Source organism: Zingiber officinale, chromosome 5B (genome assembly GCF_018446385.1).
Source record: "Zingiber officinale cultivar Zhangliang chromosome 5B, Zo_v1.1, whole genome shotgun sequence".
NCBI lineage: Eukaryota > Viridiplantae > Streptophyta > Magnoliopsida > Zingiberales > Zingiberaceae > Zingiber > Zingiber officinale.
The window spans coordinates 43517301-43589389 of record NC_055995.1 but is presented as its reverse complement, the minus strand read 5'-3'; positions in this window follow the sequence as shown (position 1 = coordinate 43589389).

The following is a 72089-nucleotide window of genomic DNA, read 5'->3' as shown; positions in this document are numbered from 1 at the left end:
CTACATTGAAAAAAAATCACTATGGGGAATAACCCAATGAAACAATGATTAGATGAAGGGTAAACATTCTTAGTTTTAATGATGACAATGATGTAATGAAAAAAAATATTATTGAGAGATCACCTATGTAAAAAAAAAAAAATATGGCCACTTCAAAAAGAATTGGAAACATAATTCTTAGTGTGTCTCATAGAACTAGGCGTGTTCATGGCCAAGAATGAACATACTCATGAAACTTGAGTCATATCAGGGAGAGTCTTAAGTGAGATCTATTATGCTTACACAAATAATAGAACAATTCAAAGATATCTCATCTATTGATCAGCAAATGAGTAAATAAATTTTTATAAAGAAAGATTCAAAGAGTAATACTTATCTATTTTATATACGACTCAACTGTTGAAAATTATCATATACCTTGTTTCTATTCATATGAGGAATTATTAGAAAAATAAAAATAAAAATATAACTTATAGATTTTTAGTTTCACATCAGACAAGCGACAATATAGATGATTAATAATGTTGGAGGGAATGCGAATCCAAGAACTCAAATTGTAGTACCCAAAGAGTTTTCATATGAATATTACTGAAAGAGTTTTCATATGAATATTACTGAAAGAGTTTTCATATGAATATTACTACGGACCGCGGTCAAGGAAAAACATGTCTGTGAATGAGTCGGTGATTATCATAATTTAGTTTTGCTTGCTAAGTCTACGTGTCATCGGAATGCATGTTCAAGTGTCACGTTTTGGTGCCACACATGCTATTGCATGCAAGACACGTGTTGGTGCCATGTATGCAACATATGTCTACTCAAACTGTCACACATGTTCATACACATGTCATTGCATGTTGAGTGATGATATCACGTGTTGATTATTCACAGAAAAGATATGTCTTTATAAGCTTGTGCAGATGAAAGGCGTAAGTAGAAAAAGCCACCCTGAGCAGATCAAGAAAGAAACACTTGAGCAAGCGAAGTGAAAAGCAGGGAGTGTCCAAAAGAGAGATCCCCTTATTCTTCCTCTATTTTCTATCGAGTAAGTTTTTCATTCAGTAGATGTGATAACATTTATTCAGTTCGTCATATCAATCAATGCTAAATTATGTCATGATCTTATCATTTTATTCTAGAAAATAGATATTCAAACATGATCTTTTAGCACAGTTAAAAGGGAAGAATCTATTTTAAGGAGACTATCTTATTACAGGATTCGATATCTTTGTTCCTCGAGCGACGTTCCACACACAACTCGAACAAGACTCCGAGTTTGTTCGATGTCCGTCTTGTTCGATATCAGCTTCATCTACTCAACATTTAGAACATTAGGAGATTATCAACTTAAGTCATCTTGACAAATAAATACTATTTCTCCGATAGATTATAGATAAAGATCCAATAGTCCTTTCCATCTCCCACACTCACTTCAATTGTATTCTTGGACGCCATAGGACTTGCCCTATTTCGTGACATGATGATTAATGACACCCAATTAAAGTTTAATCACCTCATGTTTGCCACTATACTTTATGCTTGCTCTAGCTCATGTGCCTCACAATTAAAATCCTGGGTGGATATTATAGATATTGTTGGTGCAGAGTGTACTAGAATTAAATCTGAATTTTGATGTTGTCAAAGTTCAAGTTAAGTCTTGTTATGATCTAATAAGTTAACTGAGTGTGCAGGCTGTTTACTCAACCGGGAAAGCCTAGTCGTGATTAGACAGGAAAGACTTAGCAGATCATGAAAGCCAGACAGAAAGATCAAGTGAGTCGAGAGGATTCGACACTTGGCGGGGAAGCTCGATAGGTTTAGAGAACTGAAGATCGAGGGAAAGTCTTGGTGGTCGATCCAATACTAAGCGGTAAAGTCCAAATAGGTCTAGAGAATCAAGGTTTGGTAGGTACGTTGAGGTAAGCAACTGGAGGAGCGACAGTAAGGTCGTGTTTCGAAAGGGAACAACCCTAAGTCGCTGATCCAACTGAAGAAATCGAGAATGTTTTTAAGTTAAGATCAAGACAGTGTTACTGTCAATTACTACTCAAGCATCTTACTATATTATTGTGCTAACATTTATTTTGCAGGAATGTATTTTTGGTTAACTCTGTTCCGTAGGTTCAGCCTGATCAGTTGACCGAACCTAGAGATCAGTTGACCAAACCAAGTTGATTCAGACCAGAGAACAGTCAAAATAGAGTTAGTATAGAGACTGATCGATCGACCGAACACATGGATCGATCGAGCAAACCAAGCAGACGCGACACTGATCAGATCGAGCTAAGGCAGAGATGGAAATCAAACTGATCAGTCGATCGAATAAAAGGATCGGTCGACCGAACGATCATCGCATTAAGGCACATTAATGAAGAATCTCGACGAATGGGGAAAGTGCACCGTTCGATTGATAGAACAAGGTGATCGGTCAACTGAACCATTAAATGTCATCAATGCCTAAGATCAAATCTCAGCAAAGAAGGAAGGGAGAGAGTTCAGTCGACCGAACCCAATGATCGATCGACCGATTGTTGACATTCTTATATAAAGAAGCTCGAGGTCTGAGACTAAGGTAACAAATCAATTCACCAGTTCATCTCTATGCAAAGCTGCTCATGCTACTACTCTGCTACTCATCTTCAAGCAAGTTGTTGCATCGTTCAAGTGCCAATCGAACTTCGTCTTTCACTTTTGTCTGTATGTTTATTTAAGTTTGCTTTATACTTCAATTGAAAAGAAGATAGTAGGTTGTTACTATCTTTTAGTTACATTTGTATGCATTGCCTCTGTCACGCCCCAAAGGAGTTCCTGCTCGACAAACGAGCAACATACCCCTGTAACTATGACAATATGCAGTATATATATAACCACAAGAATACTTACAAGCTATAATCATTAGCCCACACGACTGAAACATATACAACCACGCAGTTATATATACAACCCACTCGGCTGGAACAAAATAATCATAACCATGCAATTATATATTAAACAGCTCACATAGCTGTACTAAAAATCCAACGGAAAATGATAGGAAAGACCCATAAAATCGAAACAGAACACTGCTAGCCGGCTAGGCTTTATACAATAACCACAACAAATCAAATACAAGATACCAACATTGCAAAACTCCAAAACAAAATTGAAGTAATAGAATACCAAGCTCACAAATTCGTAAAGCAATTAAAGTAAGAAGCAAAACCCAAAACCATCCTCAGATGTGACGTGGAACCGACAGATAGGATACTCCAAGCGACTCCAAGGTAATCTACCTACTACCTGAAAACATAAAGGTACAAACGGGGTGGTGAGTGCGGGTCACTCAGCGAGTAATAAACAAGATAGTGCATGGTTTATATAAAAAAATAGAGATCAAAGTATATAGTCTCAGTAGGAAAATAAGAACATGATCATAAACTGACATAGTCAATAAACACACATACTAGTACCAGTCTAAAACACATGGTATAACGATCATAACTGACATAATGAATACACATGATCAATCTGAAATCGACAGAAACCGTATAATGATCAATAAACTCATCGGGATCAGCAACAGATCTGTTGGTTAGTCCTAGGAAACGTACCGATTCCACTGTACAAAAATTTTTGTACAAGTGTCGAACTTTTCCTTAAATAACCTATTGTGTTTTTTAGAAGTTAAATTAGGAATCGCAGACAGAACTTAACATCATTGATTCCAAATTTAACTTATCTGTTCTTAATGGTTTAGATTTGAATCGCAAGCGGAACTTAACACTATTGATTCAAATCCACCTATGTTATTAATTTCATTAAATATTAATTTTCAAAATTAGCTTCCAGGACTGCATGGCGAGGCACATGGCCTTCTTGAATATGAGAGCAACCACCACCGCCTAAACAAAGCCTTTTAAGGAAAGCTAATATTTAATTTCCTTAAATAACTCTAAGTTAACCAAAAAGAACAATCGAATCACAAATTCGAAAAATAAGAAAACACAAACTCAAAAAACTAATTCAAAAAACTAGATCTAATGTCTCTTGTGTTTGGAATTCATACAAAAGAAATACAACTAGTATGATGCGGAAATTAATTACTAATTATACCTTCCTTTGTATGCAACGACCTCTTGATCTTCTACCGTATTCCACTTCTTATCCCAGACGTTGTGTGGGCAACGATCTACCGAGATGAGAATCCACCTAAGCCACCTTCTTCTCCAAGCATGATTCGGCCACCACAAATATTCCATGAATAGATGTAGTTCGGTCACCACCACCAAGCTCCAAGGGATACTTCCTTTCTCTCCTTCTTCTCCATGCTAAAATCCGCCCATCTTCAAGCTCTATGAGATTACAATGTCCGGCCAATGAAGAAGAAAAAAAAGGAAGAAGGAAAAATAATAGGGTCAGCCACCATCAAGGAAGAAAAGAGAGGAAGAAAAATAATAGAGGCGTTCGCATGAAAGCACCTCTACCTCCTCTTTTATATTCCTTGGTCTTGACAAATAAGGAAATTTAATTAAAAATTTCCTTAATTCTTTTTCCATGAAAAGGAAAATTTTATTTAATTAAAAACAATTTTTCATTTCATTATTATATGGTCGGCCACTTATTTCCCCAAAACAAGGAGAGTTTTAATTAAAACAAAAATTAAAACTTCCTAATTTGTTTCCGGAAATTTATAAAAAAAATTCTCCAATAATTTTTTCCTTCATGGTGGGTTATAAAAAGGAAATTTTATAAATTAAAATCTTTATTTTAAATATGTGGATAATTTTCAAAAAGGAAAGTTATCTCTAAAAATTAAAATCTCTTTTCAATCTACAAATAAGGAAAGATATCAAATCTTTTCTTAATCTTTTGTAGAAACTAATAAAAGAGAATATTTAATTTTTAAAACTCTCTTTTAAATTATGATCATGGTTAAAAAGGAAAGTTTTCTCAAAATTAAAATCTCCTTTCAATCTACAAATAAGGAAAGATTTCAAATCTTTTCTTAATCTTTTATAGAAAGCTATAAAAGGAAAGATTTAAATTTTAAACTCTCTATTAAAACCATGATATCCACATAAGAAATAATTTTAATAAAATTCCTTTTAAATATTCTAGTGGCCGGCCACCTAAGCTTGGGACCCAAGCTTTGGCCGGCCACCAACTTGGCTCATCCACTTGGTCTTGGCCCGTCCTAGCTTGGGTTCCAAGGTAGCTTGGCCGACCCCATTATGATGGGTAAGAAGATGGGTATGTGGTGGGTATAAATCTCTATATACAAGAGGCTACGATAGGGACTGAGAGGAGGAATTGGTTTTGGTCTCCCGATGAAATTAAGCTTCCCGTGTTCGCCCCGAACACACAACTTAACTTCATCAATAATAATTCATACCACTAAAGAATTATTATTGAACTACCGCACCAATCCCAAATTACATTTTTGGGCTCCTTCTTATTATGTGTGTGTTAGTCTCCCTGTGTTTAAGATGTCGAATGCCCACTAATTAAGTGAGTTACTGACAACTCATTTAATTAATATCTTAGTCCAAGAGTAGTACCACTCAGCCTTATCGTCATGTCGGACTAAGTCCACCTGCAAGGTTTAACACGACAATCTTTATGAGCTCCTCTTGGGGGCATTATCAACCTAGATTACTAGGACACAGTTTCCTTCTATAATCAACAAGTCACACTATAAGTAACATCATTTCCCAACTTATCGGGCATTTTGATTTATCGAACTAAATCTCACCCTTTGATAAGTCAAAGAAATAAATATTAAATATATATGCTTGTTATTATATTAGGATTAAGAGCACACACTTCCATAATAACTAAGATCTAGTTCTTTTATTAAATCAGTATAAAAAGAACTTACCTTAAATGGTCCTGCTCAATACACTTAAAGTGTGCTAGTGTAATTTATTAGTCAAGATAAACTAATGCCTAATTACACTACGACTATTCCAATGGTTTATTCCTTTCCATCTTAGTCGTGAGCTACTGTTTATAATTTATAAAGAACTGATAACACAATCTTCTGTATGTGACACCACACACTATGTTATCTACAATATAAATTAATTGAACATCTACATTTGGTATATATAAATGTAGACACTTGACCAATGTGATTCTTATAAATATTTATACAAAAGTTAGGCTTTTAGTATACACTCCAACAATCTCCCACTTATACTAAAAGACTATGCTGCCATAAATGCTGCCATACATCTGATTCCCAAATCTTTAACATGCCCATCAAAAGCTCTTGCCTCAAGGACCTTAGTGAAAAGATCTTCCAGGTTATCATCTGATGCAATCTAGGCGACAACAATTTTTCCTCGTTATACGAAATCTCGTATTGGGTAGTACTAGTGCTCTTTTGTGTTTACTTGTCTTATGGACTTATGGTTTCTTCGAGTTTGCTATTGCACCACCATTATCACAAAATTGTAATAATCTTTTGGACAAACCAGAAATCATATCTAAGTGTAACGTTCGAAAATTCTCAAAACTATTTTAGAAATATTCTATAATTTTTCTAGACTTTTTAGATATTTTTCCGGAATTTTTAGAGTAGCGGGAGTAGTAAAAACAAATAGAAAACGAAAACGGCCTAAACGGGAATTGAACACGAGACCTATGGTTTACGGATAATTCTAGTAACCAGTTGAACCCAGCAGGGCCGTGCTGAAAGGAAAGGAAGGCAATTAAATTTATATTAGAGTTGGGCCGAATTACCCACTTAATATAAATAAAGATTTAAGTGAGGAATTGTTATATTTTCTAAAAGGAGAAAAACTTTTCCCTCACCCTAGTCATGCCGCCGCCCCCTTCTCCTCCTCACCTCTCGGCGCCCAAGCCAAGCAAGCCTAGGGTTCCATCCCTAGGGCCATAGGAGCATCTTCCAGCATCATCAAGGATACGAGGACGCTCCTCTCCGCGAGAAGAACGCGTAGACGCGAGAAGATCATCGAAGAGATCTCTTCTCCGGGAAACCTAGCGCTTAGATCTGTAAGAAAATCCAAACAGGAGGTAAGAAATCCCTCACCTGCAGTATAAGTAGCTCTCGTATGAATTCCATGCTTGTAGATTAGTTGTATGCAGTTTTTCGGCACGTAAGGTGTGTTTAACCTCCTTCGCGACTTAGGGATTTAGTTGAGCACCTCTAGATGGGCCAGACACGTCCTTCCCCTATAGTTGGAGGATGTAGACGCTGTCGGGTGCCTAGAGGTGGTCTCTCTAGTAGAGGAGAGGGTTGGAGCACACCAAGTGTTTGATAAAATGCTCAGCCCAGAAAAGAAATGCAATTTAGGCATTTTAATAGCTTGGTTAAATGCAATAGAAGCATTCATTTAGCACATTAAGCTTTATTACAGCTTATATGGGACTAGATGTCCAATGGGTGGGCTCCCGCAGTCGCCTCTAGGTTCAGACAACCGAGCTCTAGGTTCAGATAACCTAGAAATAGCAAGAACAGCCAAGAATACAGCTATAATCAGTATTTTACTTTTCAGTGGCACTGTACAGGATTAGATATCCATTGGGCTGGACTCCCACAGTCAATCCCTAGGTTCAGATAACCTAGTAACCTTTCTAAATTCGAGACTTGCAAACCCGGGTCTAGTTAGGGATGCGCGCACAGCAGGTACAGTTGTCAGGCCCAACCAGCAGCATGATTATGTATTTTCACATATTATGTATATAGTTTTCAAAAGTTCATAAAATAGTTATATGAATTCAGTATAGTTTTAGTATCAGATCAATAATAGCTTAGCTCAGTATCATGCTCCAGCTTAGTTTTTTTCCTATGATTATGCATGATAACTCTATGTTCAGTTCGATATGCATGTTTGGATGATTGTATGCCATGCCATCTTTTACATGTTTAGCATATATTTTAAATAGCATGTTTTAAAAACATTATTAGCACCGTATGCATGTTTTTGTGAGGTAGATGGTTTCTTACTAAGCTTTAAGCTTACAGATTCTATTTTCCTTATACTACAGATAAGGGTAAAGGAAAGAATGACTAGCAGAGGCTGGAGGTCAATGCAATGATGAGGATGTGTGTGGATGGAACATGGAATAAAAATCCTAGGGATCCAGCAATTTCAATTAAGCATATGAACTTTAGTATTTCTATTACTCTTTGTTTTAGCATGTTAAACGCCATGAGCTAACGAACCATGCTTTAGATTATGCTTAGAATGTTAAATATATGATGTTAGAATGTTAGTTGTCATTGTTAGAGTGTTTCCTAGCCATCTTAGAACATGTAATGTGATTGAGGCACGAAATAGTGTTGAAATCAGGAGTTTCAGTGCGAAATCAGAACCCAGATCGGTCTACAGACCGATCAGAGTCGAGTTGTGCCATTGGATCGGTCAGCTGACCGATCCATGCGCGAACAGAGAGTTGGCGTCTATTATGGATCGGTCAGCCGACCGATCCATGTGCGAACAGAGAGCACAGACGCTCACTAATCGGTCATCCGACCGATCAGTGAGCCACTGGATCGGTCTACCGACCGATCAGTGTGCTCCTGGATCGGTCGGTAGACCGATTCAGCCGCATACAGAAGCGACAGCTTATGGATCGGTCAGCCGACCGATCCAGAGGGTTTTTCCTTGCCAGTATCAAGCTGGATCGATCACTGGATCGATCCGACAGGCCAATCGATCCAGGGATCGATTGAAATGCCTGATTACAGCTAGCAGGTCATCCGAGAGGCATAGATTCTCTTCCCTAGCATGTGTACAACTCCTAGGTACACTTAGAATGTTAAGTTAAGATTTTACAGTAATTAGTTTAGCAAAATTTTAATCAATCCAGATTTCCGCAATAGTAATTTAGCACAGCATTACGTAACGATCGGCCTTACAGCCTAGTCAGTAGGAGGCGGGTCGTTACAGAGTGGTATCAGAGCAGTTTCCATACTTCCTACACACACATCAGCATTGAACCTGCAGCTTCCAAGTAAGAATACCTCTACTTTATTTATGTTTCTTGCTTTTTTATTATAGCTCATGTTTATAGATAACTGATGCATGTTAGTATGTGATAGTATATAATATGATAGCAATAGTTATACAATTATGATTGTATTAGTTATGCATGTCCTATCCTCTATGTCTTTAGAAATGGCACGAGGGCGCCCAGCTAGAAGGGCACCAGCTATTGAGCCCCAGCATGAGGCAGGCAGTTCAGTGCCTCCCCCAGACAGCAGCAGCTAGCTGAACAGCAACAGGAAATAACCACCTTAAAGGCTAGTCAGCAGAACACTCCCACTGTCACCCCGGAGCCTAACTTAGCGACACCAGTGGTCTTAGAGGTTCCACCAGTCTAGCCTACGGCACCAGTAGCCCCAGCAGCAGCAGAGGCAAAGAGAGAAGCCTATCTGATCTAGTGGCAAAGAGTCAAGGCAGAGAACTTCTCAGGCACTAGTGAACCATGGGATGCACAAGCCTGGTTCAAAACACTGGAGAGTACGATGGAGCTTCTGGACTGGCCAGAACATGAGAAGGTGAAGTGCGCCTCCTTCTGCTTGACAGGAGATGCACGCATGTGGTGGGAGAGAATCAGAGCGAAGCGCCCAGTAAACCAGATGGCATGGGCAGACTTCGAGAAGGAGTTCTTTGAAGAATTCTTTCACATGTGGGTCACAAACCGCCACTACGATGAGTTCACTGAATTTCGTCAGGGCAACCTATCAGTTGAGGAAGCCATGAAGAAATTCAATAGACTGGCTCGTCTATGTCCTGAACTAGTCAGCACAGAAAAAGAACGAGTCCGGTTGATGCTCAAGATGCTGAGGCCGGATATAACAATGAACGTGGCTGGCGGCGTTCATAGGCCGCAGACCACCGAGGAACTAGTCAGTAGTGCTCTGACCACCGAGCACTACCAGAACAGTATCAAGCAGCAGAAGCAAGTTTTCCTAGAATCCAAGGGCCAAGGAGGCTCAGGCACTCAGAAACAGCAGGGCCACAGCTCCCATGACTCTAACTGGAAAGGGAACTCCAGCAACAAGCGCAAACCAGGGAGTTACCCAAAAGGAGGACCAGCCAGCAAGTAGCCCAGTTATCCAAAGTGTGATACTTGTGGGAAATTTCACCCTGGAGTTTGTCGTAAGGGCACACGAGGATGCTTTGAATGCGGACAGGAAGGGCATATGGCCAAGCAGTGTCCAAACAAGACCAGTTTTCCTCAGCCACAGCCGATTCAGTATGGAGGCCAGCCAGCTCAGTTACATCAGATGCAGGCCGCTTTAGATGGTCCACATATCAGCCAAGGCAGGTTAGAAGCCCCTCCAGCTACGACCAATGCGAGGATCTATTCACTGACCAGAGAGGACGTAGCAAATGCCTCGACAGTTAACGGTCAGATTAGTATTTTACAGCAAAGTACAACTGTCTTATTCGATACTGGGGCAACCCATTCTTATATAGCCAGGGCATTCGCAAACAAGTTAGCAATACCTCCAGAGGTACTCAGTAGTCAGTTTCTGACGACCTTACCTTAAGGAGAAATTATGACATCCACGCACTGGCTCAGAGCAGTGCCAGTCATTATAGCAAACAGAGAGCTCTTTTGTGATATGATAGTGCTAAATATGACTGACTACGATGTCATCCTTGGAATGGACTTCTTGATCAAATACGGTGCCTCCATCGAGTGCCGTAAACAGAAAGTCATATTCCAACCTGAAGCGGAAGCACAGTTCGAATTCGTCGGAGAACCCAGGAGAATGGCCAAGAAGTTTCTCTCAGCTATGAAGGCACAGAGGTTGATGGATTCAGGATGTACGGGGTTCTTAGCACATGTAGTCAGCACCAGTCAGGACAAGGACCAACAGCTAGCAGAGGTCTGAGTCGTATGTGACTACCCAGCAGTCTTCCCTGAAGAGTTACCAGGCCTAGCACCAGACAGGGAGATCGAATTTGAGATAGAGCTCATTCCCGGTACAAATCCTATCTCCAAAGCGCCTTACCGCATGGCTCCAGCAGAACTGAAGGAACTTCATGAACAACTACAGGAGCTGCTTGACAAGGGCTTCATCCGTCCTAGTCACTCACCATGGGGAGCACCTGTATTGTTCGTGAAGAAGAAAGACAGGAGCATGCGCCTGTGTATAGACTACCGGGCACTGAACCAAGTCACAATCAAGAACAGGTATCCTCTTCCCAGAATTGATGACCTGTTTGATCAGCTAAAGGGAGCAGCAGTGTTCTCTAAGATAGACCTCAGATCGGGTTATCATCAGGTGAAGGTCAAAGAAGGGGATATACCTAAGACAACATTCAGGACTAGATACGGACATTACGAGTTCGTAGTCATGCCCTTTGGTGTGACCAATGCTCCAGCTACTTTCATGGGCCTCATGAACAGGGTATTCAGGGAATATTTAGATAAGTTTGTTATCGTGTTCATCGACGACATCCTTATCTATTCCAGAACTCAGGAAGAACACGCAGAGCACCTGAGGACAGTATTACAGACCCTTCAGCAGAATCAGCTGTACGCCAAGTTCACGAAATGTGAATTTTGGCTAGATCAGGTGTCCTTCCTGGGTCATATCATCTCAAAGGATGGTATCATGGTAGATCTCAGTAAAATAGAAGCAGTGAGTAACTGGAAAAGACCCAAGAATGCTAGTGAGATCAGAAGTTTTCTGGGATTAGCAGGTTACTACAGGAAATTCGTAGAGGACTTCTCCAGGATAGCTTCTCCACTGACAGCTCTCACCAGGAAGAACAGAAAATTTCAGTGGACAGAGGATTGTGAGAACAGCTTCAGCGAGCTCAAGAGGAGATTGACCAGTGCACCCATTCTGACACTGCCAGGAAATACAGACAACTTTGATATTTACAGTGACGCCTCTAAACTGGGACTAGGAGCAGTGCTGATGCAAGACGGCAAGGTAATCACCTATGCCTTCAGACAACTCAAGGATTATGAGAAGATCTACCCTACTCATGATCTTGAGCTTGCAGCAGTGGTGTTCGCTCTCAAGATTTGGAGACATTACTTATATGGAGCTCAGTGCAGAGTGTATACAGATCATCAGAGTTTGAAGTACTTCTTCACTCAGAAGGATCTGAATATGCGACAGCGCAGGTGGCTAGAACTGGTCAAGGACTACGATATAAACATCCTCTACCACCCAGGCAAAGCCAATAAGGTGGCAGACGCACTTAGCAGAAAGTCCAGTGCTACCTTATTATCGTTAGCGGCCATGTCACCGCCCCTACAGAAGGAGATCACAGATTTTGGTCTCGAACTCATAGTCGGACAGCTCTCTACTATGACATTAGAGTCGACCTTGCTTGGTGACATTCAGACAGCTCAGGAGAAGGATCCTGGAATTCAGAAAATCAAGCAAGGGATAGCAGGATCAGAAAGTTGAGAGTTCAGAGTGTCCGCCAGTGGGGTGTTGTATTTCGGTGACAGGCTATGTGTTCCAGATCAGGAGGAACTACAGAGGAAAATCCTAGATGAGGCTCACAAGACTCCCTATGCGATGCATCCTGGCTCCACCAAAATGTACCAGGACTTGAAGAAACGTTTTTGGTGGCCGGGGATGAAGAGGGACATTGCTCGATATGTCAGCACCTGCCTAACCTATAAGAGGGTTAAGGCAGAACATCAGAGACCAGGAGGAGTTTTACAGCCCATCCAGATCCCAGAGTGGAAGTGGGAGGATATTTCCATGGACTTCATAGTGGGATTACCCAGGACCACAAATGGTTTTGATACCATCTGGGTAATAGTCGACAGGTTGACTAAATCAGCCCACTTCCTAGCTATCATAATATCCTATTCCATGGAGCAACTAGCTCAGTTGTATCTCAAGGAGATCGTCAGGCTGCATGGAGTCCCACGAACCATTATTTCAGAAAGAGACAATAGGTTCACATCATACTTCTGGGAGTGTGTATAGACAGCCTTGGGCACGAAGTTAAAATTTAGCACAGCTTTCCATCCTCAGACAGATGGTCAGACTGAGCGAGTAAATCAGGTACTCGAAGATATGCTCCAAGCATGTGCCCTAGACTTCAAGGGAAGTTGGTGCAAATATCTGAGCTTAGCAGAGTTTGCATACAACAACAGCTATCAGGCCACTATCGGTATGACACCTTACGAGGCTCTCTACGGGCGGAGGTGTAGATCTCCAATTTGCTGGTATGAGAGTGGTGAACAGAAAGAACTAGAGCTTCAGACAGATCTAGTAGCAGATACCACAGTAGCTATCCAGCAGATCCGCCAGAGGATAGAGACAGCTCAGAGCCGCCAGAAGAGCTATGCTGATACACGGCGCAGACCCTTAGAGTTTTCAGTTGGGGATTCAGTGTTCCTCAGAGTAGCTCCCATGAAGGGAGTAATGCGTTTTGGGAAGAAGGGCAAGCTAAGTCCCAGATATGTGGGACCATACCTTATCAGCAGAAGAGTGGGCAAGGTAGCATATGAGCTAGAGCTACCCCAGGAAATGTCAGCTGTCCACAACGTATTTCATGTCTCTATGCTGAAGAAGCATGATTGAGCCCCAGTCGGTACAGATCCGCGAAGACCTCAGCTATGACAGTCGGCCTATTCAGATAATAGACCGAGCAGTTAAGAAATTGCGGAACAAGGAAGTACCATTAGTCAAAGTTATTTGGCACAGTCACACAGCAGAAGAGGCAACTTGGGAGACAGAAGCCAGCATGAGACAGAAGTACCCAGAATTATTCTAAGTTCGAGGACGAACTTTTTATAAGGTATGGGGGATTGTAACCCCCGAAAATTCTCAAAACTATTTTAGAAATATTCTATGATTTTTCTGAAATTTTTAGATATTTTTCCGGAATTTTTAGAGTAGCGGGAGTAGCAAAAACAAATAGAAAACGAAAACGGCCTAAACGGGAATGGAACCCGAGACCTATGGTTTACGGATAATTCTAGTAACCAGTTGAACCCAGCAGGGCCGTGCTGAAAGGAAAGGGAGGCAATTAAATTTATATTAGAGTTGGGCCGAATTACCCACTTAATATAAATAAAGATTTAAGTGAGGAATTGCTATATTTTCTAAAAGGAGAAAAACTTTTCCCTCACCCTAGTCACGCCGCCGCCCCCTTCTCCTCCTCACCTCTCGGCGCCCAAGCCAAGCAAGCCTAGGGTTCCATCCCTAGGTCCATAGGAGCATCTTCCAGCAACATCAAGGATACGAGGACGCTCCTCTCCGCGAGAAGAACGCGTAGACGCGAGAAGATCATCGAAGAGATCTCTTCTCCGGGAAACCTAGCGCTTAGATCTGTAAGAAAATCCAAACAGGAGGTAAGAAACCCCTCACCTGCAGTATAAGTAGCTCTCGTATGAATTCCATGCTTGTAGATTAGTTGTACGTAGTTTTTCGGCACGTATGGTGTGTTTAACCTCCTTCGCGACTTAGGGATTTAGTTGAGCACCTCTAGATGGGCCAGACACGTCCTTCCCCTACAGTTAAAGGATGTAGACGCTGTCGGGTGCCTAGAAGTGGTCTCCCTAGTAGAGGAGAGGGTTGGAGCACACCAAGTGTTTGATAAAATGCTCAGCCCAGAAAAGAAATGCAATTTAGGCATTTTAATAGCTTAGTTAAATGCAATAGAAGCATTCATTTAGCACATTCAGCTTTATTACAGCTTATATGGGACTAGATGTCCAATGGGTGGGCTCCCGCAGTCGCCTCTAGGTTTAGACAACCTAGCTCTAGGTTCAGATAACCTAGAAATACAGCTATAATCAGTATTTTACTTTTCAGTGGCACTGTACAGGATTAGATATCCATTGGGCTGGACTCCCACAGTCGGTCCCTAGGTTCAGATAACCTAGTAACCTTTCTAAATTTGGGACTTGCAAACCCGGGTCTAGTTAGGGATGCGCGCACAGCAAGTACAGTTGTCGGGCCCAACCAGCAGCATGATTATGTATTTTCACATATTATGTATATAGTTTTCAAAAGTTCATAAAATAGTTATATGAATTCAGTACAGTTTTAGTATCAGATCAGTAATAGCTTAGCTCAGTATCATGCTCCAGCTTAGTTTTTTTCCTGTGATTATGCATGATAACTCTATGTTCAGTTCGATATGCATGTTTGGATGATTGTATGCCATGCCATCTTTTACATGTTCAGCATATGTTTTAAATAGCATGTTTTAAAAACATTATTAGCACCGTATGCATGTTTTTGTGAGGTAGATGGTTTCTTACTAAGCTTTAAGCTTACATATTCTATTTTCCTTATACTGCAGATAAGGGTAAAGGAAAGATGGACTAGCGGAGGCTGAAGGTCAATGCAATGATGAGGATGTGTGTGGATGGAACATGGAATAAAGATCCTAGGGATCCAGCAATTTCAATTAAGCATATGAACTTTAGTATTTCTATTACTCTTTGTTTTAGCATGTTAAACGCCATGAGCTAACGAACCATGCTTTAGATTATGCTTAGAATGTTAAATATATGATGTTAGAATGTTAGTTGTCATTGTTAGAGTGTTTCCTAGCCATCTTAGAACATGTAATGTGATTTAGGCACGAAATAGTGTTGAAATCAGGAGTTTCAGTGCGAAATCAGAACCCAGATCGGTCTACAGACCGATCAGAGTCGAGTTGTGCCATTGGATCGGTCAGCTGACCGATCCATGCGCGAACAGAGAGTTGGCGTCTGTTATGGATCGGTCAGCCGACTGATCCATGTGCGAACAGAGAGCACAGACGCTCACTGATCAGTCAGCCGACCGATCAGTGAGCCACTGGATCGGTCTACCGACCAATCAGTGTGCTCCTGGATCGGTCGGTAGACCGATTCAGCCGCATACAGAAGCGACAGCTTATGGATCGGTCAGCCGACCGATCCAGAGGGTTTTTCCGTGCCAGTATCAAGCTGGATCGATCACTGGATCGATCCGACAGGCCAATCGATCCAGGGATCGATTGAAATGCCTGATTACAGCTAGCAGGTCATCCGAGAGGCATAGATTCTCTTCCCTAGCATGTGTACAACTCCTAGGTACACTTAGAATGTTAAGTTCAGATTTTACAGTAATTAGTCTAGCAAAATTTTAATCAATCCAGATTTCTGCAATAATAATTTAGCACAGCATTACGTAACGATCGGCCTTACAGCCTAGTCAGTAGGAGGCGGGTCGTTACACTAAGTCTATCTTGAGGTTACTGAGTCATTCAGCTTCTATGGCTGCCTCAGAGGCTGCCATATACTTAGCTTCCATAGCGGAGTCTGAGAAAGCACCAATGCTTAACACTCCTCCATAGTTATGGCTTTACCTCCTAAAGTAAACACAAAACTCCGAGGTTGACTTACTATTATCCCTATCTGATTGGAAATCCAGATCCGTGTAAATCACAGGGAGCAAATCATCTGACTGGTAAACTTAGCTAATAATCTTTAGTCCTTCTAAGGTACTTCAACATATGCTTTAAAAGCAGTCCAATGTCCCTGTCCTGGGTTACTTTGATATTTGCTAACCATTCTCATGGTAAAACAGATATCCGGTCTCCCTGTCCTGGGTTACTTTGATATTTGCTAACCATTCTCACGGTAAAACAGATATCCGGTCTAGTGCATAGCATACATTAGGCTTCCTACAGCCGAAACATAAGGAACTACCTTCATGCCCTTTATCTCCTTTGATATCTTCGGAGATATCTCTTTAGATAAAGCCGGCCCATTTCTAAAAGGTAGAAAAACCTTTCTTCGAGTTTTGCATGCTAAAACGAGCTCATTGTATGAATCTTGGGATAAGCACAACATTCTTTTCCTTGCGATCCTTGATCCCAAGAATATGTGCTCACTCTCCTAAGTCCTTCATAACAAATTGCTTGGACAACCATACCCTTACTTCTGACAATACTTTGATATTGTTTCCAACTACCAAAAATGTTATCTACGTATAGTACAAGAAATACCACCACATTTCCATCACACTTCTTGTATACACAAGACTCATTTGGTTATTAAATAAATCCATAGGCCGGATTACTTTATTAAACCGAATGTTCCAAGACCTTGAAGCTTTACTTCAGTCCATAGATTGATTGAGCTTACACACAAGATACTCTTTGATCTTTGGAATGAACCCTTCTGGTTGCTATATATGGATGTTTTCTTCAAGACTTCCATTAAGGAAAGCTGTCTTGACATCCACTTGCCAAATATATAAAAGAATCCGAATAGACTTAAGCATGACTACCGGTGAAAAAAAATTCCTTTTTCAACAAGCCTTGCTTTGAAAGTTTCTACCTTCCTGTCTATCCCTCTTTTCCTATTGTAGACTTATTTTCACCCAATGACTTTTACACTATTTGGTAATTTTATAAGCTCCCAGACTCTATTAGAATATATATATTCTAATTCTGTATTCTTTACAAAGATGCTGCATTTTTATCTTGGAGTGCTTCGTCATATGTCCGGGGATCAGGTTCATGTCCACCAGGGATCAAGTCCAAAGACTCTCACAAAACATGAATCTGTTAGGTTGCCTAACAACCCTCCCACTATGACAAGACACTTTTTGTAATTGTGTATCATTTGTGATACGTGTTGCAATTTCTTGTGATATTTCATCTTGTACAGTTGGTACTAGACGTGTCCTTTAATTATTTTCTTAAGAACATATTTACTTATGGGTTTGTGGTTCATTATATAGTTCTCTTCTAAAAAATCGGTCATTGATGCTAACAATGACCTTCTGATTTTTAAGACTATAAACCTACTTTCGTTTATCTAGGATAACCCACAAACAAGTGAACTCCTGTCCAACTTATCATTGTCTCTCTTCAACATATGTGCTGGACTACCTGAATCCGAATATGCTTCAAAATAGGCTTACACCTATTCAGCAATTCTATATGAGTAGAGAGTTCTGACTTGGAAGGTATTATGTTCACTTTCGTTTTCAGAGTATATCCTTAAAATGAATTTGGTAATTTTCTGAATAACTCATCATCAATCTACTCATTTCCATAAGAGTCCTATACCTTCTTTTTATACACCATTCTGTTGGGGTGTACCAGGTGCAGTTAATTGGGATTGAGTCCCGTCTTCTGATAAGTGACTCCTAAGCTCTCCTAAGAGGTTCTTGCCACTATGATTTAACCGTAGTGTCTTGATACTTTTACGTTGACATTACTCCACATCAGCCAAGTACTCTTTGAACTAATCAAAGCACTTAGACTTGCGGTGTGTCAAGTAAATGTATCCTTATCTCGAATAGTCGTCTAAAAAAGATGAAATATTCGAAACAACCTCTTGCCTGGATAGTCAAAGGTCTACACAAATCAGAATGAACCAATTTTAACATATCTTTGGCTCTAAACCCCTTAGACTTAAAAGCTTCATGGTTATTTTTCCTTCCAAGTAAGACTCGCAGGTTGAAAAGATTTCCACTACCAAAGAACCCAAGAGTTCATTGGTTAAGATCCTTTGAATCCTACTCAAGTTAATATAACCTAGCCTTAGATGCTAAAAATATGATTGGTTCATTTCTGAAGGTTGCTTTCTCTTAAAGTAAGAAGATGTGTCATTAATTTCCATTTATTGCATTGTGGGAGTTATTGGATTTATAAATTGCCAACCAACGTATCAGAACAGATATCTTTCCTATTTTCTCGATAACAACTTTGTTATCAAAATAGACACAATATTTATTCTTTAAATAGTTTAGAAACTGAAATAAATTTCTTTCTAAACTTGGTACTTAAAAGCAATTTCTTAAAATCCATGTTTTATTCCTATCAAAGGATAAACATCTCCCACTGCAACAGCTACTACTTTTACAGTAGTGCCCATGTGGACGGTGATTTATATAGTTGTCGAATTTTCTAGAACCCCTGCAATGAATTATAGACATAATCAATGGTTCCTGTATCTACACACCAGGTACCGGTAGATAACACCACTAAATATGTTTCAACAACTAATAAAATACACCGTTATTGTTCTCAGTTCTGAGAGGACAGTCTACCTTAATGTCCAAGTTTCCAATCATTACAATTGGGACTACTAAGTCTATTCTATAGTATAACAACTAGGGGAGTGACTAACATTTGAAGTCCTAAGAATCACAAAAATATTTGGTCAAGACCAACATCTCAAAATCCCCGTGAATTTTGTATGCTACGTTAGTGTGGACGTATACAAATTCTAAAAGGAGATTTTATCCATTTTATTATCTCGTCAACTTATGACAAATAAAATTAATAGTTGGTCTGTCTTTGATCAAATATTTGGTCAATACTCTAAATTTAAAATGATATTGATTCCTCAAATAATACTATTTAAATTTACCAACACCTCAAAACATGTGAGTTTTGCATGACACGTTAGTGTGGACGTATACAAAATCAACATTTGTAAGCGGAGGGTTTTACCCATTGACTATCTTGTCAATATAATTTTTTGACAAATAAAATTACCTCAAACACCATGAATCTTGTATGCCACGTTAGTGTGGACGTATACAAATTCAAACATTTGTAAGAGGGGTTTATTAATTTTATTATCTTGCCAATCTAGTTTTATGACAAATCAATAGTTGGTTTCCCTTTAGTCACACAAGTGATAGTAGTGACTCCGTTGGGGAGGATACTATTAAATGTGTCTAAGTGTATACCATTACTTGATACTAAGTCCATTAAATAGAATTGTGCCCCTTCAGTTTGAGAAGATCACACACATCCTAAATAACTTCCTATAACTATCCATTAAGGAAGTTTGATCTAGTGATCCGCAAACAAACTCATCCATTATGGAAAGAGGCAATCAGAGCCAACACGTAAGCTTGTTGCATCACTTACAAACCAGTAATGGAGACCGTGGGATTAATATACTAATCCCTCTCCCACTTAGTTATTTAAGGTGAGGAATTTTAACCTATGCTAGCATATATCATACGCACACACATCACAGTAAATATAAGCAATAAATATGAAAATTAATTTTCCAACTATTATGCCCTTTTCCATCACTGTCCTTCGTGTGCTCCAACCCTAGCTACTGTCATCTTTAGCCACCGTCATCGGGTTGAGTTGTCGCATCTATCTTGCTTCTTATTCCGCTGCACCTCTGGTCCTCCAATAGCACCACGCCTCGCTAAGATACGATCCGCGACAAATATAGAATTTTACATATATCGATCCTATATTCCATAAATGGAATGTACATGTAATCTAGATCGAAAAATAAAATTCTAAAACCTAGGCTAATATAGCTCCTGCTATATTAGTTACATACAATCATACACACACAAAAATAATGCCCTTGACATGTCCAAGGGTTCAATCACACACAATATCTATAAGCCATAATAGTTGGAGCCTGCAACCACAAAGGTAGCACATCCTACTATTATCCTGCCTAAATTATGTATGACATGTGCATAACCTATTTGAAAACCAAACACACAGAGGCAAACCCTAGCTCTGATACCAATTGTTGGTTAGTCCTAGGAAAACGTATCGGTTCCACTGTACAAAATTTTTTGTACAAGTGTCGAACTTTTCCTTAAATAACCTATTGTGTTTTTTTGAAGTTAAATTAGGAATTGCAGACGGAACTTAACATCATTGATTCCAAATTTAACTTATATGTTCTTAATGGTTTAGATTTGAATCGCAAGCAGAACTTAACACTATTGATTCAAATCCACCTATGTTATTAATTTTATTAAATATTAATTTCCAAAATTGACTTCCAGGACTGCATGGAGAGACACATGGGCTTCTTGGATATGGGAGCAACCACCACCGCCTAGACAAAGCCTTTTAAGGAAAGCTAATATTTAATTTCCTTAAATAACTCTAGGTTAACCAAAAAGAACAATCGAATCACAAATTCGAAAAAGAAGAAAACACAAACTCAAAAAACTAATTCGAAAAACTAGATCTAATGCCTCTTGTGTTTGGAATTCATACAAAAGAAATACAACTAGTATGATGCAGAAATTAATTACTAATTATACCTTCCTTTGTATGCAACGACCTCTTGATCTTCTACCGTATTCCTCTTCTTATCCTGGACGTTGTGTGGGCAATGATCTACCGAGATGAGAATCCACCTAAGCCACCTTCTTCTCTAAGCATGATTCGGCCACCACAAATATTCCATGAATAGATGTGGTTCGGTCACCACCACCAAGGTCCAAGGGATACTTCCTTTGTAACGCTCGCCCCTCCTGCTAGTAGGGCGAGGTTACTTTACTTATCTATTTGCGGAAACATACATGCATATTGAAATTTCTTTTGAAAGTGAGATAGTAGAAATATCATGAAGTCATGCGGAACAATAACATAATACACTTGGTTCATGTCGACATAACAAAATAACTTAAGCAGGTCTTTTATTTGCCTTAATCGAACCACCACCACACACATCTCCTTGCCTCTCCTACAGCTCCCTTAGGTCATCCATTCTTTGCCCTTATCTGTGGTACAAGGAAAGTAAGCTATAAGCACACAGGCTTAGTAAGATCCTTTCCTACTCACAAAATCTATATATGAAAGCATAAACACATAAGCATATAACCATGGAAAACATGAACATCTAACATCACATGGTGAATGCATACATCATGTTATATCATATCATAAATCATCATGTCATATAAATCATAAGGGCAGCGTATGTCATATCATAAATCATAAAGAACATCATGCTATATCATATCATAAATCATAAAGAACATCATGCTATATCATATCATAAAACATCATGTCATATAAATCATAAATCATATTATGCAAGATGTCTTTTAAAAACATGTGTCATGTCATATGCAAGATGTCTTAAAGCATATCATATAGTACTTGTACATAATATCATCATGAGGGCCTGACTTGTACCACATACATACATAAATGCGCACAATCCCTAGGACAGGGTAGCTAGCCCCGAACTTACTAGGGATCTAGGTCCGTACTACGACCGTCGACCTAGGGGCGTACTAAGGAGCCCATCCCTTTACTAGACCCGTTCATAGTCCGTCAGCGTAGGGGCGCTTTTGGAACCCACCCTTGGTACAAGACATACAAAGTAAAATAGCATATCATGGTTCATGTCGTAACATAGCATATCATATCTTATCATATCATGAAGAGTGCTCTTAGTCCCCAAGGGAAGCAACTCTTAGGCCCTTACTTATCATATCATAAAGAGTGCTCTTAGTCCCAACAAAAAGGGAAGCAACTCTTAGGCCTTTTGCTTATCATATCATAAAGCATGCATAATTGGGCACATAACACATCATAAGAGACATTATTATGCATGAATCATAAGCATACATAAATGGCATTTTATTTGTCATATCACAAAAGCATGCATACTTTGGCACATAGCACATCATAAGAGACATTATCATGCATGGTTCATAGGTATACATAAATGAACACATCATCCATCATAGAAGAGACATAATCATACATGAAATCATTAAATAACATCTCTTAATTCATAACATAGCATGTGAGGCACATCTAGGCTCCTAAACCCATTATGGCCGAAAGTTCAAGAGTATGAACTTAGATTCTAAACAACATACAAGCATAAGAATCTCATGTTAACTTCATATCGTATCATAAAGAAGGTCATAAGCATGTTAATTCAATTTTTCTAAGCCTTCCTAGGTCTCTAATTCTTTCATGGCCGAAACCTTCATGAAGAGAAACCAAGCTCTAAGCAACATGCAAGCATAAATATCTACCTAGGAATTCATATCATATCATAAGGAGATACATGAACATGCTAGGTTATATTTTTAGCTTCCTTGAACCCTAAAACTTGCTCATGGCCGAAACTTCCATGAAGAGGAAACCAAGCTCTAAGCAACATACAAACATAAATATCTAGCTAGGAATTCATATCATATCATAAGGAGATTCATGAACATGCTAGGTTAAATTTTTAGCTTCCTTGAACCCTAAAACTTGCTCATGGCCGAAACCTCCATGAAGAGGAAACCAAGCTCTAAGCAACATGCAAACATAAATATCTAGCTAAAAATTCATATCATATCATAAGGAGATTCATGAACATGCTAGGTTAAATTTTTAGCTTCCTTGAACCCTAAAACTTGTTCATGGCCGAAACCTTCATGAAGAGAAAAATAACCACTAAACAATATACAAGCATGAATATCAAGCTAACTCCATATCATGTCATAAATGAAATCATGAGCATACTAGATTTAGTTTAAAGCTTCTTTAGACACTAGATTCTCCATGGCCGAACCCTAAGGGACCATGTGTCTAGATTTCAAGCAACATCAAAACATGATAACCCTAAGTTTGCTTTATATCATGTCTTAGAGAGAGTCATGAACATGTTAACCTAAGTTTTAAGCTCTCTTAGGTCTTTTATTCACATTATGGCTGAAACCCTACAGTGTAATACCACTAGGTTCCAATACATACAAGCATACAAACACTTAAAATCTTTCATACCATTTCATTAAGAAGATCATGAGCATGATAACCTAAATTTTAATCTCTCCTAATCCATTTATTCATGTTTTGGACGAACACTTTAGGAGCATGAGATTAAGTTTTAAGCAATATACAAGCATAAGAAATACCAAACCAATCTCCTATCATAGCATACATATCATGGGAACATAGTGATCATGGTTGGTTTAGGTCTTAAGCTTTCCTAGGTCTTTCATCTATACTTGGCCGAAAGTTCAAAATCATAGATCTAGGTTTTAAGTAAGCATACAACATAAGAACATTAATTAGCTTCCTATACTAGGGTGATTATCATAAGAACATAAGGAACATGCTTATCTAGGTCTTGAACTTCCCTAACCTTTTCATTCATGTTTTGGTCGAAAAACCTTAGGAGCATGGAGTTAAGTTTCAAACATTCTAATCTTGTGGAAAACATAAGCAACTTGTACCACAGGTTGGGGGATACTTACATCCTTTCGCTTGTTGTTCCTAAAGAAAAGTGGTACCCTTGAGAGGAAGAAGAAGGAGCTTCTCTTTCTAGTCCTCCCTTTCGTTTTCTTTTTCTTGTAAGGAGTAAATCTTGAGACTCCTTCTTAGGAATTAGTTTTCTTGGAGAGAAAACCTTAGCTTGGATTTTAGGAATGAGGGAGAGAAAGCTCTATGTCTCGGTGGAGAAAGGAGAAGGAGAAAGGAGGAGGAGGAAGAAGAAGAAGGAAGAATTAACAATCTTTTCTTTCTCTATTCTTCTCTCAATCCTATTTATTCATCATGAGAATGAATTATGTCCTCATTCATCCCCTTAACCCCTCTATCTCTACCCTCTCTTAATTCCCACGAAATTAGAGGAAAAAAGGAAGGAAAGCAACTTAGCTTTTGCTTGCTCCTTTCCTTAACCAAGAAGAAGAGGAGGTAAGCTACTTGGTTTTCTCTTGTTCCTTTACTTAACTATCCTCTTACTTTTAACTATAATTTCCACTCTTTTCTATTCATCTATTATTCTTTACTCTAGTGGTTAACATACACTAATTTAACTCCATCATTTGTGGGAGGTTCAAGGTTCAAACCTTAACCTCACTTTCTTTTTATTTCATTTTGGTTTCTATTTCCATTTCTCTATTTTTTTTCCTTTTATTCTAAAGGAAAAATACTTATAGGTATAGCTTATCTTTTTGTGGGTGTTACAGCCATTCTCTCCTTCTTCTCCATACTAAAATCCGGCCATCTTCAAGCTCCATGAGATTACAATGTCCGGCCAATGAAGAAGAAAGGAAAGGAAGAAAGAAAAATAATAGGGTCGGCCACCATCAAGGAAGAAAAGAGAGGAAGAAAAATAATAGAGTCGTTTTCCATGAAAGCACGTCTACCTCCTCTTTTATATTCCTTGGTCTTGACAAATAAGGAAATTTAATTAAAAACTTCCTTAATTCTTTTGTCATGAAAAGGAAAATTTTATTTAATTAAAAACAATTTTCCTTTTCATTATTACATGGCCGACCACTTATTTCCCCCAAACAAGGAGAGTTTTAATTAAAACAAAAATTAAAACTTCCTAATTTGTTTCCGGAAATTTATAAAAAAATTCTCCAATAATTTTTCCCTTCATGGTGGGTTATAAAAAGGAAATTTTATAAATTAAAATCTTTCTTTTAAACATGTGGATAATTTCCAGAAAGGAAAGTTATCTCTAAAAATTAAAATCTCTTTTCAATCTACAAAGAAGGAAAGATATCAAATCTTTTCTTAATCTTTTGTAGAAACTAATAAAAGAGAATATTCAATTTTTAAAACTCTCTTTTAAATTATGATCATGGTTAAAAAGGAAAGTTTTCTCAAAATTAAAATCTCCTTTCAATCTACAAATAAGGAAAGATTTCAAATCTTTTCTTAATCTTTTATAGAAAGCTATAAAAGGAAAGATTTAAATTTTAAACTCTCTATTAAAATCATGATATCCACATAAGAAATAATTTTAATAAAAATCCTTTTAAATATTCTAGTGGCCGGTCACCTAAGCTTGGGACCCAAGCTTTGGCCGGCCACCAACTTGGCTCATCCACTTGGTCTTGGCCGACCCTAGCTTGGGTTCCAAGCTAGCTTGGCCGACCCCATTAGGATGGGTAAGAATGTAGGTATGTGGTGGGTATAAATCTCTATATACAAGAGGCTACGATAGGGACCGAGAGGAGGAATTGGTTTTGGTCTCCCGATGAAATTAAGCTTCCCGTGTTCGCCCTGAACACACAACTTAACTTCATCAATAGTAATTCATACCACTAAAGAATTATTATTGAACTACCGCACCAATCCCAAATTATATTTTTGGGCTCCTTCTTATTATGAGTGTGTTAGTCTCCCTGTGTTTAAGATGTCTAATGTCCACTAATTAAGTGAGTTACTGACAACTCATTTAATTAATATCTTAGTTCAAGAGTAGTACCACTCAACCTTATCGTCATGTCGGACTAAGTCCACCTGCAGGGTTTAACACGACAATCTTTATGAGCTCCTCTTGGGGACATTATCAACCTAGATTACTAGGACACAGTTTCCTTCTATAATCAACAAGTCACACTATAAGTAACATCATTTTCCAACTTATCAGACATTTTAATTTATCAAACTAAATCTCACCCTTTGATAAGTCAAAGAAATAAATATTAAATATATGTGCTTGTTATTATATTAGGATTAAAAGTACACATTTCCATAATAACTAAGATCTAGTTCTTTTATTAAATCAGTATAAAAAGAGCTTACCTTAAATGGTCTTGCTCAATACACTTAAAGTGTGCTAGAGTAATTTATTAGTCAAGATAAACTATTGCCTAATTACACTATGACTATTCCAATGGTTTGTTCCTTTTCATCTTAGTTGTGAGCTACTGTTTATAATTTATAAAGAACCGATAACACAATCTTCTGTGTGTGACACCACATACTATGTTACCTACAATATAAATTAATTGAACATCTACATTTGGTATATATAAATGCAGACACTTGACCAATGTGATTCTTATAAATATTTATACAAAAGCTAGAATTTTAGTATATACTCCAACAAGATCTGCTCGTAACACCTGAGCAATATATACCACAACATATACATATATAATAAATGACATGTATGCAGCATGACAACCATATGCGACAATCATAGCTCAAATAAATGTAACATATCACAATCACATGTAGCTAGTATCTACTAGATATGTATATAAATATATCTCCACAAGATGCACCGCACATCATATGCAAATGCGTATGCATCCCACATGGTCACCTCGCCACCTCTCCAGACACCACGATCGTTGTATGGCCGAGAGCCTTGGGTCTGCGACAACTGTACTAGCCTCCAGTACGTCACCACTATAGAGCGGCCAAGATGGACGGTTCGCTAAGTAGTTATCTAACTACATAGCATCAGGGTCCTTGACTACTCACATCACTAGTCCCTAACTACTGAACCCTCCAGACCCACTACTCAAAAGTGGTCGAGGTGGATAGAGTATAACACTGAGCGGCCTAGTGCGCACGACAGGACAAGCGACAACTGCTCCAACTACCACTATCCATGAGTGGTCGAGTGTGCGGCACTTAAAATGACTAACAACTCTCTCAACCACAAAGGGAGACTTAATTGTCAGCATGCAGTGAATGATGAACATGATATGAATAATCATGATACAGACACTGTCATCATCAATGCAACAACCCAATCATCATAAACACTTCCAGTATAAAAATCTATCTAACACCTATAGGTATCAGTAAATCCAATCGGTGTCTACTAAATAACAAAGTATATCAAGTAGCACACCAGGCACGTACCAACCATACACGTACACACTCTACAATGTAGGTATAATCAAAATGATACCTCCAATATCACAACCAGACACATACACATAACCATGTAGGTATAATCAACCAGAAACCTCCAATAACCACATTGGTTGTGTGTGTTAGAGTGTATACTGAAAGCCTAAGCTTTTGTAAACATTTATTTTGAATAAAGAATCACATTTGGTCAAATTGTCTACACTTAATTGTAGTTGTTCAATTAATTTATATTGTAGATAACATAGTATGTGGTGTCACATACAGAAGATGATGTTATCAGTACCTTATAAATTATAAACAGTAGCTCACGACCAAAATGGAAAGGAACAAACCATTGGAAGGTCGTAGTGTAATTAGGTATTAGTTTATCTTGACTATATAATTACACTAGTACACTTAGAGTGTATTGAGTAGGATCATTAGAGGTCGTTTCTTTTATACTGACTTTATAAAGAAACAAATACCTCAGTTATTATGGAAGTGTGTGCTCTTAATCCTAATATAATAACAAGCATATATATTTGATATTTATTTCTTTAATTTATCAATGGGTGAGATTTAGTTCGATGAATCAATAAGCCCGATAAGTTGGGAAATGATATCACTTATAGTGTGTGTTGTTGATTATAGAAGGAAACTGTGTCCTAGTAATCTAGGTTGATAATGTCCTTAAGATGAGCTCATAAAGATTGTCATGTTAAACCCTGTAGGTGGACTTAGTCCGACATGACGATAAGGTTGAGTGGTACTATTCTTGGATGAAGATATTAATTAAATGAGTTGTCAGTAACTCACTTAATTAGTGGACATTTGACATCTTAAACACAGGGAGACTAACACACTCATAATAAGAAGGAGCCCAAAAATGTAATTTGGGATTGGTGCGGTAGTTCAATAATAGTTCTCTAGTGGAATGAATTATTATTGATAAAATTAAGTTGTGTGTTCGGGGCGAACACGGGATGCTTAATTTTATCGGGAGACCAAAACCAATTCCTCCTCTCGGTCCCTATCATAGCCTCTTATTTATAGAGTACTATACCCACCTATACCCACCTTCTATACCCACCTAAAGGGGGCCGGCCAAGCTAGCTTGGGAATCAAGCTAGGGTCGGCCTAAGCATGGTTTATGGGTGGCCGGCCCTAGCTTGAACCAAAGCTAGAGGTGGCCTGCCCTAATGTAATTAAAAAGAATTTTAATTTTTAATTTTTATTATGTGGAAGATATAATTTATTACAGAGAATTAAAATTAAAATATCTCTCTTTAAAGGAGTACAAAAGATTAAAAGAAAGAGATTAGATCTCTTTCCTTATTTGTAGATTGGAAAGATATTTTATTTTTTCTCTTTAAAAATTATTCATATATTGAAAATTAAAATTATAGAAATTTCTTTTTATCAACCATGAAGGGATTTTTGAAGAGAAATTTTATTTTTTAAAATTTTCGGAAACAAATTAGGAAGTTTTAATTTGTTGATTGAAACTTGTCTAATTTGTCTCTCTATGATGTGGTCGGCCATTATAAGTTTAATTGGGAAATTTTATTTTATTTTTCTCAATTAATTCATGTCAAGGAAAATTAAGGAAATTTTATTGTAATTAAATTTCCTAATTTACCAAGGCTAAGGAATATAAAAGAGGGGGTTGGGGTGCCTTCATGAGACACAACCTCTATTATTTTTCTCCCTCTCTTATTCCTTGGTGTGGCCGGCCATCCTCTTCCTCTCTTCCTCTTTGTGGTGGCCGAAACCTCTCTCTTGGCTTGGAGCTCTTGTGGTGGCCAGATACTACTTGGAGAAGAAGAAGAAGAAGAAGAAGGAGAGAAAGCTTGCATCCCTTGGAGCTTGGTTGGTGATTTTCTTCATCCTTGGTGAAGCTTTTGTTTTGGCCGAACCTAGCAAGGAGGAGAAGAAGGTGTGTTGGTGGTTTCTCATCTTGGAAGATCGTTGCCCACACAATGTCCGAGGTTAGAAGAGGAATACGGTAGAAGATCAAGAGGTCTTTCTAAAAGGTATAACTAGTAATTTTTCCTTTCCGCATCATACTAGTTATTTTTGGAAATAAATACCAAATACAAGAGGCATGCGATTCTAGTATTTCGAATATATTTTTCGATGTTGTGTTCTTTTGTTTTTTTTTCCTTGTGATTTAATTGTTCCTTTTGGTTAACCTAAAGTTATTTTAGGAAATTAAATATTAGCTTTCCATAAAAGGTTTTGTCTAGTCGGTGGTGGTTGCTCCCATATCCAAGAAGGCCATGTGCCTCGCCACGTCAGTACTGGGAACCAATTATGGAAATTAATATTTAATGGAATTAATAACTTAGGTGATTTGGATTGAACGTGTTAAGTTCCGCAGGAGATCCAAATCAAAACCTAAAAGAACAAATAGATTAAGTTTTGGATCAAACGTGTTAAGTTCCGTAGGCGATCCAAAATTTAATTTAAAAGAACACATGGTAGCTAGGAAAATGTTCAGACCTTTGTACAAAATTTTTGTATAGTGGAACCTCTAGGTTTTCCGAGTAGCAACCAACAGTGTGTACACACATCACAAGCAAATGGACAGTCAATCATGTGACTCCTACAACATATACCAATCATGTGTACACTCAACATAGATATGCATAACCGCATGTTAACACTGTTGGTGCAAGTTGCACCAGAATCAAACCTATGTTTTGATGTTGTCAAAGATTCAAGTTAAGTCTTATTGTGATCTAACAAGATGACTAAGTGTGCAGGCTGTTTACTTAATCGAGAAAGACCTAGTTGGAGGCTAGGCAGGAAAAGTTTTAGCAGATTGTGGAACCCAGGTGGAAAGACCAGGTGGGTTAAGAGGATCCGACACTTGGCAGTGAGATCGAGGGATTTCGAGGACCGAAGATCGAGAGAAATTCCTGGCGAACTGATCAAGGCTAAGTGAAAAGTCAAAATAGATCTGGAGGATCAAAGTTTGGCAGGTAGGTTGAGGTAAACAATTGGAGGAGCGACAGTGAGGTCGTGTTCTTGAAGGGAACAACCTAAGGTCGCTGATCGAATTGAAGAAATCGAAAAGGTTTCCAAGTTGAGATCAAGACAGTTGTACTATCTATTATATTTACTCATGCATTTTATATATTAATATGCTAATCTCTATTTTGCAGGAATATATTGTTTAACTCTGTTTTACAGGTTCAGCTTGATCGCTCGACCGAACAGGAGGATATGTCAACCAAACCAGACTAACTCAGAACAGACACAAGTTCAGACCAAACCAGAGCGAAATCCGATCAGAGCTTGATCGGTCGACCGAACCAAAGGATCGGTCGACCAAACGCTGACGATGTGGCATAAATCAGTTCGGTCAAAAGTAGAGAAGGAAGTTAAGCTGATCAGTTGACCGAACCAGTAGATCGATCAACCGAACAATACCTCATCAATGTAGCATTAAGTGAGAATCTTGGCGAATAGGGAAACTCTCTGTTCGATCGATCGAAAAAGGTGATCAGTTGATCGAACACTTAAATGACAATAAATGCTGAAGATTGAATCAGTGTCAGATCTCAGCGAAAATGGAAGGGAGCTGGTTTGATCGACCAAACCTAGGGATCGGTCGATCGAACGTCGATGACTCTTATAAAAGAGAGCTCAAGGTCTGAGGCTGAAATATTTTTTCTGGTTGATTCAAAGATCATCTCTGTGAAAGCTGCTCGTGTTACTGCTACTACAACTCGCAAGCAACTACATCATTCAAGTGTCGACCGAGCTTCAACTTTAACATACTGTCGGTAAATTTTTATTTTATTACTTGCATTGTACTTAACTCAAGTAAGATAGTAGGTTGTTACTATCTTACTCATTTTCTTGTACGCACTGCTTCTTTCCGAGATTTTCGGAAAGAAGAGTTTTAGTGATTTGCCCATCGGTGTGATCAAGGATCGCAGGCCTTGGAGTAGGAGTCGACCTAGGCTTCGAACCATGTAATCGAACCTGTTCTTTATTTTTTCGCTATATGATTTTATTTTAAACGAGTAAAAGAAAAGTTTTTAAGAGAGCAGTATTCACCCCACCCCCCCCCTCTATCGCACTCGTTCGATCCTACAATTGGTATTAGAGCCCTGTAGCACTGAAAGTACTTAATCATTTTTTGATCACCTTTAAAAAAAATTTTCCCTTAGTTTTTTAATTCTTTTTCCAGCACTACTAATCCCAAGATGAGAGTCATGGAAATTTGCTTTTTTTATTTTTTTTTATACATGGATGTCGAACTCTTACCAAGAAGGGTATAGTACCGTCCAACCTCCACTATTTAAAGGAGAGAACTTCAGCTATTCGAAGAACAGAATAGAATGTTATCTAAAGTCCGACATCGAGCTTTGGTTCACAATACTGAAAGGCTACACACCTCCAATGAAAGATGGAGTGCCACTAGAACCAGAAGACTGGATTCCCCCAATGATCAAGAAGGCACAACTAAACTACAAGGCAATCAACAACATTCAGTGCGGGCTCACAATGGAGGAGTTGAACCGAGTCGGCCCTTACGACAATAGTAAAGAATTGTGGGACTACTTGGTAAAGCTACACGAAGGGACCGATGAGTCTAAGGTAAATAAAAGAGACTTACTTTTAAATAACTTATTTAATATTAAAATGCTTCCCGGAGAAACGGCTTCGCAACTACACGCTCGACTAAAGGACAACCTCAACGACCTCCATATACTCGGATACAACATGGAGAACTACGATAGAATAAGGTACGCACTAAATACCTTTCCGCATAATACTTTATGGGCATCAATAGTAGATGCTTACAAAGTTTCTAAGGACCTTTCAATTCTTAAACTATATGAGTTATTCTATGAATTAGAATTACATGAACAATCTAACGCGAGCCAAGTCAAGAAAGGAGTTGCCTTGTATGCAGGTCCAAGCAAGGAAATCAAATCAAGAACAAAGATCAAATAAAAAAGTGAGTCAGATTCTGATTCAACAAAAGAATAAGAATGGGTCAATATGGTCCGGAGATTGATAATAAAGAAGAAATTCAAAAAAGGACACCGATCAACCAAGCGCAAAACAAATCAGAAATGATTTGTTACGGATGCAATTGTTGGTTAATACTTGGAATATCATACCGGTTCTCCTGTACAAAAATTTTGTACAAGTCCTGAACCATTTCTAACAACCTATTGTGTTCTTTAGAAATTAAATTAGGAGTCGCAAGCGGAACTTAACATTATTGATTCTAAATTTAACTTATCTGTTGTTAGAGGTTTGAACTTGGATCCCAAACAATGCTTGACATTATTAATCCAAGTCCACCCATGTTACAAAGTTGATTAAATATTTATTTCTAAAATTGGCTTCCAGGTTAAACATGACGAGGCACTAGGCCTTCTTAGTTATGGGATCATCCACCACTTCCTTGACAAAACCTTTTAAAGAAATTTAATATTCAATTTCCTTATAGTAACCCTAGGTTTAACCAAAAAGAACAATCGAATCACAAGATCTAAAAAGAAAAGAAAAGAACACAAAACTCGAATCACAAATTCGAAACCTAGAATCATATGCCTCTTGTGTTTGGTATTTCAAAATTCTTACAAAAGAAAAACTAGAATGATGCGGAATAGAATTACTAGTTATACCTTTCTTTATAAGTAATAACCTCTTGATCTTCTATCGTATTCCTCTTCTTATCTCGGACGTTGTGTGGGCAATGATCTACCGAGATGAGAACCACCAAGACTCCTTCCTTCTTGCAAGTTTCGGCCACCAACCTTCAAGCTCCAAGGGATGCAAGAGCAAAGCCTTCTTTCTCTTCTTCTTCTCCTAGCAAGAATCGGCAACCAACAAGAACTCCAAGAGAGGGATGCATCGACCACTAAAGAAGAAGAGAAGAGGAGAAGAATAGGGTCGACCATACTAAGGAAAAGAGGAGGGGAATACTAGAAGATATGTTATGAAATGAGGCACCTCTACCCCCTCTTTTATATTCCTTGATCTTGACATATAAGGAAATTAAAATTCCTTTATTCTCCTTGTCATTGGTTAATAAGTAAAATTTAATTAAAAATTCCTTTTAACCCTTTACATGGTCGGCCTGTTGGTTGGTCCTAGGAAGATAGTACCGGTTCCAGTGTACAAAAATTTTATACAAGTGTCGAACCTTTCCTAAACAACTTATTGTGTTCTTTAGATGTTAAATTAGGAATCGCAAATGAAACTTAACATCATTCATTCCAAATTTAACTTATATGTTCTTAATTGTTTAGACTTGTATCGCAAGTGGAACTTAACACTATTGATCCAAATCAACCTATGTTACAAATTCAATTAAATATCTATTTCGAAAATCGGTTCCCAGGACAAACATGGCGAGGCACATGACCTTCTTGGGTATGGGAGCATCCACCACTGCCTCGACAAAACCTTTTAACGAAATTAAATATTTAATTTCCTAAAATAACTTTAGGTTTAACCAAAAAGAATAATCAAATCACAAATTCGAAAAATAAAAAAAAACACAAACACGAATTACAAATTCGAAAAACTAGAATCTAATGCCTCTTGTGTTTGGAATTCTTACAAAGAAAAATAACTAGCATGATGCAGAAAACAATTACTAGTTATACCTTTTCTTTGTATGCTAATAACCTCGAGATCTTCTGCCGTATTCCTCACCTCGCCTTGGACGTCGTGTGGGCGACAATCCTCCAAGATTAACACTACCCAAAAGCCTTCTTCCTCCTTCTCTAAAATCCGGCCACCACCAGACGAGAAAAAAAGAGATCAAGGGGAAAAAGAGAGGGAGAGGGTCGGCCACAAGAGGAAGCACCAACTTGAGAATAAGAATTGATAATACATGAGACCTCATCTCCCATTCTTTTATATTACTTTCCCAAGGTAAATAAGGAAAGACTTTTTACAAAAATTAAAATCTTCCTCTTGTTTTTCCTTTTCCCCTTTTATTTTTCCTTTTATTTCCTCTTGATTGATTCAATCATCAATCATGGATTGATTGGCCGACCCCTTGCTTGGGCACCAAGCAAGGGTGGCCGGCCACATCATCAAGGAGAAAAATAATTTTTATAAAATTTTATAAAAGAAGAAATACTCTTATAAAATTTTACAAGCTCTCTTTCCTATTGTGGAAGTTAAAAAAGGAAAGTTTTAAAAATTTAAAACCAAGTTTTAAAATTTAAAACTTCTCTTCTAAAATTTTCTTTTTTAACATGGTTATAAAAATATAAAGTTTCAAATTTAAAACTTACCTTCCTTTTTTCTAAAAGCCATGAGGATGGCTAAAAAATGAAAGTTTTCAAACTTTTAAGCTTTCTTTTAAACCATGTGGTCTAATTCAAATAAGGAAAGTTTTTAATCTTAAAATCTCTCTTTTAAAACTTGTAGATTTCTACAAAGAGAATATTTTAAAAATTCAAAACATCCTATTTGAATTTATTATGGTCGGCCCCTTTTTGCTTGGACACCAAGCAAAGGGTCGGTCCCTTTGAGAAGGAATTGGCTGGCCCCTTTGGCTTGGTCACCAAGCCATGGGTCGACCCCCTCTTGGACACCAAGAAGGGCTTTTCATGAGTGGACTTGAGGCATTAATGAGGCTACGACAGGGACCTAGAGGAGAAATTAGTTTTAGCCTTCCGATGAGCTTGAGTATCCCGTGATCGCCCCGAACACATAACTCAAATTCATCAACAATAACTTATTCCACTAGAGAGTTATTATTGCACTACCGCACCAATCCCAAATTACATTATGGGCTCCTTCTTATCATGAGTGTGTTAGTCTCCCTGTGTTTAAGATATCGAATGCCCACTAATTAATTGAGTTACTAACAACACATTTTAATTAATGTCTTAGTCCAAGAGTAGTACCACGCAACTTCATTGTCATGTCGGGCTAAGTCCACCTGCAGGGTTTAACATGACAATCCTTATGAGCTTCTCTTGGGGCATTCTCAACCTAGATGACTAGGCCACAGTTTCCTTCTATAATCAACAACACACACTATAAGTAATATCATTTCCAAACTTAACGGGTCTATTGCTTTATCGAGCTAAATCTCTCCCTTTGATAAGTCAAAGAAATAAATACTAAATATATGTGCTTATTATTATATTAGGATTAAGAGCACACACTTCCATAATATCTAAGGTCTTGTTCTTTTATTAAGTCAGTATAAAAATAGCTTACCTTAAATGATCATACTCAATACACTTAGAGTGTATTAGTGTAATTTATTAGTCAAGATAAACTAATACCTAATATGACTATTCCAATGGTTTGTTCCTTTCCATCTTAGTCGTGAGCTACTGTTTATAATTTATAAAGAACCGATAATATGATCTTCTGTGTGTGACACCACACACCATGTTATCTACAATATAAATTAATTGAACAACTATACTTTGCATAAATGTAGACATTTTTTACCAATGTGATTCTTTATTTCAAAATAAATGTTTACAAATGCTAGGCTTTTAGTATACTCTAACAATCTCCCACTTATATTAAAAGACTAAGTTGTCATATCTGCTGCCATATATCTAATTCCCATCCCCTCTACATGTCGATCAAAATCTTTCGCCGGAAGGGCCTTAGTGAAAGGATCTCTCAGGTTATCATCTGATGCAATCTAGGCGACAACAACTTCTCCTCATTATACGATGTCTCGTATTGGGTGGTACTTGCGCTTTATTGTGTTTACTTGCCTTATGCACTTATGGTTTCTTCAAGTTTGCTACTACACCACTATTATTACAATAAATTGCAATAATTTTTGGGCAAACCAGAAATCATGTCTGAGTCCATCATGAAGTTTCTGAGCCATCTAGCTACTATGGCTGCCTCAGAGGCTGCCACATACTCAGCTTCTATGGTGGAGTCCGAGAAAACACCTATGCCTAACACTCCTCCATAGTTATGACTTCACCTCCTAAAGTAAATACAAAACCCCGAGGTCGACTTACTATTGTCCCTTCTGATTTGAAGTCAAAATCCGTGTAACCCACAGGGAGTAAATTATCTGCTTTGTAAGCTAGCATATAATCTCTAGTCCCTCTAAGGTACTTTAATATATACTTTACAGCAGTCTAGTGACCCGGTCCTGGGTTACTTCGATATCTGCTAACTATGTCCTGGGAAAAATAGATATTTAGTCTCGTACACAACATTACATACATTAGGCTTCCTATAGCTGAAGCATAAAGAACTGCCTTCATGTCCTCTTTCTATTTTGATGTCTTTGGGGACATCTCTTTAGATAAAGATTCTCCATGCCCAAAAAGGTAGAAAAACCTTTCATGGAGTCTTGCATGCTTAAACGAGCTAGGATAGTATGAAGCTTGGGATAAGCACGACATTCTTTTCTTGTGATCCCTTGATCCCTAGAATATGTGCGCATTCTCCCAAGTCCTTCATATCGAATTACTTGGACAACCATACCCTTACTTCCAACAACACTTTGATATTGTTTCCAACTATCAAAAATGTCATCTATGTATAGTACAAGAAATACCACCACGTTTCCATCACACTTTTTTTATACAGAAAAACTCATCCGTACACTGAATAAATCCATAGGTCTAGATTACTTCATTAAACTGGATGTTCCAAGATCTTAAAGCTTTTTGCTTCAGTCCATAGACCGATTGTGTAAGATACCGTAAAAGTAAATAATAAATATTATTGGATGAAAAATCTTATGAGATTTTTCAGGAATTTTTAGAAATTTTTCGGGATTTAAACGGAGTCCGTATGACCCGTTTTGAGGGGATGGATTCGGGGTACAGAGGAAGCCTGTTTTGGGTACCCAATAAAGTAGGGAGTTGATTGAGAAACTAACTTAGGGCTTAATTAAATCTAACCTAAGTATTTAATTAAAAACCTAACCCCTAAGTTCCCGATTTTCTCTCCCCTATTCCCGATTCTTCTCCCTTCTCGGTTCTTTGCATCTCCTCCTCCCACACTAGCGATCGGCGATATTACTCTTCCTCTCCCGACGTCGCCGGCGCAGGCAACCACCGGAGCTTTGAGGGGAAAATAAGTGGCCGATTCTTCTTCCTCACCTCTCGGTTTCCTCTCTGCCATTGCTCTCTCTCGCGGAGGACTCGACGTCGACGGAGGACAACTCTTTCCGATGGTCTCGGCCTCCTTATGCCGCTTGAGGATCGTCACCGGAATCTTGAAGGAGCTAAATCTGTCCAAGTTTTCTCCAGTGGGCCGATCACTTCTTCGACAATTTCTTGTGGGCGATCGACGGTGATCCGGCGGAGCTAGGGCACAGCGAGATTGTGATTGCATCGCCCCCTAGCCGATTGACCTCCTTCAATCTTCCTCCTGGATCTGATCACTACGTATGCTCTGTGTCTTTCCATCAGATGGATTGAATCGAGCGATCGAGTTAGGTAAGTTTCCTCTGGACTCTAATGGATTCAAAGGTTTTGCTCCTTTGTGATGCTCTCTCTCTGATCCGGATTAGGAGGAGGCATTGAATTAGCATATTGGTGGATTTTCTTCTATGTCGATCACTGCTCTCTTTCTTCCCAGCTGCTGTTGAGGTTTTGGTTGAAGAATTGGGGTTCGGTTGAGGTGAGTAAGACTCTGTTTACAAAGGTTCAGCAAACCAAATTTGCTTTGTAATTAGGTTTTTGGGTTTGATCTTGGAAGAAATTCGTGTAGGGTTCTTTGGTAGCGGTTAGCAGAGGTTCTTGAAGCTGTGAAGGTTTTGGGTAAGCTGGAGTTTCTGTTGAGTTCTGGACAGTGGAGTGTAGCACTGTTGAGCTACTGGATTTGCTACCATCCTTAAGGTAAGTGTCTACCATTAGTTTTCTTCTTAGTGTGAAATAAATTCATGGTTGTTTAGTGCATTGGATTGATTTCATTATGGAATTGGAAGTGAGTTTGCCTTTTTGGTGATGAATTGGTGGAGTATTGATGATAGTTTTGGGTTAATATAGCGTGTATCAGATTTCATTTAAGGTTGTGATCTGTGTAGTTTGGTTAATGAGTGTTTGATCATGCGAAGTCATGGATTAAATGATGGATTATGTAGGGGGATGATTATCATGATTTCATGTTTGACATTGGGATCATTAGATTGATTATTAGATGCGGGGTGTTTAGTTTAGGATTAGAAGGATTTATGATGAGTTTGGATTAGTGTTTGATTGATGATGAATTATGTGAGTTGGATTTAAGATGTGTTGATTAATGAGTTTTGGATTGATTAATAGATTATGGATTATGTTGGGATCTAGAAGGAGTGTGATCAAGGGTTATTTGGAGGATTAATCAAAGATCAGATTTGGGTGGAGTTATCCTGATTGGGCAGGGATTTTATTTAGCTATTTTAATTCATATGATTTTAGCTAAATAAAATATATATATATATATTGATTGATGCAGGACCTTGATATGGGATGATTATCACGACGTGGGATTTATTCTGGACACGATCTACGTATCAAGGCGGGTATTTCTTCCTTGACTCTATGTAGATTTTATTGAGCTTAGTGCATGGTTTTATGTGATGGATTAGGCTACTTTTCCTTATATCGTATTTGTTGGTTGCCTTCCTGCTTGATCCTTATGCTTGATCTTTGAGATGTCCTAGTTATATCATATGCAGTCTCTACTCTTGATTTCTACTCTGCTGGGATTACGCGTGTAGAGTATGTATAGTGGGGATTGTCGAGTTGTTGGGTTTATCATGCTGATTTATGCATATAATGTTGATTGTATGTAGCTTGGTATGTATTTTAGGAGTCATCATGTTGACCCTACATTTGCATGTTGTATGTACACACGTGTTTGGTTATGTATTTTTGGAGGAGTTGTGTTGATTGTATGTTTATGGTTTATACACGTGTCTGATGTGGTTATTATTGGAGGATACATGTTGATTGTACTTACGTTCGGTGCATATGTGTCTAGTGGATTATTGGAGATTTTTGGTTGATTATACGCGTATAGTTGTGTATATGTGTTTGGTGGGATACGTGGTGGTATCATGACGATTATACTCTTGTTGGAGGTATTTTTGAGGTTTGGAGTTATTGCATGGATGATGATTATATATATATATAGCATGTTCATCATTCATTGCATCTGATGACCATTGTCTCCCTTGTGGTGAGAGAGTCATCAGTTGGTTTGGTTTAGCACCGCACACTCGGCCACTCATGGGTAGTGGTAGTTGGAGCAGTTGCTGCTAGTCCTGTCGTGCCACCCGGTCACGAGGTTTAGTGAGATCCGGCGTTGTGAGCAGTCAGGGACCCTGATGCTATTTAGCTAGATAGCTATTAGCGGACTGTCCGCCTCGACCACTATATAGTGGGCTGGAGGGTAGTACAGTCGTCACAGACCCAAGCCTCTCGGCCATACAGGGGTCGTGGTGTCTAGAGAGGTGGCGGGGGTGACCATGGAGCATGCATACGCAGTTATTATTCTTGCATTTGATGCGCGGTGCATCTGCATTTGCATACATGCCTAGTAGTTACTAGTTGCATGTGATTGTCGTTGTTGCACTTGTTTGAGATATGATTGTTGCACTTGGTTGCCATGCTGCATACATGTCATTTATTTTACATGTATATGCAGTCGTACTTATATTGCACAGGTGTCACGGGTATATCTGTTGCAGATCCGGTGAGTTTACTGATCATTGTACCATGGGTCGATTCCAGATTGGGTTTGTATCTATCATTATGTTAGTTGTGCTTTGTACAGTTTATGTCAGGTTATTATGTCAGGTATGTTCAGATGCATTGATTATGATAGTATGACCATGTTCATATTCCCTACTGAGACTGTATACTTGTGATCTCCATATTGTTTATAGGCCATGCACTATCTTTTCTATTACCCGCTGAGTTACGTATACTCACCACCGCATGTATACATTTATGTTTTCAGGTAGCTTGTAGATGGCTGGTGTCGCTCGGAGTATCCTGTCTGCCGGGTCCTACGTCACATCCGAAGATCGCGCTTGCTTTCTTTGTATATTCTTTTCTTATTTTTGGCATTGTATTTGTGTATAGCCATGTGGCTATCCTATGATTTTGGTGTTGTATTTGTGTTTAAGCCGTGCCGGCATGCATTGTATCTATTTGTCTTGCGTGGGCTTTCCGTTTTCATTTTTCCGCAGTGTTGGTTTTTAGTACAGCCGTGTGGGCTGTTTTATATATAACTGCGTGGTTGTGATTGTTTCATTCCAGCCGTGTGGGCTGTTATTATAACTGCGTGGTTGTGTATATAAATATTCCAGCCGCATGTGGCTGATGTATTGTGCTTGTAGTGATGCTTCATATTGTCACTGGTACAGGGGAGACTCTGCCGGATTTTTGTCTGGCAGGGACTCCTTTGGGGCGTGACAAACTAGTGGTATCAGAGCGGGTACGATCTCTGTTTTGTTTTGTTTTAGATTTTCGAGATTTATCTGATACCAATTTAGTGGTATCAGAGCAGGTATACGATACTTGCTATGCGTTTTGGTTTTTTCGGGATTTATTTGATACCAATTTCTGGTATCAAAGCAGGTACGATGCCTGTTATTCGTGTTTTCGGATTTCGTGTTTTGGTTTCTCTTGATGTGACTTTTCTGGTTTTGGGACCAGGCAGCAGCAGGACATCTCCCGGGCTATAGGAGGTATGGTTACATATTGTTAGTATACATTTCTGTTAGTGTATGTATTGTTGCCCGTGATAGTTAATTATGACATGTGTTAGTACTCTTTGGTTAGTACATGCCTAATTGTTTGTAGCATCCATTGCATGTGTTGGGTCAATCACTGATCACGGTTGACCTAATGGAGATCAAGGATTTACAGTCTCAAGGGATTTGTTATATCATACTACCATTTGTGTTAGTTACTGCTACTACTAGTTGGTTGAGAGTTAGAGTCGTGTACCAGTCTCGGTTATCATTAGTTGTGTAGTGAATGATATCTATGTACTCATATGGATTCAGTTAGTAGAGTATCAATTTACTCTTGTTGGCTCGATTGGTTGAGGATTGTTTTACCAGGTTGACTTTGGTGGTTAGGTATCGATTTACCTTAGTTAGTTTCATCAGTGGATAATTGATTTACTTTTGTTGGATCAGACAGTAGTTGATCGATTTATTTTGTTGGTCCGACCAGTAGGGGACTGACTTACTCTATCTTTAGAGATTCCCATCTTTGAGATGTTTCATACTTGGTTAGATATTTTGACTTGTACCGGTGTAGAAAGGACTGAGATAGTCATATACCATTGTCGGCTTGGTCAGCCTATAGAGGATTGTCGTATCCTATTTCATGGGGACTTTGACCATGGACTGTCTGTACCTGATAGGATGACTTAGAAGGTGCATTCGGATATGATACCTCCACTAATGTGGAAAAGTGTAAAGCTACCTGCTTAACACTTATGAGATACATCCATTACTAGGGTGTATGAGTTGGAGAGTACATTTGGATATATGATTTGTACCGACATGAGAGAGTTGAAATTAGCTGCTTAACCTTTACGTGACCCGGTACCACGTGAAGGAAGAAGCAGAGAATGTTTTTGGAGATCAGGTCATCACTTAGTGATTTCCTTGAGGTGTTTGGAGAGAGAGTACCTCTTTACCTCGTGTGCATTGCTCGATACTGGAGGTTACTGAACCTCAGATGGAGCAATCACAGTAATAAGGGGTACAAGACAATGGTTAGACGACTCATCTAACATTGTCTCTATCAAGTAACTCAAAATCTTGACCATTTGATCATTCTACCTGATCTTGTAGTCTATATTTTAGGATAGAGGATTCGATCCTTTCATCAGCTTTTGTCGAGGGATATATATAGGATGATTATGAGGGTGATGTTGATGCGCTTTGGATGAGTAGACTCTTAGTCAAGAGATTGTGTGACCCTTTGATTTTAGATTGGCATTCCTTTATTATGGATATTTGATTATCAGAAAGGATGAGATGATGAGATTTGACAGACTTTTTTAGGATACATTTAGTTTGTTGGCAGTAGGTGTTGAGGGTTGGATGCTTTCCTTTTTCTCTATCTTTGTTTAGGTGCCTATCTGGTATGATTGATTGATGTTGAGGATGATTGGAGTTTGGTGGATATTGTGAGATCAGGTGTGGTGATATGTTATCTTTTGATAATCTATTAGTGGATGTTTGATTTGATGATTTATTGTTTAGTATTTGATGCTGATAGAGACATGAGGGGTAGCACTTGTGTGATATTTATGGATTTGATGATTTGTAGTTAGTGATCGGATCACAGATTTGTTGGGGATCTTGGGGTTGAGAGTGTTTGTTGTACGGATATTATGAGTCTATGGTGTTATCGTTTAGGCTTACAGTACCCTAGATGTTTTTATGGACTTGATGTACTTGGTATCATTAGGGTGTTTGGATCAGTTTTCATTGTCTTTATTGGTGATGTTGTGATCTATTCCCGATCCGAGGTGGATCACGTACACTAGCTTCGTATAGTTCTAGGGATGTTTCGACGGGAACGTCTATATGTGAAGTTAGTAGTACGTATTGTGATTGTCTTTTACGAGTTTCTGAGACACGTTATGTGTAGTAGAGGATATCGGTGGATCCATAGGAGATAGAGGCTGTTATCAGTTAGGAGTAGGCGTAGTCTATACCGGGGATTCGCTGTTCCTTTCGTGGTCAGGATGGATATTATCGGAGATTAGTTGAGGGTTTCCTCCAGTATTTATGTCGTTGACTGGACTATCTAGGAAGGGTGTGGAATTTTCCTAGATAGATGCGTACGAGATCAGTTTCAGGAGTTGAAACGAAAAGTTGTTAACTGCACCGTATCAGTTATGCTTTCTAGTGCAGACGGATTTGTACTCTACGCGGATGTATCGTACCTGGGGTTTGGTGTGGTTTCGATGTAGCATGAACGGAGTAGTCTCATGCCAGTATACCAAATTATCATGTAATGAGAATGAAATTCTTTATCTTCGTAGGAGATTATGTGTGTTTCCGAGTCATTTCTTATCCGAGAGGAGTTACTGCAGGAAACACATTGATCTGGATTTGTGATACATTCGGGTGATATCTGATGTATAGAGATTTGGAGTGTTCTTATTGGTGAATTTTCATGAAGGAAGATATCGTGGATTTTGTAGCTTGATGTCTAGTGTGTCAGCAGGTGGAGGCTGAACATCGGAGATCAGTAGGATTGTCTTTGTTGATTTGGATACTAGAGTCGAGTTGGAAGCAAGTTGTGACGGTTTTTGTTGTGGGATTATCCAGGAATATGATGGTTTGGGTAATCATGGATTAGTTGATGACTTTGCTCCCTAGCTATCAGTATGGACGACGGATTCTTTTGGATGGAGTAGCAGGATTATACTCAAGAGGGATTTCCAGACTGGATGAGGTATCTCTGAGTATTGTTTTGGATGGAGATTAGCGATTTCACCTCATAGTTGTGACTGTGGTTATAGTAGATTTTGGGGTAGGAGCTTTACGTTAGTATAGATTTTCACCCTCAGACTGATGGATCGTTTGAGTGCCCTATACTGATGTGGGATGATCTGTTGGTAGTGGATTGTGGTTTTCAGAGGTAGTTGATTTATCCCGCGGTTGGCTAGGTAGCAGTTTGGGAGTAGCAGATGTAGGGTGAGTTTATAACCCACATAGTCATTCTTTATGGTTGGAGATTGGTTCATGATATTTGGATGAAGTGGTATATGAGGATGTTGATTGGTGGTTACTTTGGATGAGGATCCCTGAGTTGACCAGTAAATTTGGGGACCAAATTTTTATTAGTGGGGGAGAATGTAAGATACCGTAAAAGTAAATAATAAATATTATTGGATGAAAAATCTTATGAGATTTTTCAGGAATTTTTAGAAATTTTTCGGGATTTAAACGGAGTCCGTATGACCCGTTTTGAGGGGATGGATTCGGGGTACAGAGGAAGCCTGTTTTGGGTACCCAATAAAGTAGGGAGTTGATTGAGAAACTAACTTAGGGCTTAATTAAATCTAACCTAAGTATTTAATTAAAAACCTAACCCCTAAGTTCCCGATTTTCTCTCCCCTATTCCCGATTCTTCTCCCTTCTCGGTTCTTTGCATCTCCTCCTCCCACACTAGCGATCGGCGATATTACTCTTCCTCTCCCGACGTCGCCGGCGCAGGCAACCACCGGAGCTTTGAGGGGAAAATAAGTGGCCGATTCTTCTTCCTCACCTCTCGGTTTCCTCTCTGCCATTGCTCTCTCTCGCGGAGGACTCGACGTCGACGGAGGACAACTCTTTCCGATGGTCTCGGCCTCCTTATGCCGCTTGAGGATCGTCACCGGAATCTTGAAGGAGCTAAATCTGTCCAAGTTTTCTCCAGTGGGCCGATCACTTCTTCGACAATTTCTTGTGGGCGATCGACGGTGATCCGGCGGAGCTAGGGCACAGCGAGATTGTGATTGCATCGCCCCCTAGCCGATTGACCTCCTTCAATCTTCCTCCTGGATCTGATCACTGCGTATGCTCTGTGTCTTTCCATCAGATGGATTGAATCGAGCGATCGAGTTAGGTAAGTTTCCTCTGGACTCTAATGGATTCAAAGGTTTTGCTCCTTTGTGATGCTCTCTCTCTGATCCGGATTAGGAGGAGGCATTGAATTAGCATATTGGTGGATTTTCTTCTATGTCGATCACTGCTCTCTTTCTTTCCAGCTGCTGTTGAGGTTTTGGTTGAAGAATTGGGGTTCGGTTGAGGTGAGTAAGACTCTGTTTACAAAGGTTCAGCAAACCAAATTTGCTTTGTAATTAGGTTTTTGGGTTTGATCTTGGAAGAAATTCGTGTAGGGTTCTTTGGTAGCGGTTAGCAGAGGTTCTTGAAGCTGTGAAGGTTTTGGGTAAGCTGGAGTTTCTGTTGAGTTCTGGACAGTGGAGTGTAGCACTGTTGAGCTACTGGATTTGCTACCATCCTTAAGGTAAGTGTCTACCATTAGTTTTCTTCTTAGTGTGAAATAAATTCATGGTTGTTTAGTGCATTGGATTGATTTCATTATGGAATTGGAAGTGAGTTTGCCTTTTTGGTGATGAATTGGTGGAGTATTGATGATAGTTTTGGGTTAATATAGCGTGTATCAGATTTCATTTAAGGTTGTGATCTGTGTAGTTTGGTTAATGAGTGTTTGATCATGCGAAGTCATGGATTAAATGATGGATTATGTAGGGGGATGATTATCATGATTTCATGTTTGACATTGGGATCATTAGATTGATTATTAGATGCGGGGTGTTTAGTTTAGGATTAGAAGGATTTATGATGAGTTTGGATTAGTGTTTGATTGATGATGAATTATGTGAGTTGGATTTAAGATGTGTTGATTAATGAGTTTTGGATTGATTAATAGATTATGGATTATGTTGGGATCTAGAAGGAGTGTGATCAAGGGTTATTTGGAGGATTAATCAAAGATCAGATTTGGGTGGAGTTATCCTGATTGGGCAGGGATTTTATTTAGCTATTTTAATTCATATGATTTTAGCTAAATAAAATATATATATATATATATATTGATTGATGCAGGACCTTGATATGGGATGATTATCACGACGTGGGATTTATTCTGGACACGATCTACGTATCAAGGCGGGTATTTCTTCCTTGACTCTATGTAGATTTTATTGAGCTTAGTGCATGGTTTTATGTGATGGATTAGGCTACTTTTCCTTATATCGTATTTGTTGGTTGCCTTCCTGCTTGATCCTTATGCTTGATCTTTGAGATGTCCTAGTTATATCATATGCAGTCTCTACTCTTGATTTCTACTCTGCTGGGATTACGCGTGTAGAGTATGTATAGTGGGGATTGTCGAGTTGTTGGGTTTATCATGCTGATTTATGCATATAATGTTGATTGTATGTAGCTTGGTATGTATTTTAGGAGTCATCATGTTGACCCTACATTTGCATGTTGTATGTACACACGTGTTTGGTTATGTATTTTTGGAGGAGTTGTGTTGATTGTATGTTTATGGTTTATACACGTGTCTGATGTGGTTATTATTGGAGGATACATGTTGATTGTACTTACGTTCGGTGCATATGTGTCTAGTGGATTATTGGAGATTTTTGGTTGATTATACGCGTATAGTTGTGTATATGTGTTTGGTGGGATACGTGGTGGTATCATGACGATTATACTCTTGTTGGAGGTATTTTTGAGGTTTGGAGTTATTGCATGGATGATGATTATATATATATATAGCATGTTCATCATTCATTGCATCTGATGACCATTATCTCCCTTGTGGTGAGAGAGTCATCAGTTGGTTTGGTTTAGCACCGCACACTCGGCCACTCATGGGTAGTGGTAGTTGGAGCAGTTGCTGCTAGTCCTGTCGTGCCACCCGGTCACGAGGTTTAGTGAGATCCGGCGTTGTGAGCAGTCAGGGACCCTGATGCTATTTAGCTAGATAGCTATTAGCGGACTGTCCGCCTCGACCACTATATAGTGGGCTGGAGGGTAGTACAGTCGTCACAGACCCAAGCCTCTCGGCCATACAGGGGTCGTGGTGTCTAGAGAGGTGGCGGGGGTGACCATGGAGCATGCATACGCAGTTATTATTCTTGCATTTGATGCGCGGTGCATCTGCATTTGCATACATGCCTAGTAGTTACTAGTTGCATGTGATTGTCGTTGTTGCACTTGTTTGAGATATGATTGTTGCACTTGGTTGCCATGTTGCATACATGTCATTTATTTTACATGTATATGCAGTCGTACTTATATTGCACAGGTGTCACGGGTATATCTGTTGCAGATCCGGTGAGTTTACTGATCATTGTACCATGGGTCGATTCCAGATTGGGTTTGTATCTATCATTATGTTAGTTGTGCTTTGTACAGTTTATGTCAGGTTAATATGTCAGGTATGTTCAGATGCATTGATTATGATAGTATGACCATGTTCATATTCCCTACTGAGACTGTATACTTGTGATCTCCATATTGTTTATAGGCCATGCACTATCTTTTCTATTACCCGCTGAGTTACGTATACTCACCACCGCATGTATACATTTATGTTTTCAGGTAGCTTGTAGATGGCTGGTGTCGCTCGGAGTATCCTGTCTGCCGGGTCCTACGTCACATCCGAAGATCGCGCTTGCTTTCTTTGTATATTCTTTTCTTATTTTTGGCATTGTATTTGTGTATAGCCATGTGGCTATCCTATGATTTTAGTGTTGTATTTGTGTTTAAGCCGTGCCGGCATGCATTGTATCTATTTGTCTTGCGTGGGCTTTCCGTTTTCATTTTTCCGCTGTGTTGGTTTTTAGTACAGCCGTGTGGGCTGTTTTATATATAACTGCGTGGTTGTGATTGTTTCATTCCAGCCGTGTGGGCTGTTATTATAACTGCGTGGTTGTGTATATAAATATTCCAGCCGCATGTGGCTGATGTATTGTGCTTGTAGTGATGCTTCATATTGTCACTGGTACAGGGGAGACTCTGCCGGATTTTTGTCTGGCAGGGACTCCTTTGGGGCGTGACAGATTGAGCTTACATGCTAGATGCTCTTAGCCCTTGTCAATAAACCCCTCTGGTTGCGTTATATGGATGTTTTCTTCAAGACTTCCATTAAGAAAAACTATCTTGACATCCATTTGCCAAATCTCATAATCCATATGAGCATCAATAGATAAAAGAATCCGGATAGACTTTAAGCATGGCTACCGGTGAAAAGTTTCCTTTTTCAACAAGCCTTGCTTTGAAAGTTTCCACCTTCCTGTCTATCCTTCTTTTCCTATTATAGACTTAGTTTCACCCAATGGCTTTTACACCATTTGGTGGTTCTATAAGCTCCCAGACTCTATTAGAATACATATATTATAATTCTGTATTCATTGCTCTTTGCTAAGATACTGCATCTTTATCTTGGAGCGCTTCGTCATATGTCCGGGGATCAGGTTCATGTTCACTTGGGATCAAGTCCAAAAACTCTCCCAAAACATGAATCTTTTAGGTTACCTAACAACCCTCCCACTACGACGAGGCATTGTCTGTAATCGTGTATCATTTGTGATACGTGTTGCAGTTTCTTGTGATATTTCATCTTGTACAACATGTCCTTTATTATTTCCTTAAGAACAAATTTACTTATGGGCTTGTGGTTCATTACATAGTCCTATTCTAAAAATCGGACATTGGTGCTTACAATGACCTTCTGATTTTTAAGGACTACTAAACTCCTTTCGTTTCTCTAGAATAACCCACAATCAAGTGAACTCTTGTCCAACTTCTCAGTGTCTCCCTTCAGCACATGTGTTGGCCTAACCCAAATCCGAATATGCTTCAGATTAGGCTTTCGCCTATTCTGCAATTCTATGGGAGTAGTGAGTTCTGACTTAGAAGGTACTATGTTCACTTCCGTTACCAGAGTGTATCCTTAAAATAAATTTGATAATTTTCTGAATAACTCATCATCAATCTACACATTTTCATAAGAGTCATATACCTTCTTTCTTCTACACTATTCTGTTGGGGTGTACTAGGTGCAGTTTAGTTGGGATTGAGTCCCAACTTCTGATAAGTGACTCCTAAACTCTCCTAAGAGGTGCTCGCCACTACGATCTCACCGTAGTGTATTGATACTTTTACCTTGACATTTCCCCACATCAGCCCTGTACTCTTTGAACTTATCAAAGTACTTAGACTTGCGGTGCATCAAGTAAATATACCCGTATCTTGAATAGTTGTCTATAAAATAGACAAAATATTCGAATCCATCTCTTGACTGGATAGTCATAGATCTACACAAATCAGAATGAACCAATTCCAACACATCTTTGGCTCTATACCCCTTAGACTTAAAAGCTAGAGGTTATTCTTCCTTCCAAGTAAGACTCGCAGGTTGGAAAGGTTTCCACTACCAATGAACCCAAAAGTTCATCGGCTATTATCTTTTGAATCCTACTTAAGTTAATATAACCTAGCCTTAAATGCCAAAGATATGATTAGTTCATTTCCGAAGGTTGTTTTCTCTTATTAGAGTTAGAAGATGTGTTATTAATTTTCAATTTGTTGCATCGTGGAAGTTATAAATTGCCAACCAACATACTAGAACAGATAACTTTCCTCTTTTTCTTGATAACAACTTTGTTATCAAAAGAGACAGTATATCAATCCTTAAATAGTTTTAGAAACTGAAATCAAGTTCTTTCTAAAACTTAGTACGTCAAGACAATCAATGTTTTATTCCTTTCAAAGGATAAACATCTTCCACTGCAACAGCTGCTACTTTTGTAATAGTGCCCATGTAGACAGTATTTTCCCTTTCACATAGTTGTCAGGTTCCCTAGAACTCCTGCAATGAATTGCAGACATGATCAGTGACTCCCATATCTACATACCAGGTACCGTTAGATAACACCACTAAACATGTTTCAACAACTAATGAATTAAATACACTTTTATTGTTCTCATTTCTGAGAGGACAGTCCACCTTAGAGTCCAAGTTTTGTTTCCAATCATAATTGGGACTACTAAGTCTATTCTATAGTATAACAGCTAGGGGATTGACAAACATTTGAAATTCTAAGAATCACAAAAATATTTGGTTAAGACCAACACCTTAAAATCCCCGTGAATTTTGTATGTCATGTTAGTGTGGACGTATACAAATTCAAATTTTAATAGGAGATTTTATCCATTAATTTTATTATCTTGTCAACCTATCTTTTATGACAAATAAAATTAATAATTGATCTTTCTTTGATCAAATATTTGGTCAAAACTTTGAATTTATAATACTATTGATTCCTCAAATAATATTATTTAAATTCACCAACACCTCAAGCACCGGGAATTATGCATGCCACGTTAGTGTGGACGTATACAAATTCAAACATTTGTAAGAATAGGGTTTAACCCATTAATTATCTTGTCAACCTTAAATTACCTCAAACACCATGAATTTTGTATGTCACGTTAGTGTGGACGTATACAAATTCAATTGTTTGTAAGAGGAGGTATTACCCATTTTATTTTATCAACCTAACTTTATGACAAATAAAATTACCTCAAACACCGTGAATTTTGTATGCCACGTTAGTGTGGACGTATACAAATTCAAATAATTATAAGAGGGGGTTTTACCTAATTTTATGACAAATTAATAGTTGGTATTCTTTTGATCACGCAAAACAATAGTAGTGACTCCGTTGGGGAGGATACTATTGAATGCGTCTAAGTGTATACCATTATTTGATACTTAGTCCATTAAATAGGATTGTGCCCCTTCAGTTGGAGAAGATCACACGCTCCTAAATAATTTCCTATAACCATCCATAAAGGAAGTTTGGTCTAGTGATCCGCAACAAACCCATCCGTTGTGAAGGGAGGCACTCAGAGCCAACATGCAAGCTTGTTGCATCACTTACAAACCAGTAATGGACACCGTGAAATTTATTTAAAAATCCCTCTCCCACTTAGTTATTTAAGGTGAGAAATTTTAACTATAACAGGCACATATCATATGCACACACACATCACAGTAAATAAAGCAATAAATATGAAAATTAATTTTCCAACAATTATGGCCTTTTCATCACTGTCCTTTGAGTGCTGCCAGCCCTAGGGTTCATGCTGTCGGGTCTATCGAGCTTCCTTTTCCGCTGCGCCTATGGTCCTCTAATAGCACCACGCCTCGCAAGGATACGATCCGCGACAAATATATAATTTTACATATATCGATCCTATATTCCATAAAGGAATGTACATGTAATCTAGATCGAAAAAAATGTAAAATTCTAAAACTAATATAGCTCCTGCTGTATTTGATACATACAATCATGTACATACAAAATAATGCCCTTGACATGTCCAAGGGTCCAATCACACACAACATCTATAAGCTATAATAGTTGGAGCCTGCAACCACAAAGTTAGCACATCCTACTATTATCCTGCCTAAATTATGTATGACATGTGCATAATTAATTGAAAACCAAAAAACACAAAGGCAAACCATAACTCTGATACCAATTGTTGGTTGGTCCTAGGAAGATCGTACCGGTTCCACTGTATAAAAGTTTTGTACAAGTGTCGAACCTTTCCTAAACAACCTATTGTGTTCTTTAGAAGTTAAATTAGGAATCGCAAACGGAACTTAACATTATTGATTCCAAATTTAACTTATCTGTTCTTAATGGTTTGGACATGGATCGCAAGCAGAACTTAACACTATTGATCCAAATCAACCTATGTTACAAATTCAATTAAATATCTATTTTGAAAATCGGTTCCCAGGACAAATATGGTGAGGCACATGACCTTTTTGGGTATGGGAGCATCCACCACTGTCTCGACAAAACTTTTTAACGAAATTAAATATTTAATTTCCTAAAATAATATTAGGTTTAACCAAAAAGAACAATCGAATCACAAATTCAAAAAATAAAAAAAACACAAACACAAATTACAAATTCGAAAAACTAGAATCTAATGCCTCTTGTGTTTGGAATTCTTACAAAGAAAAATAACTAGCATGATGCGGAAAACAATTACTAGTTATACCTTTTCTTTGTATGCTAATAACCTCGAGATCTTCTGCCGTATTCCTCGCCTCGCCTTGGACGTCGTGTGGGTGACGATCCTCCAAGATGAACACCACCCAAAATCCTTCTTCCTCCTTCTCTAAAATCCGACCACCACCACAAGAGAACAAAAGAGAGCAAGGGGAAAAAGAGAGGGAGAGGGCCGACCACAAGAGAAAGCACCAACTTGAGAATAAGAATTGATAATACATGAGGTCTCCTTTCCCCTTCTTTTATATTACTTGCCCAAGGCAAATAAAGAAAGACTTTTTACAAAAATTAAAATCATCCTCTTGTTTTTTCATTTCCCCTTTTATTTTTCCTTTTCTTTCCTCTTGATTGATTCAATCATCAATCATGGATTGATTGGCCGGCCCCTTGCTTGGGCACCAAGCAAGGGTGGCCGGCCACATCATCAAGGAGAAAAATAATTTTTATAAAATTTTATAAAAGAAGAAATCCTCTTATAAAATTTTACAAGCTCGCTTTCCTATTGTGGAAGTTAAAAAAGGAAAGTTTTAAAAATTTAAAACCAAGTTTTAAAATTTAAAACTTCTCTTCTAAAATTTTTCTTTTTTAACATGGTTACAAAAATAGAAAGTTTCAAATTTAAAATTTATCTTCCTTTTTTCTAAAAACCATGAGGATGATTAAAAATGAAAGTTTTCAAACTTTTGAACTTTCTTTCAAACCATGTGGCCTAATTCAAATAAGGAAAGTTTTTAATCTTAAAATCTCTCTTTTAAAATTTGTAGATTTCTACAAAGAGAAGATTTTAAAAATTCAAAACACCCCTCCTATTTGAATTTATTGTGGTCGGCCCCTCTTTGCTTGGACACCAAGCAAAGGGCCGACCCCTTTGAGAAGGAATTGGCCAGTCCCTATGGCTTGGTCACCAAGCCATGGGCCGACCCCCTCTTGGACACCAAGAAAGGCTTTTCATGAGTGGACTTGAGGCATTAATGAAGCTATGACAGGGACCTAGAGGAGAAATTGGTTTTGACCTTCCGATGAGCTTGAGTATCCCGTGTTCGCCCCGAACACACAACTCAAGTTCATCAACAATAACTCATTCCACTAGAGAGTTATTATTGCACTACCGTATTAGTTAGAGCCATAAAGCCAATCATATGATGATTGTTGTATGGACTCGATGTATCATATTCCTATATATTTATAAAGACATTTCATTATGGTTATTATACTTACTTGTATTGGTGTCAAATAACTAAGTATAATATCGTCCTTGAGTAGAAGGTTCTTATCTATATCAATCGATTGGTTGAATCGATAGTGAGATGATATAGAGAACATTACTCTTAATCATTCCTAGTCAAGTATTAACATTCAGGGACAATGTTAATGCAACGAGACTAGCATGTAGTTCAACTCGATGACTTGATCTCACAAGTCATGGATATGGAGATATCAAGTTCACACATGGGTATGCATTGGAGAATGCATACTGAATGACCCGCCATGAGAAAGTATCATGGATCGTTATATGAGTGTCATATACTTTCTCATGTGACTATTAGTATGACTATTAGTCCTTGAACCTGAAGTCACCATGGTTCCCTACATAAGGAGTTGCATACTTTGACTTCGTCAAACGTCACCCGTAACTGGGTGGACTATAAAGGCGATTACTGGGTATGTAACAATTTATGCGGAGGGATATGAATGATGTAGATGAGATCTATCCCTCCTATATGACGGGAGTGACATCATCATTCTTGATAGAGTGAGACCACTAAGTGCATGGCCATTCCCAAATGAGTCAATATGAGATATTGAGCTCATTTGTTTAGAGTGAGTCTACTTGGAGTTCAAGATATAGATTGATTAGAGGATGACACGGTCTATGCCGCAATTTAATCAATCTAGATGTCAAGGATAGAAGGACATTATCATATATTGTGAGGGTCACAATTAGTAGTCACAAGGTGATGTTGGATCTCAACATTCTTGTAACTTGGGTAGTAATGATGTGTTGCTAGATACCGCTTATTACTTATGCTTCTAAATGGGTTTAGGAGCATTTCCAACATTACAAGAACCTATAGAGTCACACACAAAGGGCAATTAGATGGAGATTAGGTTCATATGATGAATCAAGAGGATTAGGTTCATGTGATGAACCAAATTAGATCAAGAGTAATCCAAATTAAACTAATTGAGTTAGACTCAATTTGATTTATGTGTCCAATGAGTCTAATTTAGATTATGACTCATTAAATTAATTTAGTTTAATGAATAGAGATTCATTAAATCAAATTGGCTTGAATCAATGGTTAGATTTGATCAATCATGGGAGAATTTAGGTAAGTTTGACTTGACTTAGGAGGGAAGATGAAGAGTCAAGTTTTACTTGACTTTGACTTGACCAAATGCCATGTCATTGTGACTTGGCATAGGGCCGACCAATGATGGTGTTACACATCATCAAGGCCATATCATTTGGTCAAGATTGACTTGACCAAATGCCACCTCATGAGGGAGACCAGGAGCCATGACTCTTGGTATCCCATGGAGGTTTATAACCTCTCCATGATGTGGCCGACCACTTGATTGCAAGTGAATGAAATTGTGTTCTCATTCACTCCTTCTTCTTCCTCATCTCTTCCTCTCTACTCTCCCTCTTCCTTCATTGCCGTGAGCCACAAAGAGTGCTAGCACACTCTAGTGACTTTTCTCCATCTCGTTGTTCGTGTCGATACATATAGAGGAGTGTTCACTTGACACTCTCGAGATCTGGCAACCTTGGACGAGTGGGATAAGCGAAGGGCTTCACATAAAAGGTATAAAATCTCTACCATGTAGATCTAGAATAGAAACAAGTACATGAATTTATTTTAATCTTCGCACAGATCCGGTGGCAAGACTTCGGGGTTTCTACAACGCAAAAAAAGCATTTTTTGTGGCCCGAAAGTCCCAACATATCGCACCAATCCCAAATTATATTATGAGCTCCTTCTTATCATGAGTGTGTTAGTCTCCCTGTGTTTAATATATCGAATGTCCACTAATTAATTGAGTTACTGACAACTCATTTTAATTAATGTCTTAGTCCAAGAATAGTACCACTCAACTTCATTGTCATGTCGGACTAAGTCCACCTGTAGGGTTTAACATGATAATCCTTATGAGCTCCTCTTGAGGACATTCTCAACCTAGATGACTAGGACACAGTTTCATTCTATAATCAACAACACACACTATAAGTAATATCATTTCTCAACTTATCGGGCCTATTGATTTATCGAGCTAAATCTCACCCTTTGATAAGTCAAAGAAATAAATACTAAATATATGTGCTTGTTATTATATTAGGATTAAGAGCACACACTTTCATAATAACTAAGATCTTGTTCTTTTATTAAGTTAGTATAAAAATAACTTACCTTAAATGGTCCTACTCAATACACTTAGAGTGTATTAGTGTAATTTATTAATCAAGATAAACTAATACCTAATTACACTATGACTATTCCAATGGTTTGTTCCTTTCCATCTTAGTCGTGAGCTACTGTTTATAATTTATAAAGAACCGATAACATGATCTTCTGTATGTGATACCACACACCATGTTATCTACAATATAAATTAATTGAACAACTACACTTAGCATAAATGTAGACATTTTTGATCAATGTGATTCGTTATTTAAAAATAAATGTTTACAAATGCTAGGCTTTTAGTATACACTCTAACACGGCCACCTCATGTGCTCCAAAGGCAAGTTTTAAACACAAAATTAAAACTTCCTTATTCGTTTCCGAAAATTTTTAAAATAAAAATTTCTCTAATAAATTTTCCCTTCATGGTTGGTTATAAAAGGAAAAATTTTATAAATTAAAATCTCTCTATTAAAACATGTGGATGATTTCCAAAAAGGAAAGTTTTCTTTAAAATTAAAATCTTCCTTTTAATCTACAAATAAGGAAAGATATCAAATCTTTACTTAATCTTTTGTAGAAACTATAATAGAAAAGATTTAATTTTAAAACTCTCTTTTAAATTATGTAGATGGTTACAAAAAAGGAAAGTTTTATCAAAAATTAAAATCTTCCTTTTAACTACAAATAAGGAAAGATATCAAATCTGTCACTTAATCTTTTGTAGAAAGCTATAAAATAAAAGATTTAAATTTTTGACTCTTTTTTAAAACCATAGTATCCACATAAGAATAGATTTAAAAAATAAAATAAAATCCTTTTATTTTATATATGGTTGGCCACACTAAGCTTGGGCTCCAAGCTAGGGCCGGCCACCTTTACTTGTCTCAACCTTTGGCTTGGCCGGCCTAAGCTTGGACTCCAAGCTTGCTTGGCCAGTCACCTAAGATTGGGTAGGAAGGTGGGTATATGTAGGTATAACACTTTATAAATAAGAGGCTACGATAGGACCGAGAGGAGGAATTGGTTTTGGTCTCCCGATGAAATTAAGCTTATCGTATTCGCCCCGAACACCCAACTTAATTTCATCAATAATAATTCATACCACAAAGAATTATTATTGAACTACCGCACCAATCTCAAATTACATTTTGGGCTCCTTCTTATCATGAGTGTGTTAGTCTCCCTGTATCTAAGATACAAAATGTCCACTAATTAAATGAGTTACTGACAACTCACTTAATTAGTATCTAGCTCCAAGAGTAGTACCACTCAACCTTATCATCATGACGGACTAAGTCCACCTGTAGGGTTTACATGACAACCCTTTTGATCTCCTCTTGGGGACATCATCAACCTAAATTACTAGGACACAGTTTCCTTCTATAATCAAAAATACACACTATAAATAATATCATTTCCCAACTTATCAGGCCTCTTGATTTATCGAACTAAATCTCACCCATTGATAAGTCAAAGAAATAAATACTAGATATATGTGTTTGTTATTATATCAGGATTAAGAGCAAACACTTCCATAATAACAAAGGTCTTATTCTTTTATTCAGTCAGTATAAAAAGAACTTATCTTAAATGATCCTGCTCAATACACTAGAGTGTACTAGTATAATTTTATAGTTAAGATAAACTAATACCAAATTACACTACGACTATTCCAATGGTTTGTTCCTTTCCATTTTAGTCGTGAGCTACTGTTTATAATTTATAAGGAATTGATAACATTATCTTCTGTGTGTGACACCACACACCATGTTATCTACAATATAAATTAATTGAACAACTACACTTAGCATATAAATATAGACATTTGACCAATGTGATTCTTTATTTCACAATAAAATGTTTACAAAAGGCTAGGCTTTTAGTATACACTCTAACAATCTCCCACTTATACTAAAAGACTATGCTGCCATATTCTCTGCCATACATCTGATTCCCAACCCTTCAATATGCCCATCAAAGGCTCTTGCCTTAAGGGCCTTAGTGAAAGGATCTTCTAGGTTATCATCTGATATAATCTAGGTAGCAACAACTTCTCCTCGTTATACGATATCTCATATTGGGTGGAACTTGCGCTTGTAAGAACTTTTAAGCCGCAAAAATCACTTTTTGCGTTGTGGAAAACCTCGAAGTTCTTGCCACGGATCCGTGCGAAAATAAAAATTTACATATACATAGTTTTCTCCTAGATCTGCACTAGATATACATGGTAGAGATTATACCTTTGTAGCGAAGCCCTTCGCTTATCCCGCTAGTCCAAAAGTTGTCGAATCTCGTAGAGTGTCAAGTGAACACTCCTCTACAAGTATCCACACGGAAAAAAGGTGGAGAAAAATCACTTAGAGTGTGCTAGCACTCTGAAGGGGTTTCGGCAATGGAGGATAGGGAGAGAAGAAGAAGAAGAAAGGAAGAAGATGATGTCTTGAATGAGAAAACAAAATGCATTCATTCACCTACAATGTGGTCGACCACTTTTAGAGACTTTTAAACCTCCATGTAATACCAAGAGTCATGACTCTTGGTCTCCGTCATGAGGTGGCACACACTTGATGTAGCCTTGATGATGTGGACCATCATCATTGGCCAGTCCTATGCCAAGTCACAATGAGGTGGCAATTGGTCAAGTCAACCTTGACCCTTCATCTTCCATCTCAAGTCAAGTCAAACTTGACCTCTCATCTCCCATGGTTGATCAAATCCAACATATGATTCAAGTTAACTTAATTCAATGAATCTCTATTTATTGATTTAAATTGACTCAATGAATCATAATCTAAATTAGACTCATTAGACACATGAATCAAATTGAGTCCAACTCAATTAGTCTAATTTGGATGACTCTTAATCCAATTTGGTTCATCATATGAACCTAATCCTCTTGGTCCATCATATGAACCTAATCTCCATCTAATTTCCTTTTGCGTGTGACCCTATAGGTTCTTGTAACGTTGGCAATGGTTCTAAACTCATTTAGAAACATAAGTAATGAGCGGTATCTAGCAACACATCATTACTACCCAAGTTACAAGAATGTTGAGATCCAACATCACCTTTGTGACTACTAATTGTGACTCTCACAATATGTGACAATGCCCATCTATCCTTGACATCTAGATTGATTAAATTGAGGCATAGACCGTGTCATCCTCTAATCATTCTATGTCTTGAACTCCAAGTAGACTCACTCTAAACAAATGAGCTCAATATCTCATATTGACTCATTTGGGCATGACCATGCACTTAGTGGTCTCACTCTATCAAGAATCATGATGTCACTCCCGTCATATAGGAGGGATAGATCCCATCTACATCACTCACATCCCTCTACATAATTTGTTACATACCTAGTAATCGCCTTTATAGTCCACCCAGTTACGGGTGACGTTTGACGAAGTCAAAGTATGCAACTCCTTATGTAGGGAACCATGGTGACTTCAGGTCCAAGGACTCATAGTCATACTAATAGTCACATGAGAAAGTATATGACACTCATATAACGATCCATGATACTTTCTCATGGCGGGTCATTCAGTATACATTCTCCAATGCATACCCATGTGTCAACTTGATATCTCTATATCCATGACTTGTGAGATCAAGTCATCGAGTTGACCTATATGCTACTCTCATCGCATTAACATTGTCCCTGAATGTTAATACTTGACTAGGAATCATTAAGAGTAGTGTTCTCTATATCATCTCACTATCAATTCAACCAATCGATTGATATAGATAAGAACCTTCTACTCAAGGACGCTATTATACTTAGTTATTTGGCACCAATACAAGTAAGTATAATAACCATAAGAAATGCCTTTATTAGTATATAGGAATATAATACATCGAGTCCATACAACAATCATCATATGATTGGCTCTAGGGCTCTAACTAATAATCTCCCACTAGCACTAGTGCCAATCAGTGTAGGCTCTAAGGCCTAATGACCTAGTGTGTACTCTGCACCAAAGTCTTGGTCAAGGTATCAACGACATTAGCCTCTGTGGGTACTCTGCAAATCTTCACATCTCCTCTATCGATGATCTCTCGAATGAGATGGAAGCATCGTAGTATGTGTTTGATCCGCTGGTGTGAGCGAGGTTCCTTAGCCTGTGCAATTGCTCCATTATTATCATAATAGAGCTCTATAGGATAGGCTATGCTAGGAACCACCCCAAGCTCAGTAATGAACTTGTGGATCCAAACTGCCTCCTTTGCTACTTCTGATGCAACAATATACTCGACCTCTATTGTAGAATCAGCAACTATGTCCTGCTTCAAACTCTTCCAGCTCACACACCTCCATTCAAGCAAAACACAAACCCAGACTGTGATCTATAATCATCCTGGTCAGTTTGGAAGCTGACATCACTGTAACCCTTTACAGCTAGCTCGTCATCGCCTCCAAATATCAAGAAATAGTCTTTAGTCATTCTCAGGTACTTAAGAATATTCTTAACCACTATCCAGTAACGTTCACCTGGATCTGACTGGTATCTGCTTGTCATGCTTAAAGCATACAAAACATCAGGACGAGTATATAGCATGGCGTACATGATAGATCCTATGGCTGAAGCATAAGGGATCTTATGCATGCGATCTCTCTCCTCTCTAGAAGAGGGACTTTGAGTCTTCGAAAGGCTCACACCATGTGACATCGGCAGAAATCCTTTCTTGGAATTCTGCATGGCAACCCGTAGTAATACCATGTCAATATATGTACTTTGACTTAGGCTAAGCAATTTCTTAGATCTATCTCTATAGATCTTTATGCCTAGAATATAGGCTGCTTCACCTAAGTCCTTCATTGAGAAATAATTCCCCAGCCAAGTCTTTACAGACTGCAGCAAAGGAATGTCGTTTCCAATGAGTAGTATGTCATCCACATACAATACAAGGAAGACAATTGTGCTCCCAACAACCTTCTTGTAGATACAGGGTTCATCTTCATTCTTGATGAAACCAAACTATTTGATCGCATCATCGAATAGAAGATTCCAGCTCTGAGAAGCTTGCTTTAGTCCATAAATAGACTTATGCAGCTTGCATACTCTGCAGTATGTAGTGGATCTACAAAATCCTCAGGTTGTGTCATGTACACATCCTCGAGCAAGTTTCCATTCAGAAACGCGGTTTTGACATCCATCTGCCAAATCTCATAATCGTGGTATACTGCAATAGCAAGCATGATCCGAATGGACTTAAACATCGCTACTGGAGAAAAAGTTTCATCATAATCAATACCATGAATATGATTGAAACCTTTAGCTACCAAGGGACCTTTATAAGCATGTGGTGTTCCAGGAGGAGTGAGTTGGGATAGAATCTCACACTCAGCTAGATAGTCACGAACTCATGGCTAAGGTATTCACCACCTCTATCTGATCAAAGTATCTTAATACTCTTGCCTAGCTAGTTTTGTACTTCATTCTTGAATTCTTTAAACTTTTCAAAGGATTGTGACTTATGTGTCATCAGATACACATAACCATATCTACTGAAATCATCAGTAAATATAATGTAGTACCTATAACCACTTCTTGCAGCGACATTGAAAGGGCCATATACATCACTATGTATAAGGTCTAACAAGTCAGTTGCTTTTTCGCTGTGTCCACTAAAGGGAGTCTTGGTCATCTTGCCCAGTAGGCATGGCTCGCATGTCTCATATGATTCGAAATCAAATGAGCCTAGCAAACCATCTTTATGGAGCTGGGATAAGCGATTCTCATTTATATGACATAAGCGACAATGCCAGAGATATGTTCAGTTCATATCATTTGACTTGAATCTTTTGGTACTTATGTTATAGATGGGGTTCTCTAAGTCTAGAATGTAGAGTTCGTTCATCAGAGGTACACTACAATAGAACATTTTGTTTAAGTAAACGGAACAACATTTGTTCTTTATTATAAACGAAAAACCTTTCTTGTCTAAACAAGAAACTGAAATGATGTTCTTTGTGAGAGCAGGCACATAACTGTAACACCCATAGGGTGCTTAGCAAGATTTTAAATATTTTTATCATGAATAAAAATAATAGGCCTTATATGTAAAATTTCAAAAATAATAAAAATAAGAGAACCAAAAAGAGATGACCAAGGTTTGAACCTTGGATCTCTTACTAGATACATGTATGTGTTAACCAATAGACCAAGAGAAGATATTGTTATAAGGAGAAGTGACAATATAGTTAAGAGTAAGAAAAGAGTTTCTTTCATTTAGAAGGAAAAGTTAGAGTTGCCTTCTTTCTCTCAAAAGAAAAGAGGATTCTTGCCTCCTCTTTTTCATTAAAGGAGAAGTAAAGAAAAAGAGAAGGAAAAACCCATTTTTCCTTCCTCTTCTCATTTGGAATAAAAGGAGAAAATGAAGGAAAATCTTCATTTTGCTCCCTTCTTCCTCCTCACCGTGACCAAGAGCCTCTTCCCCTCACCATTGCCGAGCCAAGCAAGAAGCTCATCTCTAGGAAGGCTCCACAAGCAAGGTCTCTTCCCTAAGAAAATCAAGCGAGGATGTGAGTATCCCCTCACTGCAGTACAAGTAGTTTTCGGTTTTCTTTGTACGTAAACGTTATTGAAACCTTAGAGATTTCTTTTTCAAGTTTCGGCCAAGTTAGATTTGTGGTCATTTAGGTTAACAAGTTTACAAGCTATGCTTCATGTTGGAAAAAAAAAAGAAAAAAAAAAGTCTAAACCTCATTTTTAAAGTTTCGGCCAAGATAAAAAAAAAGTAAGGTTTGGATCCAAGTTTTTTTGTAACAAGCTTGCCTATTTTCTTCATGATATAGGATCTTTTATATGTTGATGGCTAAGCTTAATATTCCATATGATATTAAAAAGTTTAAGAACCCTAACCTAATGTTTCGGCCAAGATGAGATATAGGGTTTAGGGCAAGGCTTTAAAAAAAAAGAAACTTATTGTTTATGTTCCTAAACTTGTTAAACTTTCTTATATGTGGATAGCTTAGGTTTTCCATGCTCCATGTTGTATAAAGTTTGGATAAAGTTATCTTCAAGTTTTGGCCAAAGATAGGAATACAATTTAGGGCAAAGTTTTGTTAATGATAACATGTTGTTTATGCTCGTTTATGATGTATGAACCCTTGTGTATTGGTAGCCTAGATTTTTATGCTTCATGTTGTATGAAAATATGGAAACCCTAGTCACATGTTTCGTCCAAGAATAGAAATGAAGTTTGGAGTAAGATTTTTAAATGATAACATGCTTGGTTATGCTGCTTTATGATGTATGAACCCTTGTGTATTGGTAGCCTAGATTTTTATGCTTCATGTTGTATGAAAATATGGAAACCCTAGTCACATGTTTCGGCCAAGAATAGAAATGAAGTTTGGAGTAAGATTTTTAAATGATAACATGCTTGGTTATGCTCCTTCATGATGCATGAACCCTTGTGTATTGGTAGTTTAGATTTTTATGCTTTATGTTGTATGAAAAATATGAAAATGCTAGTTGCAAGTTTCGGCCAAGAGAGTATAAGAGGCCTAGGGCTAAAAATTTAGAACCTAAACATGCTTGTTTATGTTCATTCATGAAGTATGATACCTTGTATGTAGCTAGGTTAAGCCATTATGTCACATGTTGCACTAAAAGAATGGAAACCCTACTTGTAGGTTTCGGCCAAGGTAGAGTGTAAGCTTAGAGTTAAGTTTTTCTATCCTAACTATGCTTGGTTATGACTCTACATGTTGTATGATCCTTTGGATAAGATTAGATAAGTTTCCATGCTACATATTGTACAAATGAATGCTTAGAACCTCACCTTAAGGTTCGGCCAAGCAAGTATATGGGCTTAGAGCAAGGTCTTGAAATTTAACCATGCTTGTTTATGCTTCTTTATGATGTATGACTAATTATCTAGAGTTGGTTTAAGTTTCATGCTTTGTATGGTGGCCAAGGTTTAGAATCCATGCTAGTAAGGTTTCGGCCAAGATTGGAAGAATAGGATTGGGGAAAAGTTTTGAACCAACTATGCATGCTTATGTTTCCTCATAATGTATGATTTCATGATATGATATATGTTATGCTCCATGAGATGATAAGCTATGCTCATGATATGATATGCTATGCTCATAATATGATATGCTATGTTCATGATAGGATATGTTATGCCTTATGTTATGAGATAAGCTATGTTCCATGATATGATATGCTATGCTCAGGATATGATATGCTATGCTATGCTTCATGATATGTTATGCCATGCTTGATGTTATGAAAATCACATGTTATGTTTTATGTTAGGATACGAACATGTTATGTTTCATGATATATGTATGAAAGGCTTAAGTAAGAATAAAAGCCTAAGAGTTGCTTCCCTTAAGTTGGGATCAAGAGCACTCTTCATGGTATGGCAAAGAGATGCTTCCCTTAAGATGGGATCAAGAGCTTTCTTCATGATATGACAAGAAATTATGACATGTATGATAAGCTATGATATGCATAATGACATGATATGTATGACATGATATTTTATTTTATATGGCTTGTACCAAGGGTGAGCTCCATAAGCGCCCCGAGGTCGATGGTCTATGAAACGGGCCTCGTAAAAACGGATGAGCTCCTTAGTACGCCCCTAGGTCGACGGACTATGAATGGACCTAGATCCATAGTAGGTTCGGGGCTAGCTACCCTGTCCTAGGGATTGCGCGCATTTATGTATATATGTGGTACAAGTCGGGCCCTCATGATGATATTATGTTCAAGTATGTATATGATATGTTTTAAAAGAGACATGATGCATATGTGCATTCCATGATACATGTTTTAAAAAAAAAAAATAACATACATCTTGCATCTACATGCACATATTTTATGAATTATGGTTTATGCACTATTATGAACAGGTATGAGTTATGATACATGCTTACATGATATGATATGTGCTTACATGATATGATATGTTTCATGATATGCGCTCACATGCTATGTTATGCTATGTTATACTTCTTATATGAGATGACATGTTTACGTTATGTTCCCTCATGCTATGTTGTGATATGTTATCTTTCTTACATGATAAGATATGTTCTATGTTATGATTTCTCATGCCATGTTATGCTATGCTATGTTTCACATGCTATGTTGTGTTATGTGCTTTATGTTTTATGAGTAGGAAAGGAGCTCATTAAGCCTTTTGGCTTATAGTTTTTATGTTCCTTGTACTGCAGATAAAGGCGAAGAATGGATGAATTAAGGGGAGCAGCAGGAAGGGCAATGATGATGTGTGTGGAAGTGGCATGGTGGATAGATCAAATTAAATTTAAATCTATATTTGGTTAAATTGTGCATGTGAACTAAGTTTGAACTCTATGCTTATGATGATAGCTTGAATTAGTATGTTATGCTCTTATGATATTTTGCTCATGTTAGAATGATCATGATATGGTAAAATGTTAAAAGTTATGATTCACATGCCATGGTTTAAGACAATCAAATGCATATGATAAAATTTTTAAGTACGTCTTCCGCTGCCATGAGTTCATATGCATTAGTATGTTAGGTGAATGTAAGTAACCCCGTCCCTCTAAGGGCAGTCAGAGTGTCCCTGGAAGGGCAGGCGTTACAATAACAACATTCATCTAATTCTAGTACAAGCCCAGAGGGCAGAGATAGAAAGTAAGTTCCTACAGCAACAGCAGCAACCCGTGCTCCATTGCCTACTCGTAGGTCCACCTTGCCCTTTGTCAATGCCCTGCTATTTCTCAGCGCCTACACATTAGTACAAATGTGAGAAGCACATCTGGTATCCAATACCCACGATGCAGAAATAGATAGATTGACTTCTATAACATATATACATGAAGTAGAAGTCTCACTCCTTTTCTTCTTAAGATCTTCCAGGTATCCTTTGTAGTTCCTCTTCCAGTGCCCGGTTTGATCGCAGTGGAAGCAGGTAGCATCCTTGGCAACACCTCCTTTAGGTTTCATTACCTTGCCTTTGCCCTTGACTTGGGACTTTCCCTTACCTTTAGGCTTGCCCTTGCCTTTATGCTTTTGCACCATCAAAATGGAGTTGGGCTTTACCTTCTTAAGGTTGAGCTTAGCAGTTCTTAACATGCTTAGCAGCTCAGGCAGTGACTTGTCAATTTCGTTCATGTTGTAATTCATGATAAATTAACTGTAGCTCTCTGGCAAGGATTGCAAGATCAAGTCAGTGGCCAGTTCTTGGCCAAGTGGGAATCCCAGCCTCTGTAGGTTTTCTATGTACCTAATCATCTTGAGCACATATGGACCTACAGGAGTCCCATCTTGCATCTTGCACTGAAACAGTGCCTTGGAGATCTCGAATCTCTCGTGCCTCACTTGGCCTTGATATAGTTGACGAAGATGTTCAACCATATCATAAGTAGACATCAACTCATGTTGCTTTTGAATCTCAGAGTTCATGGTCGCGAGCATGAGGCATGACACATCTAATGCATTATCTTGATGCTTCTTAAAAGCATCTCGATCAGCTCGCGTGGCAGTGGCAGGAGGTGCATCGGGAATGGACTGCTCCAGGACGTACATTTTTCTTTCTTATGTGAGAATAATTCTCAGATTCCTGTATCAGTCCAAGTAATTAGCTCCATTGAGCTTGTCCTTGTCAAGGACAGAACGCAGGGAGAAGGTGTTCGTGTTTGTCGACATGACTATCTACAACAGAAATAATGCAGAAAGTAAATATCATATTCCAGTTATCATTTAATTAGGCCTTTAACTAAATGATGCTCCCACTGAACTATAGGACTTTTGTAGAATCAAGTCATAGATGTGGTCAAACCACACTACTAGATTCTTACCAATTAGCTATAATTCTCATGGGACAAGATCCACATCATACTATGACTTGAGTTAGCTTTGGCTAAATCACCCAAGACTTAGTATGATCGGTAGATAACGTATTATCAATTACATCTCTATGCAACTCTTGTTTATAGGACCAAGATCCTCATTTATAAGAAAACTTGAGTTAGCTTTGGCTAAATCGCCCAAGATTTAGTATAAATGTGATTTTTATCCTATCTTCCAACCATTGGAAAATGCCTATAGTTATACCCGATCAAATTGAGTTAACTAGTTATACTCAATCTAATTGAGTTTGTACTCACCCAAGCTTTGATAGGCGGGACCAAGATTGTCCCTCAACACCCTACCAAGATAATATGCATTGCTCTGCTTTGGCATATTCAACAACAACAAATGATCGAGTTAGTGATGGGTATTAAAACATGGTAGGCATTTCGAGTTGACTCGATTAAGATCTAATCTAATCATTAATGTGTATCATATACGCATCAAGGCACTAAATACCCTACAATAGCATGCATCACATACACACAAAGAATATATCAATATTCAAAGATAATGTGACATGGTTATGACCCTACTATGATCCTCTCTAGCCAAAGAGAAGATCGAATGGTAAACCTAGGGATAGCACCTTCTCTAAGGTCTTCATTTGACCACCTTGTGTTGTCGGCTCCCTTCTTGTAACTCCATCTTCAAATTGTACATTACAAAAGTGAAACTCGAGTTACATTCGAGTTTAAAACTATTTTACAATAGGAATATTAAAAGAAGGAGGGCATAACACACAGGTCGTGTAACAAAATACAACATTCACAATCAAATGACGGCTCGCAGGCCGTATTATGAATTACAACACATAATTTCCAATCATATTGGGTCTCTTGGGCCATAACCATGAACACATCACACACATATTCAAAATATGCATTTTTCATAAATTTTCATAAATTTACTACTATTCTAACAACCCTTTATGATCTGCAACTTCGCGGCGGTCTACTTTTTTTAATTTTTCGGCCGAGGTCAAGTAACAACTCCCCTTGCGGGGTTAGGGGCAGCACCCGTACTCACAAAATTAATTTTGTGAGTGTTACAAAGACCTTACAGTACCTAAAATCATTTAGATCACCGATTTGGCCGAGACCAACTCGTTTGCGAAAATTTTCTCTTAGTGGCTGAAACCTCCAAGTGACTATACACTTGTTGTTTTGCCCCCAAGAGAAATACACTCATAAAGATGTTAAAATTTAGTAAATTTATAGAAATTTACAAATTTGCAAATATCCAATACAATGCAAATAAAACAAGTATATGCTTCACACGTGGCTCTGATACCACTGTAAGAACTTTCGAGCCGCAAAAATTACTTTGTAGTGTAACCTCGAAGTTCTTGCCACAGATCTGTGTGAAAATAAAAATTTACATATACTTAGTTTTCTCCTAGATCTACACTAGATCTACATGGTAGAGATTATACTTTTGTAGTGAAACCCTTCACTTATCCCGCTCGTCCAAAAGTTGTCGGATCTCGTAGAGTGTCAAGTGAACACTCCTCTACAAGTATCCACACGGACAAAAGGTAGAGAAAAACCACTTAGAGTGTGCTAGCACTCTTAAGGGGTTTCAGCAATGGAGGATAGGGAGAGAAGAAGAAGAATAAAGGAAGAAGATGATGTCTTGAATGTGTTAGAATGTATACTAAAAGCCTAGCTTTTGGTATAAAATATTTATCTAGAAATAAGAATCACATTGGTCAAATGTCTACATTTGTGATAAATGTAGTTGTTCAATTAATTTATATTGTAGATAATATAGTGTATGGTGTCACACACAGAAGATCATGTTATCAGTACCTTATAAATTATAAACAGTAGCTCACGACCATGATGGAGAGGAACAAACCATTGGAAGGTCGTAGTGTAATTAGGTGTTAGTTTATCTTAACTATATAATTACACTAGTACACTAAGAGTGTATTGAGTAGGACCATTAGAGGTCGTTTCTTTTATACTGACTTTATAAAGGAATAAAGACCTCAGTTATTATGGAAGTGTGTGCTCTTAATCCTAATATAATAACAAGCACATATATTTGATATTTATTTCTTTAATTTATCAATGGGTGAGATTTAGTTCGATGAATCAATAAACCTGATAAGTTGGGAAATGATATCACTTATAGTGTGTGTTGTTGATTATAGAAGGAAACTGTGTCCTAGTAATCTAGGTTGAGAATGTCCCCAAGAGGAGCTCATAAGGATTATCATGTTAAACCCTGCAGGTGGACTTAGTCCGACATGATGATGAAGTTGAGTGGTACTACTCTTGGAGCTAGATATTAATTAAGTGAGTTGTCAGTAACTTACTTAATTAGTGGATATTTGTTATCTTAAATACAGGGAGACTAACACACTCATAATAAGAAGGAGCCCAAAATGTAATTTGGGATTGGTGCGGTAGTTCAATAATAGTTCTTTAGTGGAATGAATTATTATTGATGAAATTAAGTTGTGTGTTCGGGGTGAACACAGGATGCTTAATTTCATCGGGAGACCAAAACCAATTCCTCCTCTCGGTCCCTATCGTAGCCTCTTAATTATAGAGTACTATACCCACCTATACCCACCTTCTTACCCATCCTATAGGGGCCGACCAAGCTAGCTTGGAGACCAAGCTAGGGCCTGCCAAAGTTTGGTTCATGGGTGCTTCAAGGTGGTCGGCCCTAGCTTGGGTTCAAGCTTGGTGTGGCCGACCCAAATTAATATAAAAGGATTTTTTATTTTTTTAAAAAAATTTTCTTATGTAGATAACATGATTTAAAAGAGAGTTTAAAAATTTAAATCTTTCCTTTTATAAGATTCTACAAAAGATTAAGAGAAGAGCTAAATCTCTTTCCTTATTTGTAGATTAAAAGGTTGATTTTAATTTTGGTAAAAACTTTCCTTTTTAATCATGTTCATAATTTAAAAGAAAGTTTAAAAATTAAAAATTCTCTTTTATTAGTTTCTACAAAAAGATTAAGAAAAGATTTGATATCTTTCCTTATTTGTAAATTGAAAAGAGATTTTAATTTTTAGAGATAACTTTTCTTTTTGGAAATTATCCACATGTTTAAAAGAAAGATTTTAATTTATAAAATTTCCTTTTTATTAACCAATCATGAAGGGATAAAAATTATTGAAATTTTTTATAAATTTCCGGAAGCAAATAAGGAAGTTTTAATTTGTGTTTAAAATTTTATTTGCTTGGAGATTTGTATATGGCCGGCCATTGTAAATTGAGAAAAAAAAATTATTTTTAATTAAATAAATTTTTCCTTTTCATGGCAAAAGAAGTAAGGAAATTTTTATTTAAATTTCCTTATTTGCCAAGACCAAGGATTATAAAAGAGGGGGTAGAGGTGCCTTCATAGTGAACGACTCTATTATTTTTCTCCCTCTTTTCTTCCTTGGTGTGGCCAGCCCTTCCCTTTCTCTTCTCTCCTCTTGTTGTGGACGAAATCTATCATCTCTTGGAGCTTGGAGGATGTGGCCGGATCAAGGAAGGAGAAGAAGGAGAGAAAGCATGCATCCCTTGGAGCTTGGTTGGTGGAAAATTCTTCATCCTTTGGAAGTTCTTGTGCTTGGCCGAAACTTGAAGGAAGAAGGAAGAAGGTGCCTAGGTGGTTCTCATCTTGGAAGATCGTTGCCCACACAACGTCCGAGGTTAGAAGAGGAATACGGTAGAAGATCAAGAGGTCTTTCTAAAAGGTATAACTAGTAATTTTTCTTTCCGCATCATACTAGTTATTTTTTGAAATAATACTAAATACAAGAGGCATACGATTCTAGTGTTTCGAATTTGTTTTCGATATAGTGTTCTTTTGTTTTTCTTTTCCTTGTGATTTGATTGTTCTTTTCGGTTGACCTAAAGTTATTTTAGGAAATTAAATATTAGCTTTCCTTAAAAGGTTTTGTCTAGTCGGTGGTGGTTGCTCCCATATCCAAGAAGGCCATGTGCCTCGCCACGTCAGTACTAGGAACCAATTTTGGAAATTAATATTTAATGGAATTAATAACTTAGGTGATTTGGATCAAACGTGTTAAGTTCCGCAGGAGATCCAAGTCAAAACCTAAAAGAACAAATAGATTAAGTTTTGGATCAAACGTGTTAAGTTCCGCAGGCGATCCAAAATTTAATTTAAAAGAACACATGGTAGCTAGGAAAAGGTTCAGATCTTTGTACAAAATTTTTGTACAGTGGAACCTCTAGGTTTTCTGAGTAGCAACCAACAATTGGTATCAGAGCTAGGGTTTTGCCTCTGTGTATTTGGTATTAGTTTAATTATGCACATGTCATACATAATTTAGGCAGGATAATAGTAGGATGTGCTAACTTTGTGGATGCAGGATCCAACTATTATGGCTTATAGTTATTATGTGTGTGATTGGACCCTTGGACATGTCAAGGGCATTTATTGTGTGTGCATGATTGTATTATAAAATACAGCAGGAGCTGTATTTAGTTTTATTAGGATTTTATTTTTTGATCTAGTTACATGTACATTCCTTTTATGGAATATAGGATCGATGGATGTAAATTTTATTTTATGTTCGATCTAGTTTACATGTACATTCCTTCGAGGAATATAGGATCGAAAAATGTAAAATTCTATTTATGTCGCAGATCGAATCTTGCAAAGGCATGGAACCTTTTGAGGACCAGAGGCGCAGCGGAACAAGGAGCAAGATGGATGCGACAACTAGACCCGGTGGCGGTGGCCAAAGATGGCAGCAGCTAGGGTTGGCGGCACACAGAGGACAACAATAGATAAAAAGCCATAATAGTTGAAAATTAGTTTTTTCTATTTATTGCTTTTTATGTTGTGTTGTGTGTGCTTGTTAGTATGCATGCTAAGTAGGCTAGCATAGTCAAAATTCCTCACTTTAAATAACTAAGTGGGAGAGGGATTTATTTTTAAAATAAATTCCACGGTCTCCATTACTGGTTTATAAGTGATGCAACAAGCTTGCGCGTTGGCTCTGAGTGTCTTCCTCCATATCGGATGAGCTTGTTTGTGGATCACTAGCTTAAACTTCCATTTTGGATGACTATAGGAAATTAATTAAGAGCGTGTGATCTTCCCCATCGGAAGGGACACAATCTTATTAATGGACTTAGTGTCAAGTAATGGTATACACTTAGGCACGTCTAATAGTATCCTCCCCATCGGAGTCACTGCTATTATTTGTGTGACCGAAGAAAACCAACTATTAATTTGTCAAATAAATAGGTTGACAAGATAATAAAATTAAAAACTCCTCTTACAAATGTTTGATTTTGTATACGTCCACACTATCGTGGCATACAAAATTCAACGGTGTTTGAGGTAATTTTATTTTGTCATAAAGATTTATTGACAAGATAATTAATGGGTAAAACCCTCCTCTCACAAATGTTTAAATTTTGTATACGTCCACACTATCGTGGCATGCAAAATTTACGGTGTTTGAGGTGTTGGTGAATTTAAATAATATTGTTTGAGGAATCAATGTTATTTTTAAATTAAAAAAGTTTTGACCAAATATTTGATCAAAGACAGATCAACTATTAATTTTATTCGTCATAAAGTAAAGTTGACGAGATAATAAAATTAATGGATAAAATCTCCTCTTTGATTTTGTATACGTCCACACTATCGTGGCATACAAAATTCATGGGGATTTTAAAAGAATTGATCTTGACCAAATATTTTTGTGATTCTTAGGATTTAAAATGTTTGTCAATTCCCTAGTTGTTATACTATAGAAAAGACTTAGTAGTCCCAATTGTAATGATTGGAAATAGGACTTGGACATTAAGGTAGACTGTCTTCTTAGAACTAAGAACAATATAGGTGTATTTAATTCATTAGTTGAAACATGTCTAGTGGTGTTATCTACCAGAACCTGGAGTGTAGATACAGATGCCATTAATCATGTCTGCAATTCATTGTAGGGTTCCAGGAAACCCGACAAC